Genomic DNA, 72,089 nt, shown 5'->3' with positions numbered 1-72,089 from the left:
TGCTCAACACTCACAGGAAAAAAAACTGTCACTCTAAATTCACTCCATTCATTAAAATCACATTTTAACCAACAGCAATCTGTTTTTGTCACTATCTGGACCTACCGTTTCAGCAGGGATATATACAAGATGCTACCCCCCACAGCATAACCTTCACTTAGCACTGAGGCGTGAAGTGAAAGGCGTCGAAGCCTTTGAGCCCAACACATGGCAGGAGGCACAAATCCAGAGGCCTTGAAGCACCCTCCTGCTGTTTAGGCCCATCCACTTGCATTTTCTACAAGAAATCTGCCTCCAGAAATAAAGCTTCTCCCAAGTGGGTGTGACACCCACTTCCGCAGCCTGCTGCACTGCTGCTTGGATTCCACCTGGCGATCTGTTCACCGTCTGCCCTGACTTGTCTCCCTCCCCCTGTCTGGTACAGGTACCCCCAACACCCCCCTTTCTTCCCGAGCTTTCGATCGCTTCCAGCACACAGGCACTGTTGGGGCGAGTGACTCTGAACAATGGCTAGCCCCAAGTCTTTAATCATTTTTTTTCTTGTGCATTTTGCTATTTGCCTCATGACTCCTGCATGCCTTGTTGGCTATGAACATTCTTGTTTACCCTACTGTTCCCATACTCGGGACTCTGACTCTCTATTGGTTACACAGACTTTTGGCCCACCATCCTATTCTAACCACCTCTCGCTGGCTTGGTATTCATGGTACCTGTTGAAATTGCCATATAATATGATCCTGTTGCCATCTAATGCACATTCAAATGTCATAAATCAACACTGCAGTGCTCTCCCTGTCCTCTGCCGTGCCTTGATTGTATTACTGTTGATATCTGGAAATGTGCATGTACACCCTGGCCCATCTACAGTTGCTAGCCCCAAATCGGACTTGTGCTCTGATATCTGTTTCACTGATTTCTGCTCTCGTAAAAGCCTGGGGTTTCTGCAAGTTCACACTAGAAGCTTATTACCTAAAATGGATCAATTAAAAGTGTGGGTTCACAGCTCCATTCCAGACGTGTTGGTCATTACTAAGACATGGTTAACTCATGAAAAGGTGTTTTGAATACTGATGTCAACCTTTCTGGCTACAACCTTTATCATGCCCTAAGCTCTCCACCAAGTCTGACCACAAGCAATTTGATTTGATGGTTTGAAGCATTAAACTTTCAAATAGCTTTTCGTTGACTGTTGAGGGGTGTTATCATCCTCCATCAGCACCGGCCTGTACCCTACATGCCCTAAGCTCTCTCCTGGCCCCTTACACTAAGTCTGAATTTGGTGATCTAAACTGCTTAAACCACCTGACCAAGTCCTAAAGCAATGGGACTCCCTAAATATTTCTCAGATTATTACCAATCCTACAAGGTATGACTCCAAACACCCAGAAAAGGCTACTCTCCTCGATGTTATCCTCACAAATAATCCTGATAGGTATCAGTCTGGTGTTTTCTGTAATGACCTTATAGTGATAACTGTTTTACAGCCTGTGTTCATAATGGCTGCTCAGTGAAACGTCCTGTCCTGATTTGTCATAGATGCTTGCTAAAAAACTTTAATGAGCAAGACTTCCGTCATGAAAAGGTGTTTTGAATACTGATGTCAACCTTTCTGGCTACAACCTTTATCAGCAAGACAGATATTCCAAAGGTGGGGGAGTGGCAAGGATCACCTTCAGTGCTCTGTTGTCTCCACCAAGTCTGTCCACAAGCAATTTGATTTGATGGTTTGAAGCATTAAACTTTCAAATAGCTTTTCGTTGACTGTTGAGGGGTGTTATCATCCTCCATCAGCACCGGCCTGTACCCTACATGCCCTAAGCTCTCTCCTGGCCCCTTACACTAAGTCTGAATTTGGTGATCTAAACTAGGACATGCTTAAACCACCTGACCAAGTCCTAAAGCAATGGGACTCCCTAAATATTTCTCAGATTATTACCAATCCTACAAGGTATGACTCCAAACACCCAGAAAAGGCTACTCTCCTCGATGTTATCCTCACAAATAATCCTGATAGGTATCAGTCTGGTGTTTTCTGTAATGACCTTATAGTGATAACTGTTTTACAGCCTGTGTTCATAATGGCTGCTCAGTGAAACGTCCTGTCCTGATTTGTCATAGATGCTTGCTAAAAAACTTTAATGAGCAAGACTTCCGTCATGAACTGGCCTCTGTAAATTGGTAAAGAATCAGCTTGAGGGACATGGGCAGTCCCTACACTCTGTCGAAGAAGCTTGAACCTTCTTTTTTGATATCTTCAGTGATATTGTTAACAAACACATTGGAGTGATCTGGCAGAGTTACTTCATCTCAAGATTTGCATTTGGCGAAAGGCTCAGCACACTCATACTCAGGCTGACTGGCTCTCATTCAGGCAAATTAGAAATAAGTGCACTCAGGCGATACGGAAAACCTAAGTTAATTACTTTAAGGGGCAGTCTCTCTCTGTGGGTCTAACCACAATAAGTTCTGGAAAACGGTTAAATGTCCCTTAAAGTTGATGATGTGGTTGTTCTTGACAAGACGCACATGGCTGAGCTCTTTAATCACCACTTCATTAAGTCAGGATTCCTATTTGACTCAGCCATGCCTCCTTGCCCGTCCAAAATTTCCTCATCTCCCACTCATTTTAATGTGACCATACCCGATGCTCCTCTCTCTTTTTCCCCTGTCCTGCTACAAAGTCTCTCCCTGCAAGCGGTCACTGAGTCTGAGGTGCTAAAGGAGCTCCTTAAACTTGACCCCAAAACTTGATAATCTGACCCAGATGGTTTAGACCCTTTCGTCTTTAAGGTTGCTGCCCCTATACAGTACCTTGCAAAAGTATTCATCCCCCTTGGCATTTTATCTATTTTGTTGCATTACAACCTGTAATTTAAAATTATTTTTATTTGGATTTCATGTAATGGACATACACAAAATAGTCCAAATTGGTGAAGTGAAATGAAGAAAATTACTTGTTTCAAAAATGAGATCTGGTACAACCAATTATCTTCAGAAGTGACATAATTAATTAAATAAATTCCACCTGTATGGAGATTTGAGACTCTGACGGAGGTTCACCTTCCAGCAGGACAATGACCCTAAGCATACTACTAAAGCAACACTTGTGTGGTTTAAGGGGAAATATTTAAATGTCTTGGAATGGCCTAGTCAAAGCCCAGACCTCAATCCAATTGAGAATCTGTGGTATGACTTAAAGATTGCTGTACACCAGTGGAACCCATCCAACTTGAAGGAGCTGGAGCAGTTTTGCCCAGAAGAATGGGCAAAAATCCCAGTGGCTAGATGTGCCAAACTTATAGAGACATACCCAAAGAGACTTGCAGCTGTAATTGCTGCAAAAGGTGGCTCTGTCACGATCGTCGTAATGAGCGGACCAAGGCGCAGCGTCATTGAAGTTCCACATCTTTATTACGGTGAAACTTTAAACAAAAACAATAAACCAATAACGAACCGTGAATGTAGTGATGCACAAACACAAAACCATATCCCACAAACACAGGTGGGAAAAATGGCTACCTAAATATGATCCCCAATTAGAGGCAACGATTACCAGCTGCCTCTAATTGGGAACCATACAAAACACCAACATATAAATATTGAGCTAGAACACCCCCTAGTCACGCCCTGACCTACTACACCATAGAGAACCAAGGGCTCTCTATGGTCAGGGCGTGACAGGCTCTACAAAGTATTGCCTTTGGGGGGGTGAAAAGTTATTCACGCTAAAGTTTTTTTGTCTTATTCTTGTTTGTTTCACAATAAGAAATATTTTGCATCTTCAAAGTGGTAGGCATGTTGTGTAAATCAAATTATTACAACCCCCAAGGTTGTAAGGCAACAAAAATACCACAGTGGGTGAATATTTTAGAAATCCACTTAATCGCCAAGCCCATCTCTGACCTTTTTAACCTCTCTCTCCTCTCTGGGGAGGTTCCCATTGCTTGAAAAGCAGCCATGGTTAGTCCTTAACTGTTATAGGCCTATTTCTATTTTGCCCTGTTTATCAAAAGTGTTGGAAAAACTTGTCAATAATCAACTGATTTCTTGATGTCTATAGGATTCCTTCTGGTATGCAATCTGGTTTCCGCTCAGGTTATGGATGTGTCACTGCAACCTTAAAGGTCCTCAATGATGTCACCATTGCCCTTGATTCTAAGCAATGTTGTGCTGCTATTTTATTGACTTTATTGAATTATTGACTTATTGACTTGTTTTATTGACAAGATATACACAAAGCAACGGTTTTACTTCATAACTATCAGCTAGCTATATTTAAATTGTAATAATGAAGCTAACCAGATAGTTGAACAGGCAAAAATTACATAAAATTAATATTATGCCCTATTATTAATTTTATGTAATTTTTGCCTGTTCAACTATCTGGTTAGCTTCATTATTACAATTTAAATATAGCTAGCTGATAGTTATGAAGTAAAACCGTTGCTTTGTGTATATCTTGTTTTGTCTGCCATTGTTGTCCTCTTGGCTGGAAGACGGTTTAGTGAATGGGTAAGTCCATAGTAAGTCAATAGGGCTAGCTGTCAATAGATGTCAATTATTCGTGGGTATCTGGCTAGCTAACAGTACTAGTAGCTAGCCAGTTAGTCCTATTGACTTACTATGGGCTTGTCATCTACGGTGTGTAGGCAAGTAAACATGCCCAAATGAACACAGCATGTATTTATTAACGTATCAAGACAAATTATTGTAGTCAGGCAACATATGAGATGTGAATAGGAAACGTGTATTTTCTCTTGCTTCAACACAAACAATTAATTTCAAGAAATCTGCATAGACTCTCTCTCTCTCTCTTTCACATTTTTTTTATCAAACCATACAAAAATGTCCATGAATTATATCCACATTATAAATTACATTTCCTGTTGCTGCAGGATTATTTTCCTGCTGTCGCAAACTGACTCTACTTCTACTCTGCTTTACATACGCACGCAGACAGACAGACAGACAGACAGACAGACAGACAGACAGACAGACAGACAGACAGACAGACAGACAGACAGACAGACAGAGACGCATGCACGCACACATGCCTGCCTCTGCTCCACACTAATTGACGTTGGGTTCGTGGGGATGGATCCGTGACAGAGAGACCAGATAACTGAGTGGCTGTGAAATGATACTTCTGTGTGTTTGTGTGTGACTACTGCCGTGAGGTGATGTCATGGCTGTAATAGCACACTGGCACGGAGTGGGTGTGTTTTCCTGCAGCTCTCCTATTAATTTCCTTTTATCAACATCATTAAGGCAAATTACAGTGCAGACCCACGACTGTGGTAGCGTACCAGCATTGCACGCCACATACATACAGTGCATTCGGAAAGTATTCAGACCCCTTGACTTTTCCACATTTTGTTATGTTACAGCCTTATTCTAAAATGGATTAAATCATTTCCCCCCCTCAATCTACACACAGTACCCCATAATGACAAAGCAAAAACAGGTTTTTGCACATTTTTGCCCCCCAAAAACGGAAATATCACATTTACATAAATATTCCGAACCTTTACTCAAGTCTTTGTTGCAGCACCAAGTCTTTGTTGCAGTCTTTGTTGCAGCGATTACAACCTCGAGTCTTCTTGGTTATGACACTACAAGCTTGGCACACCTGTATTTCAGAATTTCCCATTCTTCTCTACAGATCCTCTCAAGCTCTGTCAGGTTGGATGGGGAGCGTTGCTGCACAGCTATTTTCATGTCTCTCCAGAGATGTTCAATCGGGTTCAAGTACGGGATCTGGCTGGTCCACTCAAGGACATTCATGTGCCTTTTACTGAGGAGGAGCTTCCGTCTGGCCATTCTACAATAAAGGCCTGATTAGTGGAGTGCTGCAGAGATGGTTGTCCTTTTGTAAGGTTCTCCCATCTCCACAGAGGAACTCTGGAGCTCTGTCAGTGTGACCATCGGGTTCTTGGTCACCTCCCTGACAAAGACCCTTCTCCTCCAATTGCTCAGTTTGGCCAGGCGGCCAACTCTGGGAAGAGTCTTGGTGGTTCCAAACTTCTTCCATTTAAGAATGATGGAGGCTACTGTGCTCTTGGGGACCTTCAATGCTGCATACATTTTTTGGTACCCTTCCCCAGATCTGTGCCCCGACACAATCCTGTCTTGGAGTTCTACGGACAATTCCTTTGACCTCATGGCTTAGTTTTTGCTCTGACATTCACTGTCAACTGTGGAAACTTATATAGACAGCTGTGTACCTTTCCAAATCATGTCCAATCAATTGAATTTACCACAGGTAAATTGAGTTTTAAAAACATCTCAAGGATGATCAATGGAAACAGAATGCACCTGAGCTCAATTTCAAGTCTCATAGCAATGGGTCTGAATACTTATGTAAATAAAGTATTTCTGTTATTTATTTTAAATAAATTGGCAAGAAAAGAATAATTGTCCTTATGGGGTATTGTGTGTAGATTGATGATGAAAAACATGTATTTAATCCATTTTAGAACAAGGCTGTAACGTAACAAAATGTGGAAAAAGTGAAGGGGTTTCTGAATGCTTCTGAATGCTCTGTACATCCATATGTGATCTAATGTACAGTACCAGTCAAAAGTTTGGACACGCCTACTCATTCAATGGTTTTTCTTAATTTTTTAAAACAATTTTCTACATTGTAGAATACTAGTGAAGACATCAAAACTATGAAATAACTCACATGGAATCATGTAGTAAACAAAAAGGTGTTAAACAAATCCAAATATATTTTATATTCTTTAAAGTAGCCACCCTTAATCACAGCTTTGCACACTCTTGGCATTCTCTCTACCAGCTTCATTTTCCAACAGTCTTGAAGGAGTTCCCACATATGCTGAGCACTTGTTGGCTGCTTTTCCTTCACTCTGCGGTCCAACTCATCCCAAACCATCTCAATTGGGTTGAGGTCAGGTGATTGTGGAGGCCAGGTCATCTGATGCAGCACTCCATCACCCTCCTTCTTTGTCAAATAGCCCATACACAGCCTGGAAGTGTGTTTTGGGTCCTGTTGAAAAACAAATGATAGTCCCACTAAGCACAAACCAGATGGGATGGTTTATCGCTGCAGAATCCTGTAGTAGCCATGCTGGTTAAGTGTGCCTTGAATTCTAAATAAATCACTGACAGTGTCACCAGAAAAGCAACTCCACACCATCACACCCCCTCTTCCATGCTTCACGGTGGGAACCATACATGCGAAGATCATCCGTTCACCCACTCTGCGTCTCACAAAGACACGGTGGTTGGAACTAAAAATCTCAAATTTGGACTAATCAGATCAAAGAACAGATTTCCACCAGTCTAATGTTCATTGCTCGTGTTTCTTGGCCCAAACAAGTCTCTACTTCTTATTGGTGTCCTTTAGTAGTGGTTTCTTTGCAGCAATTTGACCACGAGGGCCTGTTTCACGCAGCCTCCTCTGAACAGTTGATGTTGAGATGTGTCTGTTACTTGAACTCCTTGAAGCATTTATTTGGACTGCAATCTGAGGTGCAGTTAACTCTAATGAACTCATTCTCTGAAGCGAAGGTAACTCTGGGTCTTCCTTTCCTGTGGCGGTCCTCATGAGAGCCAGTTTCATCATAGCGCTTGATGGTTTTTGCGACTGCACAAAGTTCTTGAAATTTTCTGGATTGACTGACCTTCATGTCTTAAAAACTTCTTAGGGCTGCAATCCCGTTAACGGGAACGATATGACAACAGCCAGTGAAAGTGCAGGGCGCCAAATTCAAAACAACAGACATCTCAAAATTTAAATTCCTCAAACATACATGTATCTTATACCGTTTTAAAGGTAATCTTGTTGTTAATCCCACCACAGTGTCCGATTTCAAATAGGCTTCACAGTGAAAGCACCACAAACTATCACCACCAACTCACAGAAAAATTCAGCCATTTTTCCAGCCAAAGAGAGGAGTCACAAAAAGCACAAATAGAGATAAAACTAATCACAAACCTTTGATGATCTTTATCAGATGACACTCATAGGACTTCATGTTATACAATACATGCATGTTTTGTTTGATAAAGTTCATAGTTATATAAAAAAATCTCAGTTATACTTGATGCGTTACGTTCACTAGTTCCAAAAACATCCGGTGATATTGCAGAGAGCCACACAATTTTACAGAAATACTCATTATAAATATCGATAAATACAATTGTTAGACATGGAAATATAGATATACCTCTCCTTAATGCAACCGCTGTGTCAGATTTCAAAAAAACTTTACGGAAAAAGCAAACCATGCAATAATCTGAGACGGCACTCAGAAAAAAAAATGTATCCGCCATGTTGGAGTCAACAGAAATCAGAAATCACATTATAAATATTCCCTTACCTTTGACCATCTTCATCAGAATGCACTCCCAGGAATCCTAGTTCCACAATAAATGCTTGATTTGTTCGATAAGTAGCTACTTTTGTTAGCGCGTTTAGTACACAAATCCAAACGCATGTGCAGGTCCAGCCGAACGTCGGACGAAAACTTCAAAAAGTTATATTACAGGTCCAAGAAACTTGTCAAACTAAGTACAGAATCAATCGTTAGGAATGTTTTTATCATAAATCTTCAATAACGTTCCACCCGGAGAATTCCTGTCTGTAGAGAAGCAATGGAACGCAGGTCGCTATATCATGTGAAATGCGTGTTACCAGGACCCGGCTCTCTGCCAGACCACTGACTCAAACAGCTCCCATCCGGCTCCAGAACACAGTAGAAGCCTCATTCAAGTTTCTAAAGACGGTTGACATCTAGTGGAAGCCCTAGGAAGTGCAACTTGATCCATATCCCACTGTGTATTCAGTAGGGGCTGGGTTGGAAATTGACCAACCTCAGATTTCCCACTTCCTGCTTGGATTTCTTCTCAGGTTTTTGCCTGCCATATGAGTTCTGTTATACTCATGGACATCATTCAAACAGTTTTAGAAACTTCAGAGTGTTTCCTATCCAATACTAATAATATGCATATATTAGCAACTGGGACTGAGGAGCAGGCCGTTTACTCTGGGCACCTTTCATCCAAGCTACTCAATACGGCCCCTGCAGCCACAAGAAGTTTTAAAGTAGTGATGGACTCTCGATTCTCTTTTCTTAGTTGAGCTGTTCTTGCCATAATATGGACTTGGTCTTTTACAAAATAGGGCTATCTACTTGTAAGTAAGCATTTCACGGTAAGGTCTACACTTGTTGATTTGGCGCATGTGACAAATAAAGTTTGATTTGTGTATACCACCCCTACCTTCTCACAACACAACTGATTGACTAAAATTCCACCAATTCAATTTGAATAAGGCACACCTGTTAATTGAAATGCATTCCAGACTACCTCATGAAGCTGGTTGAGAGAATGCCAAGAGTGTGCAAAGCTGTCATCAAGGCAAAGGGTGTCTACTTTGAAGAATCTCAAATATAAAATAGATTTTTAATTTTTTAACACTTTTTGATTACTACATGATTCCATATTTCATAGTTTTTGATGTCTTCACTATTATTCTACAATGTAGAAAATAATTAAAAAAATAAAGAAAAACCCTTGAAGGAGTAGGTGTGTCCAAACTGTTGACTGGCACTGTATTTGTGTGTGCAATTTCCTTCCCCCTACCTACGTCCATTCAACACACTATCACAGATTATCGTTGCGACTAAACACCTGACTCACAGGTGATGATAAGAGTGTGAAGAGGAGACAGAAATAGAGAGGGTTGGAGCGAGAAAGAGGGGTGGCGCATTACCCCAGGCAGAGATTGACCTGAACACAACTTCACACAATGGTTTATCACATCAAAACAACAACAACAACAGCCCCACAAACACACAGCCCAAATGCACCAGAGAGGGACCCCTGCTGCATTGGCAGGTTATGTGTCATCATGGCCCCTCTCCCCTATTTTGGCTTCTCTCTTTTTGATTCCTTTTTGATTTTGTTGTTGTTTTTGTTCACGATGGTGATGCTGTGCATTGCACCACTTTCTCTCTCTCTTCCTCCCGTCTCATAGTCTGTTAGATGAAAGACAATAGAGACTTAAGGAAAAAAAGTATCTTTCTTTCTCTTACTCAGTAGAGGGATCTTTAGGAAATAAACTAGGGAGGCAAAAAGGAAATATGTGAATGACAACACCAGAAGGGTCGTGTGGAGCTAGGGATGGTGGAGGAGGAGGAAAACAACAGAGGAGAAGCAGGAGGAGGGGCTGATGAATGTCCTCCTCCACTATGGTCAGTCTTTAGCGATGTATTAGAAATGATTTCATACAGTCAATGAAATTAATGATATTTGGACCATTGGAATGAATGAACCTGATAACAAGTGCTGCATAAAAAACAAGGTAGTCAAAAGATTATGAAGGACTTTTATCTCTGTCTCTATTTTCCTCTCTACCTCTCTTCTTGGTCATTCATTCAGCTCTCTATTATCCTCTCTCCCTCTGTCATTCTTATAACTCTTCAGCGTTTTCTCCCCTTTCCCTTTCCCTCTCCCCTCTTTCTGTCATTTTCATAACTCTTCTCCATCTCTTTCTCACATCTCTCTGTCATTCTCGCTCTTCTCCCTAACTAGCCTGGTCACATAGACAGAGAGACTGATACTGCTTGAGAGGGAGAGGAGGTGGAATAATCTGACTGGAAATGTAGGTGTCATCACATCTCCATCACTCCCTCTCCTCCTTTATCACACCAGCAGAGCTTTATAATGTCCGCACAGTAGGCTACACACACACACACACATTCCTCCTAAGCCCTTCCATCTCCCCATCCCCCGCTGCACTCTGCACAGCCTACATACATCTAACTCCCTGCAGCATGGATGTGTATATGTAGTACAGACACTTGAACTGTAGTTATGTGTATATGTGCGTGTGTGAGTCTGACCTGCGAGTTGCGTGTGTTTGTGTGTGTCAGATCTGTGGTGTGTGAGCATGCATGTGTGTGAGCATGCATGTGTGTGACCAGCACTCAGGTGTGTGTTATTACTCTAAAGCAGTAACTAACCCTGCTCTGACCCTGTGTCACACGCTTATGGAGGACAAGGGAGTAATTTAACACAGCTCCAACCCCCAATTTGTCAGCCTCCATCCACCAAGCAGAGATAGTGTAAATGTCTATCTGAGGTGAGTTACTGTGCCCCAGAGATAGGAGAGAGGGGGTCGAGAGGGGGGGAAGGAGGGAGGGAGAGCGAGCGAGGGGGGGATAAGGAAGGGAAAGGGAGATAGAGAGATACAAAGAGCATAGGTGAAACAGAAAGAGGAGAACCTGGGAAAGAAAGGGTGACGAAGAAAGGAAAGAGAGAGGGGGATGGTAAGAAGGTAAAATCATTAAGAGAGGTGATGATAATAATGATGCACTGCCCTGCTGCACGCAAGGGAATGTTATGGTCATACTGTAGCACTCTGCACGTCCATATATCTCTCCATCGCTGGCCCCAATGGAGGGTCAGGACAGGCATAAAGGCACTAAAACATTGCTCTGGGGCCAGTGTGTGTCCGCAAGTGAATTATGACCTGCATTCACCATTAAAGCCATCAGGAAAAGCACATGCATAGCTTTATTAGCCCCTTTCTTTCTCGCTTTCTCCTCTTTTCTCTCTCTTCTCTAAGTGAATGCTGTTGGCTGGCGTGGTGAGATCGAGTCAGGATAATCTTGTGTAAGAATCTCCCTGTAGAGGTTCAAGGCTGATGGCATCTGAGTTGTGAGATGCCTGCCTGCCTGCTTACTGTGTGTGTCCACGGCTCCTCCTGATACAATCTGCTTTGTTCCCCCGCTCTGGTCAGTAATGCACTAGATCCCTTGTCTATAACAGAATTATGGAAGCGCACACACATACATCAGTAGAAAAAATGCCTCCGGGCTTCAGGAGTCTTCGTGGTGTATGTGTGTGTTTGAGAGGATAGTGAAGCTTATCACCATTAATCACTGGGAGATCATGGTTGGATTAGAGAGAGAGAGAGAGAGGATCCATTGTTTAGGGGTAGTCAGCAGAGGGCAAGATTATGGCAGGCTGGTCACAGGAGAGTCCCTGTTCTCTCAGTGTCATTGTTCACATGTATGAGCGATGGATGGCGGGACTATGGATCAGTGCACACAGAGGAAAAGAAGGGGTAAGGGTGGCACGACACTGGAGGAGAGGACACTCCTACTATTACCACAAATAAATCCAAGGGTGAAATGCAGGGGCGCAACTTTGGTTTTAGAAGTGGGGGGGACATAACTTGGCGGGGGTCTGGGGGTCCTCCCATTTTTGGGGCATATAAAGCTCCTTTCCTGCATTTCTACACAATCTGATATGACCCATGGCCCTTCAAGCAGTCTCTTTTTTTAGAACAACAAAAAGTAAGCAAAATTGCCCAGTCATAAAGCAAGGTGAGGGATTATTAAATATGTCTAAGCGATTGATAAGACTGAACTAGATCAATGATAATTCAATAATCAATATTATGTTGCACCTTTAACAAATAGCCTAACAAATTAATAACTCTTACAAATAAAATATAAAGACTTAACTTTTGATTGGCTTTATTAAGACATTCTTTATATAAAATTTCAGCCAGACCGTCCAGACATTTATAACAAATATAAAACAGAAATACCTTATTTACATAAGTATTCAGGCCCTTTACTATGAGACTCAAAATTGAGCTCAGGTAAATCCTGTTTCATTGATCATCCTTAAGATGTTTCTACAACTTTACCTGTTGTACATTCAGTTGATTGGTCAGATGGAAAGACACACACCTGTCTATATAAGGTCCCACAGTTGACAGTGCATGTCAGAGCAAAAAACAAGCCATGAGGTTGAAGGAATTGTCCATAGAGCTCAGAGACAGGATTGTGTCGAGGCACAGATCTTGAAAAGGGTACCAAATAGTGTCTGCAGCATTGAAGGTCCACAAGAACACAGTGGACTCTATCATTCTTAAATGGAAGAAGTTTGAAACGACCAAGATTCTTCCTAGAGCTGGCCGCCCCCGGCCAAACTGAGCAATCGGGGGAGAAGGGCCTTGGTCAAGGAGGTGACCAAGAACCCAGTGATCACTCTGACAGAGCTCAAGAGTTCCTCTGTGGGGGCCTCCTGAGTGGTGCAGTGGTCTAAGGCACTGCATCGCACTGCTAGCTGTGCCACCAGAGATCCTGGTTTGAGTCCAGGCTCTGTCGCAGCCGGTCGCGACCAGCAGACCAATGGGGCGGCGCACAATTGGCCCAGCGTCATCCGGGTTAGGGGAGGGTTTGGCCGGCAGGGATGTTCTTGTACCTTCGCGCTCTGGCGACTCCTGTGGCGGGCTGGGCGCAATGCACGCTAACACGTTGCCAGGTGTACAGTGTTTCCTCCGACACATTGGTGCAGCTTCCGGGTTGGGCGGGCATTGTGTGAAGAAGCAGTGCGGCTCGGCTGGGTTGTGTTTCGGAGGATGCACAGTTCTCAACCTTTGCCTCTCCCGAGTCCGTACAGGAGTTGCTGTGATGAGATAAGACTAACTACCAATTGGATACCACGAAATTGGGGAGAAAAAGGGGTATAAATAAATAAAATGTCTCTTTTGAGATGGGAGAACCTTCCAGAGGAACAACAATCTCTACAGCACTCCACCAATCAGGCCTTTATGGTAAAGTGGCCAGATGGAAGCCACTCCTTGGTAAAAAAGCACATGACAGCCCGCTTGGAGTTTGCCAAAAGGCACCTAAAGGACTCTCGGACCATGAGAAACAATATTCTCTGGTCTGATGAAACCAAGATTGAACTATTTGGCCTGAATGCCAAGCGTCATGTCTGGGGGAAATCTGGCACCATCCCTACGGTGAAGCATGGTGGTAGCAACATCATGCTGTGGGGATGTTTTTCAGCGGCAGGGAGACTAGCAGGGGACTGGGAGACTAGTCGAGGGATGGATGACTGATTCTTTCCTGCATTTAATTATCAACAAGACTGTTTGTATGTACTTCTCTAAGAAATCCATTGATTCTTCCCAACAAGCTGTTCTTGTTAATGGGGAGAACCTAAAACTTTGTGTCTAATTTCATGCATCTCGGCATTTTGGACTCCAACTTGACATTTAAGAAACATGTGAAGAAGGTGGTTAACACGGTCAAGTTTGGATTATCCAACTTGAGGTTTATAAGACCTTACCTTCCTCTGGGGGCTGTCAAACTATATATGCATGCTATTATCTTCTCACATCTGAGATATTGTCTGACATGCTGGTCACAAGCGGGAGCTACTAGTCTGAAACCAATTGAATCACTCTACAAACAAACACTTAAGATTTTTGATAACAAACCAAACCGTTTACACCATTGTCACATCATTCACAAACATAATTTATTCAGTCTGGATAGCTTTAAGCAGTATGTAAATGAAAGCCTTGTCTTTAAGGTCCTGCATGGTCTTGCACCTCCACCCCTATGCCGGAATATCATGCTCAAGGAAAGCACCTCCAGGATAACAAGGGCAGTAACTAGAGGGGATTGCGTTGCCCCTTTTCGACACAGTAAATTCGGTCAATCGGCCTTCTCTGTTAGAGCTACAATATACTGGAATGCAATACCCATGGATGTGAGTGTAACGTCTGCTTCCAACTCACCCTCTCAAACACTTAGATCCCCTGAACGCAGCTCACTTTCAAACACATAGATACCCTGAACGCAGCCCAATTTCCAGATCCCAATCACCTGAATTCTGATCACCTGTTCACACACCTGTATGTCATTATCACATACTATTTAGTTCAGTTCTTTGCACCCCATCATTGTGAGGTATTGTTTGTTTTGTGACACACGGCTAGTCGGAGCGTTGGGGTTTCCCTGTAATTTACTCCTCCTGTGTATGATAGTTTTTGCCTTTTCCCTGCCTGTACTTTAGCCTGTCGGATTTCCTGTTATCAACGTATTTCCTGGTCTCCCGGACGACGTTACCAGACTTTTCCTTGCCTGTACAGTTGCCTTTTTGGACTCCTTGTGTATGACCTTCTGCCTGCCCCTGGATCCAGCTACCTGCCTCCTCATGTGGTCCTTTACAATAAACACCTGCTGCCCCCTGCGCTTGAAACCAGCTCCCTGTCTCCCATTGTGTTCATTACATTGAGAAGCTGCACTGATCATTGAAATTATAATTGAAAACATAGCTCAACTTTATCTGTGGTTCCTCATATGTAAGACAACAGTTGATAAGTGTTCTATTATGAATAAGTTAGAATTATATATTATTGGATGTAATGTATTTGTATTTTGTATTGTTTTAGTAAGTATTTGTCTTGTGGCTGTGTAATTGCCCTTACTTGCCCTGGGACTACGGGTGCAAATTAGCTTTTGGCTAACCCTGGCACATTTACTGTACATGGATGTGGCATTATTGTAATATTGATGTTGATTATGTGCATTGTCCCCTATAAATAAAACAATGGTCTGAGAGTCCTTTAGGTGCCGTTTGGCAAACTCCAAGTGGGCTATCATGTGCCTTTCACTGTGTGGCGGCTTCCGTCCCGTCACTCTACCATAAAGGCCTGATTGGTGGAGTGCTGCAGAGATGGTTGTAGATACTTCTCAAGGATGATCAATGGAAACAGCATGCACCTGAGCTCAATAAGTTATTTTTGTAAAAAAATGTATTCTAAAAACCTGTTTTTGCTTTGTCATTATGGGCTATTGTGTGTAGATTGATAAGGGATTTAAAAAAATTACATTTAATGCTACGAGTCATTCCCATACATACAACAGCTGTTAGATAATGGTACCTGACAGATAGCTAGAGGCTAGCTAGAGCTGAACTGGTGTGGTAGCTACTAGCTAACTAGCTGCTAGTAGTTCACGTAACATGTCAGTTAGTACTAGCTTAGCACTGGGAATACATACTTTTTTTTCAGTCAAACAGCAGTTACTTTGCCAGCTAGATCAGTCAACTAAAGAGTAGCCAGTTTCTGCTTAGCTTGGTTTTACAACTCTGAGAAAAAGCACAACACAGACAGCAACTGCTTCTGTTCATTTATCCTGTGCTTGTCCTATTTGCCAGCCTTTCAGAGGCTTTGCCTTCACATAGCCACCCTGTCAGCATGATCTGTGTGGTCCTAAATCCACTTGGCTGAAACCAGAAAACAGCCTACCCGACCACTCTGAGGCATCTGTATGGTCCTAAAGCACACTGCCGCAACATTTTGTATCACAGTGGAATGCTAAAACTGTGTGGGGGGGGACAAATATACAATTTCAGAAAGTGGGGGTCATGTCCTTCCCTAAAACAGGAAGCCTGGGGAAGTGCCATGGCAGAAATCAGCTAAAGAGGGATCGGAACACGATCGGAAACAATCAAATGCCTTGCTTGGGCAGAGCTCCAACTGTGTTCACCAGATTAGTGCGGTAGGAGCAACAGCGTGAGAAAGAAAAATGCAACCAGTGTTGCCAATTCTTTGTGACTTTGTTGCTATATTTAGTGAGTTCAGACCCCTCCATTGGTAAGAGATATTAGCAACAAATTGAGATACTTTTCAGGTTGCCTTTGGGGAGTTTTGACACTGAGGGTTTCTATGGTTTTGATAGCATTTAGCAACTTTTACTACTAAATTCTGCCGCAAATGAGTGGGAGAATCTGTATGTGCAACAGAAGTCACAGCAATGGTGCACACACAGGCAGAGAAGCACAATGGGAGAGGGTTTGCGGCGGGAGAGGGGGCGAAAGCACTATGTTAGGGACCACAGCTGTGCCGTTGCCGTAAAACGACAACTAGCAACAAATCAAGGAGCCAATAACAGATCTCACTGAAAAACAGTGGGGAGAGAAGTACACAATTGTCGATACTTGAGTAAAAGTAAACATACTTTAATAGAAAATGACTCAAGGAAAAGTGAAAGTCACGCAGTAAAATATACTTAATTATCAAAAGTAAATGTAATTGCTAAAAAATAAAAGTAAAAATATAAATCTTTTAAAATTCTTTATATAAATCAAACCAGGCAGCAACATTTTCTTGTTATTTAAATGTACAGATAGCCAGGGGCAACACTCAGACATCATTTACACAAAAAGTATGTGTTTCGTGAGTCCGCCAAGATCAGAGGCAGTAGGGATGACCAGGGATGTTCTCTTGAACATTTTTTAAAAACATTTTTTCTGTCCTGCTAATAATTGAAAATGTAACGAGTACTTTTGGGTGTCAGGGAAAATGTATATAGTAAAAAGTACATCATTTTCTTTAGGAATGTAGTGAAAAAAAAGTAAAAGTAGTCAAAAATATGAATAGTAAAGTAAAGTACACATAACCCCAAAAACTGCTTAAGTAGTACTTTCAAGTATTTTTACTTAAGTACTTTACACCACTGCTGAAAAATAGTTGGAAACACTGGCTAGCAACAAGGAGCTGGTGATAAAACATTTGAGAAAGTTTTCAGCATGCTGGTTTTCACAGCATTTCTGTTATTTCAAGGTGAGCTAAAGCTGCAGCAAGAGGGGAGAAATGGCCTATAATGCTGACCATATCAGTATCTTTTTATTTTAACGTTTCTGAAGTGATATTTGGCTGTAAAGGCTAGTAAAGGAGGGGCAAAAAGTAGCTAGCCTCAATGACATTTGATTTGAGAAAAGTCAGCTAACATTGTAAACTACCTAGGTATAACTCACTAGCTAGTTACTAGCTAGTAACATTTCTCTCACGATACAAAATGTTGATAAAAACATTATATTATTGACCTAAAGGGTTAGCTGTGTTAGCCCAGTCTTTAGCTTATCTAGGGTCAGGGATACATAGAGCAACCATGTACTGTCTATCTGTGGGACCAACTGCAATCATTGTGCAAGCAACATTGCTAAACTAAATTAACCTTATAAAATGTTATCTGTAATGCAGCACTTAAAATACATCTAGTATATGGTTTGAGAACCTATAGCTCAACATGTAAACAATGTGTGAGTTTAGCTATTCTCTGCTTCGGATGACAGATGCCCATAAGGCCAGTAATGCCATCACACTGTAGGCCTATGGCCTACACACCAGCCTTCGCTTTGGCTCCCCCTCCTGTCCAGCTCAGGCGTTCAGTGTCGCCAGCCTTCTAGCTGCTGCCGAATTTTCACTCGTCAACCCCGGACTTGTCTCGTCATCATTACACACACCTGGTTCCAATCCCCACTCTATGTATATATACTCCCTCTGGCATTTGTCTTTGTCGGTCATTGCAAATGTTACTTGTTTTCCTGAGAGGAATCTCTCCTACTATTTCCTGAGTACTTTATATTTTGCACTTTGGGTTCATCCTGTGCCTTTTTGTTCATGAAGATACATTTTGAGCAAAACAGCATGTGGGTTTTGTCCCGCTTTGATCTACGGTGCTTCAAAAAACTCAGTAGTTCTAAACCTGAGACTGCCTTCTGCCTACTCCTCTTTACACCAGTGACACATGCTATATGATATGCTGCAAAATGGATTCACATAGCGGATACTGAGAGAGTGACAAAATTAAACAGATTGGAGATTTTAAGATTAGACAAAAAGGACATGTTCATTTGGGAATACAACGCAGAGAACAAACCCCTTCCCCTCTTTATTGCAGGATTGTGATATGTGATTAATCAACATTCATACTAGTTCATTTTGAATAACAGTTTAAGAATTAAAACAAGTTTAAACACTTCACTTCAAATAATCAACACTTAATTACTTAAAAATGTACAAATAAGCTAACTCGTAAAGATTAAGCATCTTAGTCTAAACAACAATCGATTGAGTAGTAACAAGTAGACCATTATCACTAAAGCATCATTTCAGGTTAACAAAAAAAAAACTCCATACCAGCGGTGGCTGCAAGTCTGACTGGGCTGAAATAGAAGTATTGCTGTGCTGAAATAGAACCCTGCACACCCAGCAGACCTCCAGCAGGGTTGGCCTTCTCCAACTGTAATAGGTTTATACATCAGGATAAGCTAAGACCCAGATGCAGACCGTGTCGAAGTAACAATGTTTATTACAGCAACAGAGGCAAAGGTACAGGACAGCAGGCAAGCTCAGGGTCAGGCAGAGTGGATAGGCGGGCGAGGTCAGGACTGGCAGGGGTCGAAAACCAGGAGGGTGAGAAAAAGAGAGGCTAGGAAAAGACAGGAGCTGACAGGACAAACACTGGTAAGCTTGATAAACAAGACAAACAGAAAACACAGGTCTAAGTACACAGGGGATAATGGGGAAGATGGGCGACACCTGGAGGGGGGTGGAGACAAGCACAAAGACAGATGAAACAGATCAGGGCGTGACTTTATACATTGTGTGTGATGTTTAACTGTATTTTTGTATACAAAATTTGCTAACATAGCTAGGCCTACACATGCAGAATAACCCATGGCATATAGGAAATACCCCTAGTCTCTTGGGACAAATATTGGGACCTCTCTTTTCGTCTGCAAACAGGCTTTCACAGCTTTCCATATCTGAGAACAGAAAATATCACAAAGAAACAAGATTCATTATACTAAAATAAGACAGCACTGAATATTATGTTGCTATTATCTCTCTGTCCTTAGTTTTTCCCTCTGTGGGGACTGGAACTGGAGAATATTTTCATAATATCCTCCCACAAAATGACCTGCCCTACACGTAATAACCTGTACCTGCTGGTACACGTGAAAGCCCCTCCTCCAGCCTCCATAAGCGCCGCACCTCCCAGCTCCATAGGCACCGGTGCGGTGGTGCTGGGAGAGGGAATCGACAGAGCCCTCTCTGGACATCCACGGGTGACCAGCAGGTTATCATGTCCACCAACTGGTCGAAGGCAAGAATGGTATCGCTGCAGGCCAACTCCCGACGGGCATCCTCGCACCAGGCTGCAACGGTAGGGTCACCACCAAGTCACAGAAAAACACAGCCATTTTTCCAGCCAAAGAGAGGAGTCACAAAAAGCACAAATAGAGATAAAATGTATCACTAACCTTTGATGATCTTCATCAGATGAAACTCATAGGACTTCATGTTACACAATACATGTGTGTTTTGTTCGCTAAAGTCCATATTTATATTAAGAAAATCTCATTTCACATTGGCACATTACGTTCAGTAGTTCTAAAACATGCAGTGATTGTGCCATATCAATTTACAGAAATACTCATCATAAATGTTGATGAAAATACAAGTGTTATACATGGAATTAGATATATACTTCTCCTTAATGCAACCGCTGTGTCAGATTTTTTTTTTAACTTTGCGGAAAAAGCAATGCAATTGTCACGAGTTACTAAGGTGGGTGGAATCAGGCGCAGAGAGCAGGTTTCAATTATTAGACAGTTTATTCTCCGGCGCACAAAACAATGGTCAACCCAACACACAGGGTGAATAATTCAAAGCAGGACCAGAATAGTCCGGAGAATAAAACTCATGAACACCACCAAATAACAGGAATACAAAAACAAAGGAAATAAAGGTCAGAACGTGACAGCAATAATCTGAGTTCAGCGTTCAGACAACAAAGCAGCCAAAAAGATATCCGCCATATTGTGTAGTTAACATTAGTCAGAAATAGCATTATAAATATTCACTTACCTTTGATGATCTTCATCAGAATGTATTCCCAGGAATCCCAGTTCCACAATAAATGTTCGATTTGTTCGATAAAGTTAATCATTTATGTCCAAATAGCTTTTGTTAAACGTGCGTTCAGGTCCAGCCGAACGGTGGACGAAAAGTTAAAAAAGTTATATTACAGGTCGTAGAAACTTGTCAAACTAAGTATAGAATCAATCTTTAGGATGTTTTTATCATAAATCTTCAATAATATTTCAACCGGAGAATTCCATTGTCTGTAGAAAAGCAATGGAACGAGAGCTAACTCTCTCGTGACCGCGCGTCAATAGCCTGTGGCACTCTGCCAGACACCTGGCTCAATCCCCTCGCATTCTCTCCCCCTTCATAGTAGAAGCCTGAAACAAAGTTCTAAAGACTGTTGACATCTAGTGGAAGCCTTAGGAAGTACAATATGACCCCATGTACACTGTATATTGGAATGGTAAAGAGTTGAAAAACTCCCATTGAGTCGACTTGAAGTGTTTGTTTACAGATATGGGGGAGGTAGGGAGGGAGTATCTGAAACCACACAAAGGGTGTACAATTTCTTATTTATTTTCTTACAATAGAAAACTACAGAGAGGATGAGGGAGAGAACAGTAAACTGTGAATGTTCTTGTAGTCTCACCATTGGTTGCACAACAGTTAGTGATGTGCAAAAATGAGAAGGGTGGAGGGGTCAGTCACTCTCAAACATCTATACACGATAGTACACACTTGAACACAGTGACCTACTATAGACTTTGTGACACACACAAATTAAAAAAGGAAGAGATGAAGGGGATTTGTCCCCTAAATGTGAATCTTGTTGTGTTCCAAACACACTGCGTTCATATCACTCAACCACACCAAGGCATTGGTCCATGTGTGTACTTGACCGACAGAACCTATTGTGACGTCATCAAGCAGCGGTCAGGAGAGGGCAGTTCATTCAACAGTTTATAGCCCTGTCATTTCAAACCAGTCATTGTATACAGGTGCATTACAATTCCCTATAGAACAAGCATTTTCTATTGAAATAGCAGCATTATGAACAGACCTAGGATTTACTACCAGTTTTTTTATATTTATTTTTCAGTAGTCTCTAGGTCTAGGACATGTGCTCAAGCGTACAAAATGTGGAACCAAAATGACATTCCCACTAGTGTCTGTCTGTGTGTGTCAGAGAGTTTATGTACTGTATGAGTGTGTATCCGTGCATGCCTGTTTATTCAAGCCAGGGTAACAGGTTTGGAGTGCATTCAGGCTACATTGTGGAGGAGTGAGTCAGAGAGTGTCTGTCGTCATTGGCCCTTGACGTGAGAAGCCCATACAGACTGTCATAGAGCAGGAACACAGTGCACAGACAGACTGTTAGACAGACAGACAGACAGACAGACAGACAGACAGACAGACAGACAGACAGACAGACAGACAGACAGACAGGCAGGGACTGTGGAGACAAAGAAAGAGGCAGACAGACCACAGCATCACCAACACCCATGGAGCTATTTATGGAAACATTAATCAGTTCCATCAAGATTAGATAAAGGCTCTCTCCTTTTTGATTATAATTTTAAATATTAAACTCCCTTTGTTGGAGTCTGTGGATGATAGGGGTCAAAGGAATATAAAACAGAGGGATGCCTCTCCATAATGTGCATGTGCGTGTGTGTGTGCGCGACCAATGTTCATGTCTCCAAGTGTGTCACTCAAAAAATATCTGTGTGTAATATGAGTGTGTGCGAGTCAGGGTTATTTTCCGTGCAGACAGACAGAGATAAGAGGGTGACTGTCTGTCGAGTGTGTCTGCTCTATTTGAATGGCAGACCGTGTCAGTGGCTGCTATTCACCCCTACAGACGGTCTGCAGACAGTGTGTGTGCAAGTTTTATATCTGCTTGTGTGACTCACAACATATTGTTGGTGGTTAAAGGACTCAACAAGTCGCAGGTTGACATTTATTGTCTTGTCTTGGAGGCAGAACTGAGCGATTTCCCCTTAGATAGGCCAGCTGCAAAGTAAAACATTTTTCCTTTTTGATCTTCATTTAAGGTTAGGGTTAGGCATTAGAGTAAGCAGTGTGGTTAAGGTTAGGGTAAGGTTTAAAATGAGATTTTATGACTTTGTGGCTGTGCAAGATACATAATGAAAAACTCTAACCTGCCAACAAATCAAGCATTAGAGTTGGTTTATGAGTCCTATTGTTATTCTCTCTCTCTCTCTAAAAAGTTGAGAGAGCCAAGGTTGACAAAGTTTTTTTTTAAAGTGCTTCTGCTGTCAAACACAGTCTGGAGTAAGCAAAGTTGGCTTCTTTTTTATCATCAGAAATATGCAGCGTACACACTGTTGTGTTCGGTCGTACCTGTATGAGGAAATTCTCCTGAAGGCACATTTGAACTTGAAATCCCTGATAAAACTGCAAACTCAAGCAAGCCTGTGTCAGTGTGTTAGAGGGAGATCACACAGCTTGTGTTGAACAGGACTGGAGGCCTAGATACATCCTTCAATAGCCAGTTGTGGTTTTCTGCCATAACACAGAAACACCCTCAATGCAAATCTCTCTCGCGTCACAACATGGCCATGGCACGCTGACACACGACAACCTTCACCTTACTCAGAGCATTCTTATCGGTCTGATGGTGACAGCCCTCCTGAGGAAGTTGTATATAGAAAAAAGAAAGAGTAAGAGAGACAGAATAAAAGAAACAATAGTAAAGAGAAAGAAAAGGAATGTTAATACTTGGGAGTCTGGGTTGCACACGAATTGAAATATATCTATATAAGGCCAATTTTCCTCCATTCAAACTCCACCTGAAGCAGAATTTTGAATGCTGTAATTTGGGCAGAATAATTAACACAATTGTTTTTGTTGTTTTTATACTTAATCTCAATCTATTGCTATCTTTCTTACATTTTGTTTTATTTATTCCATATGTGAATTGATATCTGCTTTTATCTGGAACAAGAAAAACCATCGGATACGTAAAAGTGTTTTGCACGCCTGCAGGGTGGTCTAACACACTTAAAAACATTCAATATTATTATTGGGCAGCAATAATAAGAAGAATAATTATATATTGGATGACATAAAACACTGATGTTGCAGGCCTGAAATGGTTGACCCTAGAGACTTCATCCCGTGGGCCCACCTCCTTAGCTGCCTTAGCTCCTCACTGAATGACTTGTACATTGATAAATGATTTTGTATCTTTCGAACAGTTTGTACAAAAGTTAAATATTCATAGATCAACATTTCTTTAGGTATCTATAACTTTGTAGTTTTGTATCTTCAAACTCTAATCACTTCTCATCGCACCCACGTACCTACCCTCTAGGCTCTGTTTGTAAAGTTAATCCTTATGTCACAGGGGGCATAGGCTTGGTCTATACACTGAGTGCACAAAACATTAGGAACATCTTCCTAATGTTGAGTCGCACCTCCTTTTGCCCTCAGAACAGCCTCAAGCCTCGTCGGGACATGGACTCTACAAGGTGTCGAAAGCATTCCACAGGGATGCTGGCCCATGTTGACTCCAATGCTTCCCACAGTTGTGTTAATACCCTTTTGTGACTATTTTCATTTTTGGATAAAAAACGTTCCCGTTTTAAATGGGATATTTTGTCACGACAAGATGCTCGACTATGCATATAATTGACAGCTTTGGATAGAAAACACTCTGACGTTTCCAAAACTGCAAAGATATTGTCTGTGAGTGCAACAGAACTGATGTTACAGGCAGATAAAAAGATAAAGATAAAAATCAAATCAGGAAGTGCCCCATTTTTTGAAAGCGCTGCATGCCAATGACTCCTTATATGGCTGTGAATGGGCTACGAATGAGCTTACGCTTTCTACGTATTTCCCAAGGTGTCTACAGCATTGTGACGTCTTTTTACGCATTTATGTTGAAGAATAGCCGTAAGGGACCACATTGAGCAAATGGTCACATGATGGCTCCCGCAGAAAATCTTACGTAAAGTACAGAAGTAGCCATTTTTCCAATCGCTTCAAATGAGAAACCAAATCAAATCAAATTTTATTTGTCACATACACATGGTTAGCAGATGTTAATGTGAGTGTAGCGAAATGCTTGTGCTTCTAGTTCCGACAATGCAGTAATAACCAACAAGTAATCTAGCTAACAATTCCAAAACTACTACCTTATAGACACAAGTGTAAGGGGATAAAGAATATGTACATAAAGATATATGAATGAGTGATGGTACAGAGCGGCATAGGCAAGATACAGTAGATGGTATTGAGTGCAGTATATACATATGAGATGAGTATGTAAACAAAGTGCCATAGTTAAAGTGATACATGTATTACATAAAGATGCAGTAGATGATAGAGTACAGTATATACGTATACATATGAGATGGATAATGTAGGGTATGTAAACATTATATTAGGTAGCATTGTTTAAAGTGGCTAGTGATATATTTGACATCATTTCCCATCAATTCCCATTATTAAAGTGGCTGGAGTTGAGTCAGTGTGTTGGCAGCAGCCACTCAATGTTAGTGGTGGCTGTTTAACAGTCTGATGGCCTTGAGATAGCCTGTTTTTCAGTCTCTCGGTCCCAGCTTTGATGCACCTGTACTGACCTCGCCTTCTGGATGATACCGGGGTGAACAGGCAGTGGCTCGGGTGGTTGTTGTCCTTGATGATCTTTATGGCCTTCCTGTGACATCGGGTGGTGTAGGTGTCCTGGAGGGCAGGTAGTTTGCCCCCGGTGATGCGTTGTGCAGACCTCACTACCCTCTGGAGAGCCTTACGGTTGGGGGCGGAGCAGTTGCCGTACCAGGCGGTGATACAGCCCGACAGGATGCTCTCGATTGTGCATCTGTAGAAGTTTGTGAGTGCTTTTGGTGACAAGCCGAATTTCTTCAGCCTCCTGAGGTTGAAGAGGCGCTGCTGCACCTTCTTCACGATACTGTCTGTGTGGGTGGACCAATTCAGTTTGTCTGTGATGTGTACGCCGAGGAACTTAAAACTTACTACCCTCTCCACTACTGTTCCATCGATGTGGATAGGGGGGTGTTCCCTCTGCTGTTTCTTGAAGTCCACAATCATCTCCTTAGTTTTGTTGAGTGTGAGGTTATTTTCCTGACACCACCCTCCGAGGGCCCTCACCTCCTCCCTGTAGGCCGTCTCGTCATTGTTGGTAATCAAGCCTACCACTGTTGTGTCGTCCGCAAACTTGATGATTGAGTTGGAGGCGTGCGTGGCCACGCAGTCGTGGGTGAACAGGGAGTACAGGAGAAGGCTCAGAACGCACCCTTGTGGGGCCCCAGTGTTGAGGATCAGCAGGGTGGAGATGTTGATGCCTACCCTCACTACCTGGGGGAGGTCCGTCAGGAAGTCCAGTACCCAGTTGCACAGGGCGGGGTCGAGACCCAGGGTCTCGAGCTTGATGACGAGCTTGGAGGGCACTATGGTGTTAAATGCCGAGCTGTAGTCGATGAACAGCATTCTCACATAGGTATTCCTCTTGTCCACATGGGTTAGGGCAGTGTGCAGTGGGGTTGAGATTGCATCGTCTGTGGACCTATTTGGGCGGAAAGCAAATTGGAGTGGGTCTAGGGTGTCAGGTAGGGTGGAGGTGATATGGTCCTTGAGTAGTCTCTCAAAGCACTTCATGATGACAGAAGTCAGTTACCTTAGCTTTCTTGGGAACAGGAACAATGGTGGCCCTCTTGAAGCATGTGGGAACAACAGACTGGGATAGGGATTGATTGAATATGTCCGTAAACACACCAGCCAGCTGGTCTGCGCATGCTCTGAGGGCGCGGCTGGGGATGCCGTCTGGGCCTGCAGCCTTGCGAGGGTTGACGCGTTTAAATGTTTTCCTCACGTCGGCTGCAGTGAAGGAGAGTCCGCATGTTTTAGTTGCGGGCCGTGTCAGTGGCACTGTATTGTCCTCAAAGCGGGCAAAAAAGTTATTTAGTCTGCCTGGGAGCAAGACATCCTGGTCCGTGACGGGGCTGGTTTTCTTTTTGTAATCCGTGATTGACTGTAGACCCTGCCACATACCTCTTGTGTCTGAGCCGTTGAATTGAGATTCTACTTTGTCTCTATACTGACGCTTAGCTTGTTTGATTGCCTTGCGGAGGGAATAGTTACACTGTTTGTATTCGGTCATGTTTCCGGTCACCTTGCCCTGATTAAAAGCAGTGGTTCGCGCTTTCAGTTTCACGCGAATGCTGCAATCAATCCACGGTTTCTGGTTTGGGAATGTTTTAATCGTTGCTATGGGAACAACATCTTCAACGCACGTTCTAATGAACTCGCTCACCGAATCAGCGTATTCGTCAATGTTGTTGTCTGACGCAATACGAAACATATCCCAGTCCACGTGATGGAAGCAGTCTTGGAGTGTGGAATCAGATTGGTCGGACCAGCGTTGAACAGACCTCAGCGCGGGAGCTTCTTGTTTTAGTTTCTGTCTGTAGGCAGGGATCAAATGAAATGAAATTAATATGCTAGCTCTCAAGCTTAGCCTTTTGTTAACAACACTGTCATCTCAGATTTTCAAAATATGCTTCTCAACCATTGCAAAATAAGCATTTGTGTAACAGCTAGCGCGGCTAGCGTAGCATTTAGCGTTAGCATCAGCAGACAATATTTTTACAAAAACCAGAAAATCATTCAAATAAAATCATTACCTTTGAAGAACTTCAGATGTTTTCAATGAGGAGACTCAGTTAGATAGCAAATGCTCCGTTTTTCCTGAAAGATGATTTGTTTAGGAGAAATTGCTCCGTTTGGTGCGTCATGTTTGGCTACCAAAAAACTTTTTTCCAAATTAACTCCATAATATCGACAAACATGGCAAACGTTGTTTAGAACCAATCCTCAAGGTGTTTTTCACATATCTCTTCGATGATATATCGTTCGTGGAAGTGTGCTTTCCCATCTGAATCCCAGGAGAAAATGCCTGCGGCTGAAGATTTACGCACCAATTTACACAAAGGACACCGGGCGGACCCGTAGTAAATGTAGTCTCTTATGGCCAATCTTCCAATGATATGCCTACAAATACGTCACAATGCTGCAGACACCTTGGAGAAATGATAGGAAGGGCAGGCTCATTCCCGGCGCATTCACAGCCATATAAGGAGACAATAGAAAACAGAGCTTCGAAAATTCTGCCCATTTCCTGGTTAAAGTATCATCTTGGTTTCGCCTGTAGCATGAGTTCTGTGGCACTCATAGATAATATCTTTGCAGTTTTGGAAACCTTAGAGTGTTTTCTTTCCAAAGCTGCCAATTATATGCATAGTCGAGCATCTTTTCGTGACAAAATATTGCGCTTAAAACGGGCACGTTTTTTTATCCATAAATTAAAAGAGCGCCCCCTATATCCAAGAAGTTAAAATCCCCAGCTACAATGAATGCAGCCTCCGGATATATAGATTCCAGTTTGCAAAGAGTCAAATATAGTTCGTTCAGAGCCATCGATGTGTCTGCTTGGGGGGGAATATATACGGCTGTGATTATAATCGAAGAGAATTCCCTTGGTAGATAATGCGGTCGACATTTGATTGTGAGGAATTCTAAATCAGGTGAACAGAAGGACTTGAGTTCCTGTATGTTGTTATGATCACACCACGTCACGTTAACCATGAAGCATACGCCCCCGCCCCTCTTCTTACCAGAAAGATGTTTGTTTCTGTCGGCGCGATGCGTGGAGAAACCAACTGGCTGCACCGACTCCGATAGCGTCTCTCCAGTGAGCCATGTTTCCGTGAAGCAAAGAACGTTACAGTCTCTGATGTCCCTCTGGAATGCTACCCTTGCTCGGATTTCATCAACCTTGTTGTCAAGAGACTGGACATTGGCGAGAAGAATGCTAGGGAGTGGTGCACGATGTGCCCGTCTCCGGAGTCTGACCAGAAGACCGCTTCGTTTCCCCCTTTTATGAAGTCGTTTTTTGGGTCGCCGGCTGGGATCCATTCCGTTGTCCTGGGTGAAAGGCAGAACACAGGATCCGCTTCGCAAAAGTCATATTCTTGGTCGTACTGATGGTGAGTTGACGCTGCTCTTATGTTCAGTAGTTCTTCTCGACTGTAGTAATGAAACCTAAGATGACCTGGGTAAGTGTAAGAAATAACACGTAAAAAAACAAACTGCATAGTTTCCTAGGAACGCGAAGCGAGGCGGCCATCTCTGTCGGCGCCGGAAGTCGGAACCAATTGTCCCGACGGATATATTATCGAATAGATATGTGAAAAACACCTTGAGGATTGATTCTAAACAACATTTGCCAAGTTTCTGTCGATATTATGGAGCTAATTTGGAAAAAAGTTTGGCGTTGTAGTGACCGCATTTTCTCAGCCAAACGTGAAGAACAAATGGGAGCTATTTCGCCTACAAAAATAATATTTTTGGAAAAAAGGAACATTTGCTATCTAACTGGGAGTCTCCTGAGCGAAAACATCCGAAGTTCTTCAAAGGTACATTATTTAATTTTATTGCTTTTCTTATTTTCGTGAAAATCTTGCCTGCTGCTAGCAGGGCATAATGCCATGCTAGGCTATGATAAACTTACACAAATGCTTGTCTAGCGTTGGCTGTAAAGCATATTTTGAAAATCTGAGATGACAGTGTGATTAACAAAAGGCTAAGCTGTGTCTCAATATATTTCATTTGTGATTTTCATGAATAGGAAGATTTTCTAGGGATATTTATGTCCACTGCGTTATGCTAATTAGTTTGAGGCGATGATTACGCTCCCGGATCCGGGTTTGAGAGTCGCAAGAATTAAGTTGTCTGGATGTCCTTTGGGTGACCATTCTTAATACACACAGGAAACATTGACCGTGAAAACCTCAGCAGCGCTGCAGTTCTTGACACACTCAAACCGGTGCGCCTGGCACCTACTACCAAAACCCATTCAAAGGAACTTTTTTAATTATAATTTTTTTTTTTACCTTTATTTAACCAGGCAAGTCAGTTAAGAACACATTCTTATTTTCAATGACAGCCTGGGAACAGTGGGTTAACTGCCTGTTCAGGGGCAGAACGACAGATTTGTACCTTGTCAGCTCGGGGGTTTGAACTCGCAACCTTCCGGTTACTAGTACAACTCTCTAACCACTAGGGTACCCTGCCGCCCCGCACTTAAATATTTTGTCTTGCCAATTCACCCTCTGAATGGCACACATACACAATCCATGTCTCAATTCTCTCAAGGCTTAAAAATCCTTCTTTGACCTGTCTTCTCCCCTTCATCTACATTGATTGAAATGGATTTAACAATTGACATCCATAAGGGATCATAGCTTTCACCTGGATAGTCTATGTCATGGAAACAGCAGGTGTTCCTAATGTTTTGTACATTCATTGTATGTTATTAAAAACTCGCACAATCTGGAATCACTGGATTCTCTTAAGAACCAATTAAGAGGATTTAGGTGAAGAGTACGCTTCAGAGAATACATTCTAAAACATGCTGTAACACATTTTAAAATAGTCCATTGGCTACATTGATCAAATGCAAAATTAGACCAGAAATATATTCCACTTGTGACCGATGTACACAGGCTCCTGCTACTTTATTGCAGATGTTCTGGACATACCTGAAATTGATTGATTTCTGGAAGCCCATTTTTATTTTTTTAAACATTTTCCAAGGTACTGGAGAGGCCTATAGAACCTTATGCTTTTGTTGCATTATTCGGAGTGGGACCCTGGATACCATTCTGAACAGTTATATGGGCAATATGCTAGCATTTATTACTCTTATTGCTAGACGTGGAAAGATACATTTCCTCCTACTTTTAGCTATGGATAAAGGAAGTCTTCCAGCATCACAAACTAGAGAACATGGGCTAATTCAGTTAGAGGATCAGCAATAAATGGTATCATATCTGGCAACCTTTCTTATCTTTTGTAGCTAATTTCATAACTCCATAAAGTAACCCAAATATGAATGTGTATCACTATTTTTTAAATTCCTTTCCATTTTTGTTTGTTTACAGTGCATTAGGAAAGTATTCAAACCCCTTGACTTTTTCCACATTTTGTTACACTCATCCATATTCTAAAACTGATCAAATATATTTTTACCTCAATCTACACACAATATCCCATAATGACAAAGAAAAAACAGATTTTTACAAATTTTGGCAAATATAAAAAATATATAAAATTGGAAATATCACATTTACATAAGTATTCAGACCCTTTACTCAGTACTTTGTTGAAGCACCGTTGGCAGCGATTACAGCCTCGATACTTCTTGGGTATGACGCTACAAGCTTGGAACACCTATATTTGGGGAGTTTCTCCCATTCTTCTCTGCAGATTCTCTCAAGCTCTGTCAGGTTGGATAGGGAACGTCGCTGCACAGCATTTTCTGGTCTCTCCAGAGATGTTCGATCAAGTTCAAGTCCGGGCCCTGATGGGCCACTCTGCGTTGTCTTGGCTGTGTGCTTAAGGTCGTTGTCCTGTTGGAAGGTGAACCTTCGCCCCAGTCTGAAGTCCTGAAGAGCTTTTCAACAAGGATCTCTCTGTATTTTGCTCTGTTCATCTTTCCCTCGATCCTTACTTGTTTCCCAATCCTTGCTACTGAAAATCCCCACAGCATGATGCTGCCACTACCATGCTTCACTGTAGGGATGGTATTGATCAGGTGATGAGCGGTGCCTGGTTTCCTCCAGACGTGACGCTTGGCATTCAGGCCAAATAGTTCAAACTTGGTTTCATCAGACCAGAGAATCTTGTTTCTCATGGTCTGAGTGTCCATTTGGTGCTTTTTGGCAAGCGGGCTGTCAAGTGCCTTTTACTGAGGATTGGCTTCCGTCTGGCCACTCTACAATAAAGGCTTGATTCGTGGAGTGCTGCAGAGATTATTGTCCTTCTGAAAGGTTCTCCATTTATGAATGATGGAGGCCACTGTGTTCTTGGGGACCTTCAATGCTGCAGAAATTTGTTGGTACCCTTCTTCAGATCTGTGCCTCAACACAATGTCTCTGACCTCTATGGACAATTCATTTCGACCTCATGGCTTGTTTTTTTTGTACTGACATGCACTGTCAACTGTGGGATCTTATATAGACAGAGTGTGCCTTTCCAAATCATGTCCAATCAGTTGAATCTACCACAGGTGGACTCAAATCAAGTTGTAGAAACATCTCAAGGATGATCAATGGAAACAGGATGCAACTGAGCTCAATTTCGAATGTCATAGCAAAGGGTTTGAATACTTATGTAAATAAGTTATTTTTTTATAAGAATGCTTTGGTTTTCATTTTGTCATTATGGGGTATTGTGTGTAGATTGATAGGAAATGTGTTATTGAATCCATTTTAGAATAAGTCTAATGTGAATACTTTCGAATGCACTGTATATCTGTGTGTTTCAAAACTGTGTTTATATTACTGTAATTTTATGTCATGCCTGTTCATTTAAAGTCTGGTAATTGGGGAGGGGCTCCAATGGAGTATGGAAGGTTGGGGTGGGGTCTTTAAAATGCCAAATAAAAACCCCTTGATAAAAAAAGACTGCTGCAGCTGCACATCGGCGGGATGGGGAGGCCCCTATAGTTCAGACAGACAAGATATCAGCAGTTTTCTATTGTATTCATCACATGATGCCTGCAGGTTGCACTGTCAGTACCATTTTGGCAATTCTGTAAAACAGGTTTTGCTATGAGAGTACATTAGAGTGAGAGAGAGCGACACAATGAGAGAGTGAGAAATAAGAAGGCATGGGGATGGGGTAAGAAAAATTAGGGGAGAGACAAACATATCAGAACAGGGAAAGGAAGGAGAGTAATGAGAGAGCGCGAGAGAGCGAGAACTTACATTGGGGTCCTGGACTGAATAGTGATTGAGGAGAGAGAGAAGCTCCTCTCATCTAACCTCCATGTCAGCTGTGTGTTTCCTCTATTATACTGAGCTCCTGGCCCTGAGCTGGTTGCCAAGGAGATGCACCACCTTCAAGGAGGAAAAAAGGACTCGCAAATCAAGCCATTTCTTCCTCACTGTGACGTGGACAAGTTAAAACTGTGATATGTCTGTGGTGGGAGTGTGTGTTTACTGACTTTTCGAGCTGTTCTCTTCTTTCTCTTAATGATTACTGCTACTGCTCCCAGGCCATATCAGTGATATACACGTTGACTGTAATGGCCTCCTCCACTGCTCACCATGTTAGTGCCAACTTTCCTATTAGTATGTTTCCCCCTCCCTTAGTGACAATAAAATTACAGAGACCATCCTCCACCTCCCATTGGCTGGGAAGCGCCATGGTGATGCCCTCCGATTGGGCATACCCACCAATGCACTCTCATCCAATCAGGCTCACTGTATCCATGAGAATGAAGCATGTAGGGCTATTTAAATCCAACAAGAGAGACACAAAATTGCTCAGATGTACATTTCTACTTTGGGAAAAAGCAGGGGGGAAAGGTTTGCGAGTGGACGAACGTTGCAAATCCAGACAGACCTGATTGCTGCAAAGTGATCGAACCATCTTCGGGGTTAAACTGATCCAGGGTGAGTTGAATGAATGAAAGCAGCGTACCAATGCATATTTTACTCTTCTATCCCTCTACCCTAAGTTTGTTTATGAATATTGATAGAACTCTATCCCTCACTTGCACTCATGCCTGCTTTGCCCTAAATGAAGCTGTGGCAGTGAACAGAGACTGAACGGTGAAATTGGGTGGACAGAATGAACTAAAGCTGGAGGTCTCTTCTCCAGTGTCAGGGGAGCACTGGGTATTGGTTGTTCATGCCACAGGAATGTTGTACGAAAAATACTTTACATCTCGCAGAGGAGCAGCGTTCGAAAGCAAAGCACCGGATGAAAAAGTTGACGTAATCCATGGCCATTTTGTGTACGCTCTTTTTTTATTTTAACATCACATTTTCACGCACCACAAAATGCCGTCCAAATGTTCTCCTGCTAGGTCAGCCATTACGATCTTTCGAGATTTGTTTTCATTGAATTGAATCCACCAATATCACCTGCAACATATGCCGTAATGGTGACCAACATTTTTATATGGACCATGGAAACACCTTTAAATCAGATTTTATCCACATATTTTTAGCAATTTGAATGGATTTCTACAGCCTTATGTTAATTATAAAGTAGACTGCATAAATGTATGACCCATGTACATTAAAATCTCAGTCTCAACTCTTATCACAATTTCTGTAATACAAATAAATGATGTTTACTTATCTTTTCATATCTGTGTCTACATTGTTACCATTTTACAGCTTATATTTCAAAAGTTAAGGTTTTATGTTATTAAATAAAACATTAACTGCCTGGTATTTCATTAAAGTGAGTGGAAACTTAAGGGAGAGGTGAAAGTACTGTATAGCAACGGCCCATGCCGCCTTACCCTAACCATGACATCAAACAATGGAACAACAACAGATAGCCCACTACTATAGTCATGAGAAAGCAAGGTTCTTCCCTCCAGCAATTCTATAAACCTTGACTGGAAATAAAAGGTATAAATGTCAAAAAGAGTTAATACACGTTTACACAATGGCCAAACTTAAATGTCTGTGGCAGACTGAGACAGTCTAAGTCTTTAAATACTGTATCTGTACTCTAAATCAAGCTTTACCAGTTTTCTATACTTAATTATGCGCATAAGTGTCAGCAGCGGTTTAATGTGCCAGTGAGAAAGAGGAGATGGTTGATTCATAGCGGCCGACACATTAATACTGATTTTTTAATTTAGCCAGAGGGTGTATTTGTATAATTTATGGATCCCTGCCAAAGCAGCACCTACTCTTCCTGGGGTCCAGCAAAATTAAGGCAGTTTAATCAGGAATCAGGGCAGCCTGTTCAGTTGAAAGCCTGCTCATTCTCTTAACAACAACTCAATGGATGGTTATTGTTGTAAATCAATTCCTCATTCTGAATACTAACCAGAATGTAATGTCGGTGGGATGTGGAAAATGTAGTTGGCTATTGGTTTAAACAGTTTACGTCTGGGTTTAAAGCATTTAAAGCAATGGGAAGGACATATAAAAAAGATAACAATGTGACAAACAACACAATGTCCATTTTAAAGATCGCTTAAATACAGAGCACCGTTTCATTTAATGACAGATGAGGAAAACTGACATTTCGGGAAAAGTTCTCTAATCTAGAAACCAATTCAACACACAAAATTGGTTATCATCCCTGGTTACAGGTAAAAATGATTATTCAGTGATGTATGACATGATAGCCTATGTGATGGTGTGATGCAACTGACTTGTTAAAATGTCATGCTTTTTTGTCAGTTTACTGAAAAATGCAAATGTTGTACCGAAAAAACGGTGGAGATGTTGAGGGACTCACCTGGACTAATGCTGGACACAAACTGACGGTAAGGCTCGTGCCCGAGACTCGACGACGTCAGGCAGTCGTTTGCCTGCAACCTCTACAAACTCACTTGCATCAAACTTGAAAAACAATGCATTTCCCTGTTTGGCTGTAGCTAGAAGTGTCGTCTCAAAATCGGCCATTCATTTTAAAGGTGATCACCAGTAGACGGTAAGTTTATTTTAGTAATAAGAATTCAATTTATTTAAATTTCCAAAATCTGCCAGCTGATGCTAACGTTATCCAAAGCATTTGAACTGGCTAGCATGCTTTGTTTTTGACACCTCTCCCGAGGTATTTAGTTTATGATACCAATTCACGGTGAGTATTCCTGGTAGTGTTATCGGTTGAAAAATTCAGAGTGTATCATAGATTAACATTTCATTTGCTCGTTTCTGTACACAATTTCTGTTACTTTTTAGCCACTCCGGTTTGTTGTCACTAGTCAAACGCTTGCTACCTCCGCTGTTCTCGGTTACCATGGTTACATAGCGAGGACGCGCACACTTTCTCATTTACAACAAGCCTCTGTAACTCTTCATATCAGTCTACAGTTTTTTATGCCGTTTTGCTTGCTTTACTCAGATGCATTTTTGGTGCCTGTTTCTGCAATGGCTTGACATACTGTGTTTATTATTCACCCATATATATATATATATATATATATATATAGTAAATAGCTTTTGTGAATGATGAATAGGTTTCCTCATCATTTCACCGCCTCTTCCTCTTCAGTAATACACCCAGGCAAAACCCACTTCAGTGATGAAATCATTCTCAAAAAGTAATTCTCCTGACCTCATCCCTGGTCCTGCTGGCAACAACCATCACAAAATGTCTTCTTTGGAGAGGAAGCGTGAGAAACACAGCCCTTTCACCCTGAACCCTGACCCTCGGAGGAAGACCAGCGCAGAGATCGTCACCGAGGCTAGGCACTCTCTGAGGACCCTGCGCACCCAGCGACCTTTTACCCCTCGAGACAACCACAGACAGCTGTTTGGAGAGACCTCTCGAACCCAAGACAGTCGACCTCCCTCTACATTCAGGTTCTGGTTAAACACCCTATATTATAACCCCCCTAGCAGTAGTCTAGTGTCACATCCATACAGTGTACTGAATGAACATGGTCTTTTTTTCTTCTTTCAGCCTCTACGCTCGGAACTTTGAAGCGCCAGACTCCAGACCGGGTTCTGGAACTCGCCTGTCTCCTCTGGAACATGTGGGTTCTCCTCACTGTACATTTCATATCCTCACTCTTGTACAGTACATTAATCTGTGTGTATCCTTGTGAACTTGGGGGTCTTGGAAAGCCTTAGTGTATCGTTCTGATCAGCTGAAGACAACACACACTAAATCAGTGTTTGGTCCCTTTAATGATGAAGTAATGTTTATGGCCTACCAGAAGCCCAGGTTGCCAGTGGCCCAGGATGAGGACCCAGATCCCGTCAGCCCCATGGCACTCCCCAAACCCCCCTCTGACCCCCTGGAGCTGAAGAGGGGGGCGGTGGGGGCGAGGGCACGCCTTTTTAGAGCTGGCTCTCTGACAACACTCCCACCTGTGGCATGGCCAACAGAAGGTAAGGAGAGATTTAAAAAAAAAATTTTTTTTAACCTTTATTTAACCAGTCAAGTCAGTTAAGAACAAATTCTTATTTTCAATGACGGCCTGGGAACAGTGGGTTAACTGCCTGTTCAGGGGCAGAACGACAGATTTGTACCTTGTCAGCTCGGGGGTTTGATGGAGAGATGGAGAGAAAGGAAAGAGATGAAGAGCGAGGAAAAAGAGGGCTGAGATGTAGTTTTTTGTATTTTATTAGGAAGTCTAAGAAGGGAGAGACAAAATTGCAAAAGCGATGGAGAGATTGGAGGTGATATACACACACACACACACATATAGTTGAAGTCGGAAGTTTACCTACACCTTATCCAAATACGTTTAAACTCTGTTTTGTTTTTACCATTCCTGACATTTAATCAAAGTAGAAATTCCCTGTCTTAGGTCAGTTAGGTTCACTACTTTATTAAGAATGTGAAATGTCAGAATAATAGTGGAAATAATGATTTATTTCAGCTTTTATTTCTTTCATCATATTCCCAGCAGGTCAGAAGTTTACAAACACTCAATTAGTATTTGGTAGCATTGCCAAACGTTTCGGGAAGTCTTCCACAAGCTTCCCACAATAAATTGGGTAAATTTTGGCACATTCGCGTTTGTATACCTTCTTCCTTTCACATGCTTTTTCAGTTCTTCCCACAAATGTTCTGTAGGCTTGAGGTCAGAGCTTTGTCATGGCCACTCCAATACCTTGACTTTGCTGTATTTAAGCCATTTTGCCACAACTCATTGTCCATTTGGAAGACCCATTTTGCGACCAAGCTTTAACTTCCTGACTGATGTCTTGAGATGTTGCTTCAATATATCCACCAAATTCTCCTTCCTCGTGATGCCATCTATTTTGTGAAGTGCACCAGTCCCTCCTGTAGCAAAGCACCCCCACAACATGATGCTGCCACCCCCATGCTTCACGGTTGGGATGTTGTTGTTCGGCTTGCAAGCCTCCCCCTTTTTCCTCCAAACATACCGATGGTCTTTATGGCCAAAAAGTTCTATGTTTGTTTCATTATTTCTCCAAAAAGTATGATCTTTGTCCCCATGTGCAGTTGCAATCCGTAGTCTGGCTTTTTTATGGCGGATTTGGAGCAGTGGCTTCTTCCTTGCTGAGCTGCCTTTTCAGGTTATGTCGATATAGGACTCGTTTGACTGTGGATATAGATGCTTTTGTACCTGTTTCCTCCAGCATCTTCACAAGGTCCTTTGCTGTTGTTCTGGGATTGATTTGCACTTTTCGCACCAAAGTACGTTCATCTCTAGGAGACAGAATGCGTCCCCTTCCTGAGCGGCATGACGGCTGTGTGGTCCCATGGTGTTTATACCTGCGTACTATTGTTTGTACAGATGTGGTACCTTCAGGCGTTTGGAAAATGCTCCCAAGGATGACCCAGACTTGTGGAGGTCTACAATTTCTTGGCTGATTTCTTTAGATTTTCCCATGATGTCAAACAAAGAGGCACTGAGTTTGAAGGTAGGCCTTGAAATACATCCACAGGTACACCTCCAATTGACTCAAATTATGTCAATTAACATATCAGAAAGTTCTAAAGCCATGACATCATTTCCTGGAATTTTCCAAGCTGTTTAAAGGCCCAGTCAACTTAGTGTATGTAAACTTCTGACCCACCGGAATTGTGATACAGTGAATTATAAGTGAAATAATCTATCTGTAAACAATTGTTGGAAAAATGTCTTCTTTCATGCACAAAGTAGATGTCCTAACTGACTTGCCAAAACTATAGTTTGTTGACAAGAAATTTGTGGAATGGTTGAAAAAAGATTTTTTTAATGACTCCAACCTTAGCGTATGTAAACTTCCCACTTCAACTGTATATATATATATAGAGAGAGTTGCATGTTAGGGTTTTTTAAAGCGAGGGGGAGATAGAGGGATGGTTGCAATAAGCAAACCATTAACACTATTATTGTAAGTAAATATCTCAGCGCGTGGCCTGCTAGTCATTTTTTTATTAAACCATGTTTACAGGCAGAAGGCTGGAACAGCGCTTCTCCCAAAGGGAAATGAATGGAGCTATTCACAGGAGGACATTATACCTGCTTTACATTACCACTGGGGTGGTTGAGGTGGAAAGCATAATTCACTGTAGCTGGTTGCCTTGGGGTTTAGTCTTCTTTTTTTGCACATTTGCTTGCTGTCATTCTTTACTTACTGTATTATAACGCTTTTGGGAATTGCTAAAATGACTGTAAAATTGGGTTATTTGTACATTTTCTAAACATCAATTTTCTAATCTTTCACCAAATCAAAACACAATATCTGAAAAGATGGTGAAAACGTTAAGGGGTGTTCAGAATTAACACTAGTATCCAGTAACTATAATAGCTCTTAATTGTACTGTGTTTGTAGTAAGGGAGAGTGTAAATTCAGTCTCCAGCCCAGAGCAGAGAGCGCTGTCAGCTAAGGGAAGAGGCAGGAGAGCCCTTTATGTTGAGCCTACTGATCGAGAGAGGAGAGACAAGGATAGTGGAGGACCCTCGAAACCTGCCCCACCCAGGACCAACAGTGTAAGGTACTGTATGCCTGTACATTTCACTCCTTGTTCTCTCTTTCCTCCATATCCTCATTTCTTTCTATCCTCGTCTCTCTTTTTTCCATATTTTTTTTCTTGAATTTTTCTTACTGTTTTACTCCTCCTATTTCTCTCTCCTCCCTCTCTCTCTCTCCTCCTTTCTCTCTCCCCCTCCCTCCATTCCTAACTCTGCCTCTTTTTTGACCTAGGTGAAAGTAAGCGAATAAGTGTAGATTTATTGGCACACAATGGATTCCATGTCACCAGTACTGCATAGTGATGAATTATACCTCCTATTCTTACATTTCACATCCCCGGCCCTTTGCCTTCGCCACCCTCTTTGTCACACCTTCAGTGTGTCCAATTCAAAGGACTTTAACTACGCACCCCCACCTCCTCTGCTTTCTCACTCATTTTGGTTCTCAGAATGCCTTCATGTTTATTCAAGGTATTTCATGAATTTCTCCTAAGTGTTATAAAATATTATATAACCTTTTAGCTACCCCCATCTAGGCCTAATAAGTCAACCTCATTATTCAGGTCAGGTATCTGTCTTTAAGCAGGATTTCCCAAACTCTGACTTGGGGCCTCCCATGGGTGCACATTTTGGTTTTTGCCCAAGCACTAGACAGCTGATTCAAATAATCTTAGCTGGATGATGGGTTGATTTGAATCAGTTGTGAATCAGTTGTGTAGTACTAGGGCAAAAACCAAAACGCGCACCCATGGGAGGCCCCAGGACCGAGTTTGGGAATCCCTGGTTTAAAGGGATCCTAGTTTCCCCACCCAAACTACCTTCTCAGCCAAAGCCCTTCCTAATAAAATAGGTCTATCTATCTGTTATCACCATCACTGACTGGTCAGCCTTATACCTCCACAGTCAGTAGAGGCTAGAACACTGTTTCATTCTACTGACCTCATCAGGAGAATGTTAGTTACGTAGGCATAACTCCAGGCGTGAGGACGGGCCTGTCATTAAAATCCATCCTTTCCATTGATTAGGTATAGCTGCTGGCGAACAACCATTAAACACTTTTACTTAGAAACCAAGATCCCCACAGGTTTACTGAGAACCAAAAATCCAAGCCAGGAATCCTTTTCAGAACTTAGACCAACCCATCTTAGAGAGAGGGGGATAGAAAGTGACAGAAAAGGGAGAGTGAAGGTTTGAGCCAAGGGTGAGAGCAAAGGAGATTGATATAACAAATTGATCTACAGAGTGAAAGATTTAAAGTTGGAGTGTGTAGTGCATGCTGAAGAAATGGGAAAAAAAGTGAGTGAGAGATGAAGAGTGAGAGATTAGACATTGGCTGCTTCTTTTTCTCCAATAAGCATGGGCTTTATAGCTCCAAATGGATGTCTATTAGATTTGGGTGCCCATCTGGGCATGGCTGGCAGCAGCATAGCAGTGTCTCTGCTGGGACTGACTGACTGTCTGCTGTCCATTGGCTAGACCCTGCCCAGGCCCAAGACACAGATGAGATCATGTCTCTGAGAATGCACTATCACACACAGAGGCCCTATTATCAGGCCCTAATCCTATCACACAGACCCCATGACCCCTCTCTCCCACTCTCTCTCCCTCACTCTTTCTGTCTCTCTCTCTGTCTCTCTCTCCATGTATATTTGTGCATCTCCCTCTTTTTCTCTCTCTCTGAAATGTAGAATAACATTCACCTCTGCTCTCCGGGGCTTGTGTTTTCTGATCTAGTCTATGCCCTGTGAACAAGCCTCAGTACTGTCCGTAAGTCATCCAATAGATGCTTTAGCCCTTGAGGGAGTTTTAAGTTCCATGCAGAATTTTACTTATAGTAGGGACATTATAGCATTGTCAAGATCAATTTGAACATCAATGACAACAAACAGACAGTGAACGGGAACAGTGCAGATTAAAACAGCATGTTATGGTTGTTACTGTCTGTTCTCTAACTGAAACTGATTGGTGAGTAAAGTCACATGAATGGCTTTAACCACAAAGCTGTGGTCTGAGTTCTTGTTGCAATGGGGACACCAAGTGGTGGCTGAAGGAACTGGTCACATATTTTATTTTACCTTTATTTAACTAGGCAAGTCAGTTAAGAACAAATTCTTATTTTCAATGACGGCCTAGGAACAGTGGGTTAACTGCCTGTTCAGGGGCAGAATGACAGCTCGGGGATTTGAACTTGCAACCTTCCGGTTATTAGTCCAACGCTCTAACCACTAGGCTACCCTACCGCCCCATGTATCTAGCAATACAACCAGTCGTTTCCAAACTACAGTATTATGCACTGTGAGTGACCCATCTTTGAAAATGTCTTACATCTCAGTTAACAATAGTTAATCAGCCAAGACTTAATAGGTTCTGAGCCACCATTTTGGTAAAGACATCTTGTGTGTGTTTATGTCAAATTGCAGTGGACTCAGGTTCCATGGTGGTGTTGACTCATCTATTAGACCAGGCAAAGGAGCAGGAGCCGGGGCCAGAACAGGTTAGTCCTGATTCACTAAGTGAATACTAGCTTAGTTCAATAGTTTACTGAACCATACAGTTCTAACTGTACGTTAGGATCAACTAAAGGGCTTATATGTCCAGCAGCGAACCAACAGAGCCTGTGAAGGTAGCCTACACCAGGCCAATTGTTAAACCTATTGTTAAATCTACCATCCAGTTTGGTTGGCTGTAGATGTGTGTCACCCTGACTTTGAAGGATGTTTTATTTTATTTGAGCTTAAATCAAAGTCATAGTTGGTTTGATGTCTACATACTGGTTGAGGATATATTAAGCTGCTAAATGAAAAGAACCAAGAATGTAATGTTAATCTCATCTCCAGCATAACCACCTTTCTTTCCTCTCAACTGTGAGAGCTTAACAGTGTGTCACACTTTGATCATGCAGGGTGTTGTTGCTGAAAGGCCTCACTCACACACTTTCTGTAAGCAGCAACTAATGGCTGTTGGTCTGTAGTCACCACTTCCTGCACCACCACTGCACCAGGCAGCCAGGCATACAGATATGCAAATATTCACACGCACGAAAGTACACACACAAATCAGAGGAACTATAGATGCGAACGGTGACCTTTCATTACCGGCATTAAACTTCCTGGAGAGCGATTTATTTTAAGAAGCTGAACTTGTGAACTATACTCAGCCCTCTTGCACCAAGTTGAGCTTTGAGGCATTAATTGTCTGTTTTTCTTTCTTCCCTTTTCGTCTCCTTGTTTCTGTGTCAGAGTTAGGAACAGAGTTAGGCAACGGAGACAGACCAGCCAGCCAGGAGGCTGAGGACGAATCAGTGGTGTGGAATGTTAAGATTTTCCCTCTGTTGCAAGAGCTGGAGTCCATCGCTGCAGGTAGTGTTCTGTTTGCTATGAATGAACCCCAAACAAAAGTACAAACAGATGTTAGTCACATAACATTCTTCTCAATATAGGACAATGATGATTGGACAGTGTTGGATTGCAATTCTTTCCCTAATGCATCTATGTTGTCCTGTACAAAAAGCACCTCTTTCGTAAATGCACAAATAATTTAGACTTTGCGAACTGGGCAGATATTGTGAAAACAGGACTGAAATTAAGTTTATCCTGTGATTTGAATATAGTTTCTCATGTGCTATTCAGCTGATTTCCTTTTCATGCTAATATGTAAGTTAATAAAAATAGATCAGTGTTGGTAGAAAAACACACACATGAAAAAAGTTAACACGGAGCCATTTTAACGGTTGAAGAAAGCAAAACAAACTAGTGTTGTGTTTGGCATCCCTTCAGAATTCTCCTAGTTTGACTTTGCAGTCTGACTACCGCAAAATGAATTCTAGGTCTGTAAATATTTTAACACTTTTGAAATATTTATTGTACCAAGTACCTCCTGGCTCATGCATTTCAGATTGCCTGTGATATTGCAATATGTCGAGTGTGTGGCCAACCTTTCTGGAAAGAGGAAATTGGCCATATTTTTTAGACAGAAGGAAAACATATATATTATACCTGGAAAAGCACCCCACCCTCTCTTTTCCTCTCAGTAATGTACAGGATGTTAATCATGCATATTCACTTCATATGTGTGCATAACTCATAACTCTGTGTGCATGTGAATAAATAATGCATGCCAGTGGTATATTTGCACAAATACAGTGGGGCAAAATAGTATATAAGTCAGCCACCAATTGTGCATGTTCTCCCACTTAAAAAAGATGAGAGGCCTGTAATTTTCATCATAGGTACACTTCAACTATGACAGACAAAATGAGAAAAAAAATCCAGAAATCACATTGTAGGATTTTTAATGAATTTATTTGCAAATTATGGTGGAAAATAAGTATTTGGTCAATAACAAAAGTTTATCTCAATACTTTGTTATATACCTTTTGTTGGCAATGACAGAGGTTAATGTTTTCTGTAAGTCTTCACAAGGTTTTCACACACTGTTGCTGGTATTTTGGCCCATTCCTCCATGCAGATCTCCTCTAGAGCAGTGATGTTTTGGGGCTGTTGCTGGGCAACATGGACTTTCAACTCCCTCCAAAGATTTTCTATGGGGTTGAGATCTGGAGACTGGCTAGGCCACTCCGGGACCTTGAAATGCTTCTTACGAAGCCACTAATTCATTGCCTGGGCGGTGTGTTTGGGATCATTGTCATACTGAAAGACCCAGCCACGTTTCATCTTCAATGCCCTTACTGATGGAAGGAGGTTTTCACTAAAAATCTCACGATGCATGGCCCCATTCATTCTTTCCTTTACACGGATCAGTCGTCCTAGTCCCTTTGCAGAAAAACAGCCCCAAAGCATGATGTTTCCACCCCCATGCTTCACAGTAGGTATGGTGTTCTTTGGATGCAACTCAGCATTCTTTGTCCTCCAAACACAACGAGTTGAGTTTTTACCAAAAGGTTCTATTTTGGTTTCATCTGACCATATGACATTCTCCCAATCTTCTTCTGGATCATCCAAATGCTCTCTAGCAAACTTCAGATGGCCTGGACATGTACTGGCTTAAGCAGGGGGACACGTCTGGCACTGCAGGATTTGAGTCTCTGGCGGCGTAGTGTGTTACTGATGGTAGGCTTTGTTACTTTGGTCCCAGCTCTCTGCAGGTCATTCACTAGGTCTCCCCGTGTCGTTCTGGGATTTTTGGTCACCGTTCTTGTGATCATTTTGACCCCACGGGGTGAGATCTTGCGTGGAGCCCCAGATCAAGGGAGATTATCAGTGGTCTTGTATGTCTTCCATTTCCTAATAATTGCTCCCACAGTTGATTTCTTCAAACCAAGCTGCTTACCTATTGCAGATTCAGTCTTCCCAGCCTGGTGCAGGTCTAAAATTTTGTTTCTGGTGTCCTTTGACAGCTCTTTGGTCTTGGCCATAGTGGAGTTTGGAGTGTGACTGTTTGAGGTTGTGGTCTTTTATACTGATAACAAGTTCAAACAGGTGCCATTAATACAGGTAATGAGTGGAGGACAGAGGAGCCTCTTAAAGAAGAAGTTACAGGTCTGTGAGAGCCAGAAATCTTGCTTGTTTGTAGGTGACCAAATACTTATTTTCCACCATAATTTGCAAATAAATTCATTAAAAATCCTACAATGTGATTTTCTGGATTTTTTTTCTAATTTTGTCTGTCAGAGTTGAAGTGTACCTATGATGAAAATTACAGGCCTCTCTCATCTTTTTAAGTGGGAGAACTTGCACAATTGGTGGCTGACTTAAATACTTTTTTTGCCCCACTGTATATCTAAGTTTACATAGTTTTCTCAATCATGTGCCTCTCCTCAGGTGGATCCGAGGATGCCGTGGAGCGGCTGTGTGACGCGTGTGACTGTCTCCATGGCGCCCTGGCAGAGCAAGGCATGCTGGGCCGGCGTTGCAGGAAGAGAGCGGGGCTTCTCAGGGCGCTGTTCTGCCTCATCGACCTCAATTCCGCCCAACTCAACCTGCAGCTCGCCAAACTCACCCTTGAGGTGAGTACAATCAATGTCCTCATGATGATTCTATTTCTCCCATCTCTTCCTTCCCCTAATACACAACAGTAGTTTAAACAGACCTGCCCTTAGTTAGCTTTGTTGGGTGATATCCTTAGTACAAAGCAACAGCGTAAAGTTCCTGGCTGATGTGTTAGAATTATTTTTGTCTAATAACTTGTTGTTCAGCTGAACGTCAGTGGAAAAAACCTGCTGAACATCTGTAAACTCATCTTCAAGATCAGCCGCAGTGAGAGCAACGATATCCTCTTCCAGAACAACTCCATCATAGGTAACACATTGACACACTTAACAGTATGTGTGTATAATGTTAATTATATACAGATATACAGTGCCAGTCAAAAGGTTGGACACCTACTAATTTTATTATTTTCTACATTGTAGAATAGTAGTGAAGACATCAAAACTATGAAATATCATGTAGTAAACAAAAAAGTGTTAAACAACTCAAACTATATTTTATGAGATTCTTCAAAGTAGCCACCCTTTACCTTTGACAGCTTTGCACACTCTTGGCATTCTCTCAACCAGCTTCACCTGGAATGCTTCTCTAAGTCTTGAAGGAGTTCCCACATATGCTGAGCACTTGTTGGCTGCTTTTCCTTTACTCTGCGGTCCAACTCATCCCAAACCATCTCAAATGGGTTGAGGTCAGGTGATTTGTGGAGGCCAGGTCATCTGATGCAGCACTCCATCACTCTCCTTCTTGGTTAAATAGCCCTTACACAGCCTGGAGATGTGTTGGGTCATTGTCCTGTTGAAAAACAAATTATAGTTCCACTAAGCGCAAACCAGATGGTATGGCGTATTGCTGAAAAATGCTGTGGTAGCCATGCTGGTTAAGTGTGCCTTTTTAATTCTAAATAAATCACAGACAGTGTCACCAGCAAAGCACCATCATACCTCCTCCTCCATACTTCACTGTGGGAACCCCACATGCAGAGATAATCCGTTCACCTACTCAAGTCTTCCTTTCCTGTGGCAGTCCTCATGAGAGCCAGTTTCATCATAGTGCTTGATGGTTTTTGCGACTGCACGTTCAAAGTTCTCGAACCTTTCCAGATTGACTGAAGCTTATTTGAGCTGTTCTTGCCATAATATGGACTTAGCCCTGTTTGGTAAAAGACCATCTTCTGTATACCACCCCTACCTTGTCACAACACAACTGATTGGCTCAAACGGATTAAGAAGGAAAGAAATTCCACAAAGTAACTTTTAAAAAGGCACACTTGTTCATTTAAATGCATTCCAGGTGACTACCTCATGAAACTGATTGAGAGAATGCCAAGCTGTGATCAAGGTAAAGGGTTGCTACTTTGAAGAATCTCAAATATAAAATATATTTTGATTTGTTTAACAATTTTTTGGGTTACTGCCTGATTCAATGTGTTATTTCATAGTTTTGATGTCTTCACTATTATTCTACAATGTAGAAAATAGTAAAAATTAAGAAAAACCCTGGAATGAGTAGGTATGTCCAAACTTTTGGTTGGTACTGTATGTTTGAATGTTGTTTTTACCTGTGTAAGGTTGTATTAAAAGCAGCTCGTGTTGTGAGGTTGGAGTGATGTGTGTTAACAAGTGAGTGTGACTTTGTATTATGTCCAGATTCGCTGCTGTGTGTGCTGCGCTGTGAGGATGTGTGTGTGTCTGGGGAGGCTGTGTTGTACTGTGTGGGCACTCTGAAGTTCCTCTCAGGGAACTCTGCCCTCCTCAGGCTCCTATTGGCCAAGGACTGTGTGGGTGTGGCCACCTTGCTCATACAGAAGCTCCACCCACTGTCCCAACCTGACCACACTCAGTTCACCATCGGAGGACACATCCATGTACAGGTGAGATTGTAGAAGATACCCCGAACCAGTTACATAAACACTATGGTAAAGGCCCGGTAGAGCTGACTCCAAATCAGTCAAAGGCAGTTTTTTTAGCTAAGTTCCTCGACATTTGAAGAACAGCTGGACAGTTAACTTTTCAGTTGAAGTTTTAAAAAAATGTAACAAAGCAAAACATTAAAAGGAACAAAATGTGAAATATTCCGTTTTAAGGAACTTCTCATTTCTGGTGAGGGTAACTTTTTAATTGTCCTATTCCTGCTATTAGGAATTATGCTTTTGTTTCTGTCTGCTCCTCCATAATATTCTGATTTGTTCGCAGCTCTGCTCCACAGTACAGTATGTTTCATTCTATAGAAAATCACCACTTAACGTCTTCAATCTGATTAACTGATTTAGATAACATCCTGAGTTAGAGTTTAGCAGATGATTTGATATGAAATGATACGCGGCGGCCTGTCTGGCTGCTTGTTATGCTGTTGGTAGTCAGAGGGAACTGAGAGTGTTGTCATTTCAGCGCTACTGCTGGCAACGCTCTGTGTAGTGTTGGAAATCAGTTTCCTTCACGATAGAGTGATTTATAGGGTCTTTGAATAACTTCCGCTCCTTCTGTCAAAAAGGTTAAAGATTACTGGAGATATTGTTACATCAGGTGCAACTGGCAAAGACCATCTACAATAAATCATCAGTTCTCTTGGTTCCGCTCTCATCACATCGCCATTGCCTCACATGCTCTCTCGCTCTTTCTCTCTCCACTTCTGACCCTTGCAGTTGACAGCAACCCTGAGGAACCTGGCTGACCTCCCCGAGTCCCGCCCCCTTTTCGTCTCCCACGGCACCCTGGCAGAACTGTGCCTGGTGCTGCGCCATCACCACGGAGACCAGGACATCTGCACCAACATTGCCAGGGTGTTCAGGTAACACACACACACTGTACACCTAAAACCTCTCAAAACTTACATTCAACTGTTTCATTGTGGGTGGGACAGTACAGTCCTCATGCCATTGGACATGGTGCATGTTGTGCATTTCTTTTCAGTCTGTAAACATGAAGTGATGGTTAAATATGTCTCAAAGACTTTTCCCAACTTCATCAGCCACTCTGAACTGTTATTCCTCATTAAAAAAAAACACATTTACAGTTCATCCTATCTTATATGAATGAACAGTTCACTATCTCAGTGAATGATTATAAAACCATGTAGCACTCCCTATTTCCACATCTAATGCCAATAAAACCAATCCCTCTAGTAAAACAGTCCAGTGAGAGTCTATCTGGTCAGTGTTATTTATTGTCCCTCTGTCTGTCCTCCAGTAAACTGTCCTCCTACTCTGAGTGCTGCCTGGTTCTGGCCCAGACCCCGGGCTGCTACACACTATTTATAGAACTGTTGAGCAAACACCAGTGGAAACAGGTGAGCCCTGTGTGTGTACTGTGGTATAGGAAGCAGATTAGCCTATTCACTCCCAGTGTTTATACTGTTCATCGACTAAGCCTGTTTACCTTGAGCAAGTTGTTTATGTACTCCAAGTCCCAGTACATTTACAGCAGTGTGTGTGTGTGTGTGTGCGTGCTTTGACTTAATCAGCGTCCCAGGAGAAATTGAGGAAGTCATCCTGCCCTTCCTCAGGGAGACGGGGTGGGGAGGATCTAAATCACCCAGGGAATAAACAACACACAGCAGGGAAGCTAACACACACACACACACACACAGTGGGCACACACACACAGTGGGCACACACATGCTAGACACAGTAGATATCCCCCATTAATACACATAGACACACGGTTGATCACGTTGTGTCCTGAATAGCCCTTTGACAGGACAGCCTGTACAGTACAGTACAGCCCAGTCCATCCCAGCCACACTTGCCAGTCAGCCCAGCCAGGACTAGGGTAACTCTAGGGCAATGGGAAGGATGTTTGTGACACCCACTTTAGGGGAGGGGCGGTGTGCGATTGAGAAACAAACGTGGTGGTATACATTTTCTTCTGCTTTTGAGGTAATTTGTCGGTCCTTGTCACTGTGGTAGGGGAGAAATTGTAAATGAATGTAATGCCATATCTGATGGGAGAAATGACTGTGTTATTCTCTGTAACCAAGGTATGTGTTTATGTGGATAACACATGCGCACACACATGCGCACACACACACACACACACACACACACACACACACACACACACACTACACTGAAACACATTCAAGCCCCCTCCCTCTGTCTCCCCTCCACACAGGACCTGGTGGTGCGTCTGCTCTTCACTCTGGGTAACCTAACGTCTCGGAGCAGTGAGGCCAGAAAGCACCTCTTCACGGCTGAGGGATGTATGTCCGTGCTCCTAGGGCTCTACCACACCTACCACGGAAGGTGGGACCCACCGCCCGCACACACACCCCGCACACCTCCAGCCAGGGACACCTGTAACCCCTGCACCCCTTTCTTGGGATGGTGGGAGAGCAAGGACGTGCTGGTGAAGCTGGTCAGGGTACTGGCTAATATGTCCATCCACCCTGCAGTGGGACCGACCCTGGCAGCTAACACAGACCTAATACACTACCTGCTAAACACACTGGGTGAGTTTCAGCACTTTGAGGGTAATGTAAGGCTGAAATATGACCCCATAATCTTCTCATAACATCCCCATAATGTTCTCATAATGTCTCCATAACATTACCATAATGATCCCATAACATTCCCATAACATCCCCATCATGTTCCCATCTCCATATTGTCCCTGGTTGTACTGAATCTTTCTATTCACTAGGGTCAGTTAGTTAGCTAACTAGCTAGCTAGCGCTCAAGACAGTAGTACTTTATTTGTTTAGCCCTGAGGTGCTCCGTCACCAGATGAATAAAAATGTACAAACCCTTTATAATGTATAACTCTGTACAGTCAGTCCTTGTTTGGTACCACAGCTTCCTGTGTGCTGGGAACAAGTGACAAATATCTGACACCTATTTCATTTTTCCATTTCTCACCTTCTTTCTTTCGATTTTTTTTTGTGCACATCCTTTTTCAGTTTGGGTCCTTTTGCAGAAAAGAGCCAGAGAGAGCAGAATGTTCTGTTCTCTTGAGAGCCTGGGGTTGGTTCTTGTGAAACTCCTAGGTGGTTAGAATGGTTTCAGGACTGACTGACTGGTATAGGCCATGTTCAGGTGGGTGTGAAATTCTTAGTTTCTCAACTGTGAGCTCTTATCTTCCGCCTCCCTCCCACACACTGTACTGTACGTGACTGGGTATGGGGAGATGGAGAGAGAATGACAGAGAGAAATAGAGGGCCATATGCAGATGGTGGTAAAGACAAAGGTATGGACATTTGAAGAAAGAGAGGGTGAGTGTGAAAGAAAGTAAAGAAAGAATGGGAAAAATAGCAAAACAGAAAGTAGATTGTGAGAGCCAGACAGACCGAAGAGATGTAGTTTTTCCCTTTCTGATCCGCACTGGCTGTGGACATAAATCAGGCATTTCAATAATATCCTGTTTTGATCACAGTGTATGATGCATGCTGCTTTACATTTAGAGAGAGGAGGAGAAATTCTCCACCACACTAAAGGGCCTTTCCAGTCAGACCCAGAAACGAAACACACACTATGATGCAGGCACCGGTTGACACTCAGTACGACCGCAATATCTGTGATATACAGTATGACCGAATAAGCAACATCTGCTTCAAAATCCAGAGCACATTCTGTTTTTAACCGCTTGCATCTTTTTAAAAAGTTTGTTGGAAATGATACCCACATTTATTGGGTACATTTCCTGCAGATAACATGTAGCTAAGTGAATTTTTCATATTCCATAGTTACTATTTTCACACTTTTTACTATAACTGCCTTCATTTGACCTATATATTCTGTTCTTGCTGTGCTGCAGAGAGCCTCAAGAGATCTTTTTTCTACAGTAAATGCATCCAATGTTTTAATTCTCCCTGCTATAAAGTGTGTGTGTGTGTGTGTGTGTGTCAGAGCTCAGGTCCATGCAGGAAAGTGAGGAGCTTCTGGTGAACGTGGCTGCCACCATCAACAACCTGTCCTTTTACCAGGAAGACAGCTCAGTGGTCAGAGACAGAGGACTCACTGTCGCCAAGTGTAAGAGAGTGAGAGTGTGTTTGTGCGTGCTTGCGTGCGTGTACAGTTGAAGTTGGAAGTTTACATACACCTTAGGCAAATATATTTAAACTCAGTATTTCACAATTCCTGACATTTAATTCTAGTAAAAATTCCCTTTCTTAGGTCAGTTAGGATCACCACTTTGTTTTAGGACTGTGAAATGTCAGAATAGTAGTAGAGAGAATGATTTATTTCAGCTTTTATTTCTTTCATCACATTCCCAGTGGGTCAGAAGTTTATATACACTCATTTAGTTTTTGGTAGCATTGCCTTTAAAATGTTTAACTTGGGTCAAACGTTTCGGGCAGCCTTCCACATGCTTCCCACAATAAGTTGAATTTTGGCCCATTCCTCCTGACAGAGCTGGTGTAACTGAGTCAGGTTTGTAGGCCTCCTTGCTCACACACGCTTTTTCAGTTCTGCCCACAAATGTTCTATAGGATTGAGGTCAGGGCTTTGTGATGGCCACTCCAATACCTGAACTTTGTTGTCCTTAAGCCGTTTTGCCACAACTTTGGAAGTATGCTTGGGGTCGTTGTCCATTTGGAAGACCCATTAGCGACCAAGCTTTAACTGATGTCTTGAGATGTTGCTTCAATATATCCACATAATTTCCCTTCCTTCCTCGTGATGCCATCTATTTTGTGAAGTGCACCAGTCCTTTCTGCAGCAAAGCACCCCCACAATATGATGCTGCCCCCCGTGCTTCATGGTTGGGATGGTGTTCTTTGGCTTGCAAGCCTCCCCCTTTTTCCTCCAAACATAACGAAAGTCATTATGGCCTAACAGTTCTATTTTTGTTTCACCAGACCAGAGGACATTTCTCCAAAAAGTACGATCTTTGTCCCCATGTGCAGTTGCAAACCGTAGTCTGGCTTTTTTATGGCGGTTTTGGAGCAGTGGCTTCTTCCTTGTTGAGCGGCCTTTCAGGTTATGTCGATATAGGACTCTGTGGATATAGATGCTTTTGTACACGTTTCCTCCAGCATTTTCACAAGGTCCTTTGCTGTTGTTCTGGGATTGATTGCACTTTTCGCACCAAAGACAGTCTCCTTCCTGAGCGGTATGATGGCTGCGTGGTCCCTTGGTGTTCATACATGTGTACTATTGTTTGTACAGATGAACATGGTACCTTCAGGCGTTTGGAAATTGCTCCCAAGGAAGAACTAGACTTCTGGAGGTCTACATTTATTTTCTGAGAACTTAGCTTATTCCTTTTGATTTTCCCATGATGTCAAGCAAAGAGGCACTGAGTTTTGTAGAGGCACTGAGTTTTGTTTTCAAGGTAGACCTTGAAATACATCCACAGGTACATCTCCAATTGAATCAAATGATGTCAATTAGCCTAACAGAAGCTTCTAAAGCCATGGCATCTTTTCAGAAATTTTCCAAGCTGTTTAAAGGCACAGTCAACTTAGTGTATGTTCTTACCCACTGGAATTGTGATACAGTGAAATAATTTGTCCGTAAACAGTTGTTGGAAAAATTACTTGTGTCATGCACAAAGTAGATGTCCTAACCTACTTGCCAAAATTATAGTTTGTTGACAAGAAATTTGTTGAGTGGTTGAAAAAATGAGTTTTGATGACCTAAGTGAATGTAAACTTCTGACTTCAACTGTATATACAGTGGGGCAAAAAAAGTATTTAGTCAGCCACCAATTGTGCAAGTTCTCCAAATAAAAAGATGAGAGAGGCCTGTAATTTTCATCATAGGTACACTTCAACTATGACAGACAAAATGAGAAAAAAAATCCAGAAAATCACATTGAATCACGGGGAGACCTAGTGAATGACCTGCAGAGAGCTGGGACCAAAGTAACAAAGCCTACCATCAGTAACACACTACGCCGCCAGGGACTCAAATCCTGCAGTGCCAGACGTGTCCCCCTGCTTAAGCCAGTACATGTCCAGGCCCATCTGAAGTTTGCTAGAGAGCATTTGGATGATCCAGAAGAAGATTGGGAGAATGTCATATGGTCAGATGAAACCAAAATATAACTTTTTGGTAAAAACTGTGAAGCATGGGGGTGGAAACATCATGCTTTGGGGCTGTTTTTCTGCAAAGGGACCAGGACGACTGATCCGTGTAAAGGAAAGAATGAATGTGGCCATTTATCGTGAGATTTTGAGTGAAAACCTCCTTCCATCAGCAAGGGCATTGAAGATGAAACGTGGATGGGTCTTTCAGTATGACAATGATCCCAAACACACCGCCCAGGCAATGAATTAGTGGCTTCGTAAGAAGCATTTCAAGGTCCTGGAGTGGCCTAGCCAGTCTCCAGATCTCAACCCCATAGAAAATCTTTGGAGGGAGTTGAAAGTCCATGTTGCCCTGCAACAGCCCCAAAACATCACTGCTCTAGAGGAGATCTGCATGGAGGAATGGGCCAAAATACCAGCAACACTGTGTGAAAACCTTGTGAAGACTTACAGAAAACATTTGACCTCTGTTATATACCCTTTGTTGGCAATGACAAAGTATTGAGAAACTTTTGTTATTGACCAAATACTTATTTTCCACCATAATTTGCAAATAAATTCATAATAAATCCTACAATGTGATTTTCTGGATTTTTTTTTTCTCATTTTATCCGTCAAAGTTGAAGTGTACCTATGATGAAAATTACAGGCCTCTCTCATCTTTTTAAGTGGGAGAACTTGCACAATTGGTGGCTGACTAAATACTTTTTTGCCCCACTGTGTGTGTGTGTGTGTGTGTGTGTGTGTGTGTGTGTGTGTGTGTGTGTGTGTGTGTGTGTGTGTGTGTGTGTGTGTGTGTGTGTGTGTGTGTGTGTGTGTGTGTGTGTGTATGAGAGGCTGTTTTTGTGTATGCTAGGCCTAAGTGTTTGTGTGGCTGTGGTGTCTCTTTTATATTTGCTGTCTCCCTCCCTTGCTCTCCCCCCCCCCCGCTCTTTCTCCATTCCTCTCCCTCCCCCGCTCTTTCTCCATTCCTCACTCTCTCTGTAGTGTTGTTGAAGCTGCTCCTCAGCTCCAGTATTGATGGGATGCTGGAGGCCACGCGTGTGTTTGGCAACCTGACCCAGTCCAGGGAGGTTTGTGACTTCATCATACAAAACAACGGTGTGTATATGCGTACACACACACACACACAGTGGAGTGAAATGGGGATATGTGTCATGCTCTATTGACGCCTGTTAGACAAAATAAAGGTTGTGCTTTAGGTATTGTAGTCTGTGAATACACATGCAGAGCATGCACATGCATGAAATAGAAACCTTTTTTCCCAGATAAACACTGACTCAAAAGCCTCACCTGTGTTGTACCCCAACCCCTCTTAACCTCTTCTCTCCCTGTCTCCCCCAGTGCACCAGTTTATGGTGACTCTGTTGGACTCTAAGAGCCCAGAGGTGTGTTTCTCAGCCTGTGGGGTCCTCACTAACCTGGCCCTGAACCCCCCCTGCAGAACCACCCTCACACAGGAGGGAGCACACACCAAGTAAGGAGCACACACAGGAACTAGGAATGATATTAGAGTACTGTATGTGGTCATTTTACTAGGTCTTAACCACAGTACCACCTTTATGGTGCTAAAACATGTTAATTAAGACCTGGTGCTTTTAAGACTCACAGCGTAGGCTACTTTACTTGATCTACTAAACTCTTTTTTTTAAATTATGTTAATTGAGCTTATTGAGATTTTTATACATGCAAACATTTGATAGAATATCTGTTGTAGAGCCTCCCGAGTGGCGCAGGCATTGCATCGTGGTGTTTTGACTTCACTCCAGCCTGGGGTTCGATTCGGTCATTACCGGCCGTGATCGGGAGTCCCATAGGGCTGTGTACAATTGGCGCAGCATCGTCTGGGTTAGGGGAGTGTTTGGCCGGGGGGCTCATTGCGCTCTAGCGACTCCTTGCAGCGGGCTGGGCGCCTGCAGGCTGACTTTGGTCGTCAGTTGACCTTCGCCTCTCGCTCTCTCGCTAGAGAGAGAGAGAGACAGAAACACTGTTGGGGGGTTGCAGCGACGAGATAAGATCATAATCACAAAATTGGGGAGAAAAAATCAATAATATAGTACCAGTCAAAAGTGTGGACTAGGGTTGCAAGGGGCCAGAAACTTTCCAGTTAATTTTCCATGGGAAGTTAAGCCCTGGAATTTTGCTCAAATTCATCAAAAAAGTTAGCTTATGACAGTGAACCTTTTTTTGTGGGATACACGTAAGTCAATTCTAGGTCTTGTGGCATATTTTGGTTAAACTATACACAATTCAATGGAATTGCAACGACCCTCTGCATGCACAGTGCATTCTTCCATCACATGTTCAGTGCACCTTTCCATCACATGTACAGCTGATTCTCAAGATCTTGCACACTAATGAGATGCTATTGAGCCCACACTACTACACTGTCTGAGGACTAAATCCTTTCTGGTAAGTTTTGATTACAATACTGGGTGGGGTGAATATATTTTATATGACACGAGCCATCCCAAACAAGGTTGGAAAGTGACAATGAAGATTAGGCCTCAGTCTGTTCAAGAGGTGGACATTGAGGAGGTCCAGGGAGAAGACATGGAAGCCTGAGAGGAAGACAACCAAAGCTTTAGTTTCTAGACAATCATTTTACAGATGTATGTTGAAAATGTTTTTGGGAGATGTGATGGATCATTCAATATTCCCTTTCTTTTGTTGTTCAGTGAAATCATCCCATGTGATGAGTCAACTCACTTAATTAAAGTTCAATTTGTAACTAAATAGTTATTTCTATTGGAAAGATTTAATCATTTGCGATTATCTATACTTAATGATAAGGTAAACTGTTTATGTTTCTGTCTCCATATGATATGGTAAATATATCTAATGCAAAAAACATCCAAGGTGCCTTGCGAATGTACTCATCCCCTTGGTGTATTCCCTATTTTGCTGCATTACAACCTGTAATTTAAATAAATTTTGATTTAGATTTCATGTAATGGACATACACAAAATAGTCCATATTGGTGAAGTGAAACAAAAAAATAACTTGTTTAAAAAAAATCTAAAAATTTTTTTTAAGTGGTGCGTGCTTTTGCTATGAAGCTCCTAAATAAGATCTGGTGCAACCAATTACCTTCAGAAGTTAAATAAAGTCCCCCTGTGTGCAATCTAAGTGTCACATGATCTGTCGCATGTCCTGTTCTGAAAGGCCCCAGAGTCTGAAACACCGCTAAGCAAGGGGCACCAGCAAGCAAGTGGCACCATGAAGACCAAGGAGCTCTCCAAACAGGTCAGAGACAAAGTTGTGGAGAAATACAGATCAGGGTTGGGATATAAAAAAATATCAGAAACTTTGAACATCCCATGGAGCACCATTAAATCCATGATTAAAAAATGTAAATAATATGGCACCACAACAAACCTGCCATGAGAGGGCCACCCACCAAAACTCATGGACCAGGCAAGGGGGGGGGGGGATTAATCAGAGAGGCAACAAAGAGACCAAAGATAACCCTGAAGGAGCTGCAAATCTCCACAGCGGAGTTGGAGTATCTGTCCATAGGTCCACTTTAAGCCATACACTCTACAGAGCTGGGCTTTACATAAGAGTGGCCAGAAAAAAGCCATTGCTTAAAGAAAAAAAGAAGTGGTATGACTTAAAGATTGCTGTACACCAGTGGAACCCATCCAACTTGAAGGAGCTGGAGCAGTTTTGCCTTGAAGAATGGGCAAAACTCCCAGTGGCTAGATGTGCCAAGCTTATAGAGACACACCCCAAGAGACTTGCATCTGTAATTGCTGCAAAAGGTGGTTCTACACAGTATTGACTTTGGGGCGGGGGGTTATGAATAGTTATGCACTCTCAAGTTTTCAGGTTTTTTTGTGTTATTTCTTCTTTGTTTCACAATTAATAAATATTTTGCATCTTCAAAGTGGTAAATCAAATGTCAGGGCTTTGTGATGCCACAACTTTGGAAGTATGCTTGGGGTCATTGTCCATTTGGAAGACCCATTTGCGACCATGTTGTGTAAATCAAATGATACAAACGCCCCCAAAATCTATTTTAATTCGACGTTGTAAGGCAACAAAATAGGAAAAATGCCAAAGGGGTGAATACTTTTGCAAGCCACTGTACATTTAAATGGTATTAATATTAATTTGCATATACAGTTGAAGTCGGAAGTGTACATACACCTTAGCCAAATACATTTAAACTCAGTTTTTCACAATTCCGAACTTTTAATCCTTGTAAAACTTCCCTTTCTTAGGTCAGTTAAGATCACCACTTTATTTTAGGAATGTGAAATGTCAGAATAATAGTAGAGAGAATGATTGATTTATTTCAGCTTTTTTCTTTCATCACTTTCCCAGTGGGTACGAAGTTTACATACGCTCAATTAGTATTTGGTAGCATTGCCTTTAAATTGTTTAACTTGGGTCAAACGTTTTGGGTAGCCTTCCACAAGCTTTCCACAATAAGTTGGGTTAATTTTGGCCCATTCCTCCTGACAGAGCTGGTGTAATTGAGTCAGGTTTGTCGGCCTCCTTGCTCGCACACGTTTTATTCAGTTCTGCCCAGACATTTTCTATGGGATTGAGGTCAGGGCTTTGTGATAGCCACTCCAATACCTGACCTTTGTTGTCCTTAAGCCATTTTGCCACAACTTTGGAAGTATGCTTGGGGTCATTGTCCATTTGGAAGACCCATTTGTGACCAAGCTTTAACTTCACTAGGGTAGGGGGCAGCATTCGGAATTTTGGATGAAAAGCGTGCCCAAATTAAACTGCCTGCTACTCAGGCCCAGAAGATAGGATATGCATATAATTAGTCGATTTGGATAGAAAACACACTAAAGTTTCCAAAACTGTTAAAATAATGTCTGAGTATAACAGAACCGATATGGCAGACGAAAACCAGAGGAAAATCCAACCAGGAAGTACTATTATTTTGAAAGGCTGTTTTTCCATTGAAAGCCTATCCACCATACAAAGACTTAGGACCCAGTTCACGAGCTCTGTGGCTTCCTCTACATGTGGCCAGTCTTTAGGCATTGTTTCAGGCCTTTACTCTGAAAAATGAGGGAGATACAGCACTTTCAATCAGTGGCCAGTGGAAATTTCCATTCATCAGCCATATGCCTGATTGGGAACATGCCTTTCTTGTTTCTCCTTTCCTATTGACAAAGCTTTTGTCCGGTTAAAATATGATTGATTCTTTATGACAAAAACAACCGTAGGATTGATTTTAAACATTGTACTTTTTAAAAACTTTTTGTCTGGACTTAGTGCACGCGCCTTAAGCATTCGGATTACTGGACAAAATGCGCGACCAAAAAGGAGGTATTTGGTCATAAAGAGGGACATTATAGAACATAACAAACATTTATTGTCTAACATGGAGACCTGGGAGTGCCACCAGATGAAGATCATCAAAGGTAAGTGATTAATTGTAATGCTATTTATGACTTTTGTGCCACTCTTCTTGCCTGGAAAATCGCTGTGTGGGTTTCTGTGGCTAGGTGCAGACCTAACATAATCGCAAAGTGTGCTTTCTCCGTAAAGCCTTTTTGAAATCTGACACAGCGGTTGCATTAAGGAGAAGTTTATGTTCATTCATATGTTTAACACTTGTATCGTTTATCAATGTTTATGATGAGTATTTCTGTAATTTGATGTCGCTCTCTGCACTTTCACCGGATGTTTGTTTGAGCCAATGCATTTCTGGCCATAACTCCCCATTGTAAACAGATTTTTGGATATAAATATGAACTTTATCGAACAAAACATACATGTATTGTGTAACATGAAGTCCTATGAGTGCCATCTGATGAAAATCATCAAAGGTTAGTGATTCATTTTATCTCTTTCTGCTTTTTGTGAGGTGCTTTTTTTTAGGTGCTGACCTAACATAATCGCATGGTGTGCTTTCGCAGTAAAGCCTTTTGAAATCGGACACTGTGGTTGGATTAACAAGAAGTTTATCTTTAAAATGGTGGATAATACTTGTATGTTTGAGGAATTTTAATTATGGGATTTCTGTTTTGAATTTGGAGCTCTGCAATTTCACTGGCTGTTGTCGAGGTAGCGTCCCACTTGTACCAGACAGGTTAACTTCCTGACTGATGTCTTGAGTTGTTGCTTCAATATATCCATGTAATTTTACCTCTTCTTGATGCCATCTATTTTGTGAAGTGCACCAGTCCCTCCTGCAGCAAAGCACCCCCACAACATGATGCTGGCACCCCGTGCTTCACGGTAGGGATGGTGTTCTTTGGCTTGCAAGCCTCCCCCTTTTTCCTCCAAACATAACGAAAGTCATTATGGCCTAACAGTTCTATTTTTGTTTCACCAGACCAGAGGACATTTCTCCAAAAAGTACGATCTTTGTCCCCATGTGCAGTTGCAAACCGTAGTCTGGCTTTCTTATGGAGGTTTTGGAGCAGTGGCTTCTTCCTTGTTGAGCGGCCTTTCAGTTTATGTCGGTATAGGACTCGTTTTACTGTGGATACTGTAGAGATGCTTTTGTACCTGTTTGCTCCAGCATCTTCACAAGGTCCTTTGCTGTTGTTCTGGGATTGATTACACTTTTCGCACCAAAGAAGGTCTCCTTCCTGAGCGGTATGATGGCTGCGTGGTCCCTTGGTGTTTATACTTGTGTGCTATTGTTTGTACAGATGAACGTGGTACCTTCAGGTGTTTGGGAAATTGCTCCCAAGGATGAACCAGACTTGTGGAGGTCTAAAAAAAAATTCCTGAGGTCTTTGCTGATTTCTTTTGATTTTCCCATGATGTCAAGCAAAGAGGCACTGAGTTTGAAGGTAGGCCTTGCAATACATTCACAGGTACACCTCCAATTGCCTCAGTCTAATTGAAATGATCTATCAGAAGCTTCTAAATCCATGACATCATATTCTGGAATTTTCCAATCTCTTCAAAGGCGCTGTCAATTTAGTGTATCTAAACTTCTGACCCACTGGAATCTGTAAACAATTGTTGGGAAAATGACTTGTGGCATGCACAAAGTAGATGTCCTGACCAACTTGCCAAAACTATAGTTTGTTAACAAGACATTTGTTGAGTGGTTGAAACACTTAGTTTGGAGTCATTAAAACGAATTCATGTAAACTTCTGACTTCAACTGTATATCCGTAAATTACCATATATTCCCGTTAATTCCCACTGAAAGTTTCCACCTCTGAATATTCCCCAACATGTGCAACCCTAGTGTGGACACACCTATTCATTGAAGGGTTTTTATTTATTTTTGCTATTTTCTACATTGTATAATAATAGTGAAAGACAGCAAAACCATGAAATAATCATGTAGTAACCAAATAAGTGTTAAAACAAATCAAAATGTATTTTATACATGAGATTCTTCAAAGTAGCCAACCTTTGCCTTGATGACAGCTTTTCACATTCTTGGCATTCTCTCAACCAGCTTCATGAGGTAGTCACCTGGAATGTTTTTCCAACAGTCTTGAAGGAGTTCCCACATGCTGAGAACTCGTTGGCTGCTTTTCCTTCACTATGTGATCCAACTCATCTCAAATCATCTCAATTGGGTTGTGGTCAGGTGATTGTGGAGGCCCACTAAACGCAAACTAGATGGGATGGCGTATCGCTGCAGATTGCTGTGGTAGCCATGCTGGTTAAGTGTGCATTGAATTCTAAATAAATGACAAGACAGTGACACCAGCAAAGCATCCCCACACCATCACACCACCTGCTTCACGGTGGGAACCACACATGGGGAGATCATCCGTTCACCTACTCTGCATTTCACAAAGACTCGGTTGGAACCAAAAATCTTGAATTTGGACTCAGACCAAAGGACAGATTTCCACTGATCTAAAGTCCACTGCTTGTGTTTCTTGGCCCATGCAATATTCTCTATCTTATTGGTGTCCTTTAGTAGTGGTTTCTTTGCAGCAATTCGACCATGAAGGCCTGATTCACGCAGTCTCCTCTGAACAGTTGATGTTGAGATGTGTCTGTTACTTCAACTCTGTGAAGCATTTATTTGGACTGCAATCTGAGATGTAGTTAATTGACGATTTCTGAGGATGGTAACTCTAATGAACTTATCCTCTGCAGTAGAGGTAACTTTGGGTTTTCCTTTCCTGTGGCGGTCCTCATGAGAGTCAGTTTCATCATAGCGCTTGATGGTTTTTGTGACTGCGCTTGAGGAAACTTTAAACTTTAGTTCTTGAAATGTTCCTGATTTGACTGACCTTCATGTCTTAAAGTAATGGACTGTCATTTCTCTTTGCTTATTTGAGCTGTTCTTGCCATAATATGGACTTGGTCTTTTACCAAATATGGCTATCTTCTGTATACTACCTTGTCACAACACAACTAATTTGCTCAAAGGAAAGAAAAGAAGGAAAGAAATTCTACAAATTAACTTTTAAGACACACCTGTTAATTGAAATACATTCCAGGTGACTACCTCATGAAGCTGGTTGAGAATGCCAAGAGTGTGCAAAGCTGTCATCAAGGCAAAGGGTGTCTACTTTGAAGAATCTCAAATATAAAATATATTTTGATTTGTTTAACACTTTTTTTTTGGTCACTACATGATTTCATAGTTTTGATGCCTTCACTATTATTCTACAATGTAGAGAATAGTAAAAATAAAGAAAAACGAGTGGGTGTGTCCAAACTTTTGACTGGTACTGTATATCGGTTGTAGAGTGCTAAGCTCAAGCCTCAGTCATCTTTAGCCGAAGAGCCTTACTACAGTAGCAGGGGCCAACCTTTAGGACCAGCTGCACTTAAGGATCATGTGACTTAAGTCTCACCCAGTCACGTATATGTGCGTGTGTGCACGCCTGTGTGCAGGCTGGCAGACTGTCTGAGGGACTTTGGGCCAGTGGACTGGCAGCTGGCTGGCCTGGTGTGTCAGACTCTGTGGAACCTCACTGAGGAGGGGGGGACGGAGACAGGCGCCCCATCCACAATGAACAACCAGGAAAGAGAGGCACTGCTAGAGGTCCTAACACTATACCTAAGTAAGGATACCACACTACTACTGTAATGATTTACCGAAAGTGTCTTGAATAACCATCTTTAGTGTTTCTGTGCTTCTGTATACTACTGTAAACAGATACTTTGTTCAGTTTTTTTTTTTATGTTGAAGCATTTTGATTAAGCTCTTTCTATCTCTCAGACGAGGAGGACGCGCTGCAGTGGACCTCTGGTGACGACATGAGGGACTTCCACCGATTATGCTGGGAGTTAGAGTTCCTGCCTGTGGCTAAGAGGCTGAGGGACAGGATCCAGACTCAGACTGACTAACATGACTATCTTCTTACTCTGATTGTCATGAATGGCGCCCCGTTACCTATATAGTGCACTGATTTTGACCAGGGTCCATAGACTGTGGTCTAAAGTTGTGCACTATATAGCGAATAAGGTGCCATTTGAGATGCACCATGTCTCACTCCCTAGTGTGACCTCTTTGCAATGTCCTCTCCTTTCTCCTTGTTGTGCCTTGCTATACTGACACCTCTCTAAAGTCTCTATGCTACTACCCCTCTCACTAATTCTATGAATAAGTATTTAGTTATAGGCTATAGGTCTAGATTTTTTCCTGGTTAAGTCACAAAATCGTGAAAAACTCCAGGCCCATACCTATGACCTACTGAATGTCTACCTGACATGTATGACAAACTGTTTACACTTTAAATAACAGAAATGATCATTTTTAGGTTGTCTTATGTATACTGTAAATGGTTGTGATTTTGTCATAAGCTACTTTTGTTAACATACGAGTAGAATTGTCATTTGTCTCTGTGGTGATAAAGTAAATGTTTCTCCTTATGGCTGGTTAAGACATTGTTAGGCCTAGATTTAATCAGATCAAGCGTTAACCGGCGATATCCGACACCCACATAGCTGATGTTTTTGCGGTGTCGGAGGTGCAACTGCGTTGGAGTTGTCAAATCTGTGAGCAGCTACTCCTGATCAATGTTGCGAAGCCACACCCGTTAGAAGTTCAGAACAAGAAAGTATAGACTATAAAGAACTAATGACGCATAAATTGATTAAATTAAATGAGGATTTATATCCCACATTCCAGTTTTTGAACTTTATATTTACAAGGCTGCATGGGATTTCTCTTAAGTCGACTCCGTGTAGCTAATGGCAAAGTCCACTTCAGGTATAATTCCAGGAGACGCTTGTGGATTTGACAGCTCTAACGCAGTTTCACCTCCGACACTGCCAAAACAACCGCTATGCTCTCGTGTCTCCCATTTTTTAAAATGTTGCGTTACCGCACTTTGAAATGAACAGCTCTAAGTTGAATAAAATCATATGAGGATGTCAGCTAAAGTGGATCTGATCGAATAGAGCCCTAAATCTGTGAACCGCTGTACACAAACAAAACAGAAAAGTATTGTAAACATGCTCCTCAAAGCCTTTATTGTTACACAAATATGGACCAGGCAGTGCTGCTGCAAAGTGACAGCGTTTTCAAATCACATTAAGGAAAAAACAGAAAAAAAACAGCACTTCTGTAAAAACAAACCTCAGTTCCCCACTTCCTTGTCCTACTATACAAAATTAAAGCGTTCAGTGACATCACACAAGACAACCCAATAGCATTTCATCAGGCATATTCAATGACAAACATTGTTCTCCACATGATAGATGTTTGTCTGGGTTGATATGAAACAGCTAGCTAGCTGGCTGATCATGGTGTTAAGAGCATCATTTGTTTAGTCTCGTCCTTTTTCAGATTGTCATAGGGAAATGAGTCAGTCAAGTAGACATACTGCTGGTGATTGAATGGACCAAGTCACCCTCTGTCCTTAATGGAAAAAAATCCCAAAGATTTCAGTCTATAGCCAGTCATGCCAGGGAGTTTTTCCAGTGAGGACAGAAATGAGCAGAACAAAGCTCAAAAGATGATCCTAGAGGGAATGTCCCCTCATCTCATTGCACATTACAGACAAGTTAAAATGTTTTAGCACAGCAGTTGTGGGACTCTGACTCGAAACTGAAACACTGCTAGGATTTGGACTCATACACCTAAGTCTTACGCTGTTGTGCGAAACAGTTCATTTGTGTGGGAGCCACTATTGCATTAAAGTGTGCAAAATGTATCTAATAGCCAAATGTTTTCCTATATCATTGGAAACTAATTGATGGGAGAGCAGAGGCATTATTTGCAAGCTGAACAATGGACATGTGCTGTGACTACAATTTGGTGGGTTTGTTGCATGAATGAGTCCAAATGTACCTGTGTTACGTAATGAGTGAACATTTTGATGCAGCAAAAACAGTTTTAGGGAGAAAACTAGAAAATAAGTTTATATTTAATTTCTTTAATAAAAAGTGTCTGACAGTCAAGTATGAAACCTCGACTTCCTACCACAACCACCTCCAAATAATGTACCATTCCATAATCATCTTATCAAACGATCAACTGTCTCAACCCACCCTCAGAAGAATGCAAGTACTTTACTTGTTTTCAGTCAACATAAATAAAAACAGTGGATGAGTCTGCCATCGTCTTTAAAAAATAAAAAAAAGAGCTGCTTTTGCACTGGTTAGGCTTCCACAGAGGAAACAAGCTCAGCTATGACCGACTGCATCAACCACAGTCGGTCCAGTTAAGACCAACCGGGCTCCCTACGAATGGAAGCCAAGCGACCCAGAGAAATAAAGAGTCATTCTGCTTGCCAAAGAGCACTTCTTAATGTGATAGAGAAAACAGAAGAGGTATGTACTGGTAAAACTCACAATCCAAAGCTTTGAAGGTGTGGATGACCAGGCCAGGGTCAAAGGGTGAATGTGGAAGACAGACAGGTGACGTAATCTTTATGACAACTGGAAGTCAATCCCCTAGAAGACCTGGTTTTTAAAAAATATTATTTTTAGCTGGTCTTTTTTCCTTACAGGACAAAGCTTCTACCAGAAACAAAACAGATCGAGTTAAGTCACCACACAAAAAGAGTGCCTTGCCCTTTTTTTTTTAAACACTTGAAATCCCAACATTTTTTTTATAAAACACACACAATACTTGTCACAGAGAGCCTCTCATACTTGCAGTCAAACTGAATAGGTCTCTTTTTTTTTTTAGCTTTTCCAACACCTTTCTGTTCTCACACACACACACATTCCTTGGGTTAGCTTACACAAACAGTTTAGGATGGTTAGGGTGTGGGGGTCAATATGACCCCATGCTTACATGAGCAGCAGTATCAGGCAGCACCTCTGAACACTGATATTACAAATCAGGCACACTACCACCCAGCCCAAATTATGATTTCATAACCTCCAGTTACAGCAATAACATCAACCCCCATGATAACTTCTCTTAATTACAACCCCCCACAAAAAAGAACTATGATTACATTGAGTGTAGACTGGTGTACTGCTCTTCTTTCTGGATAATTGCTGTGGGTTTTTCACACTAAGGAGACTTCAGTGACATCATCCACTGATATGTATTGGAATACTGGAAGGTTGGCCACACACTCCTGCCAGAGGGAGTCTGCCCCTCATGGTGAGTTTTGGCAATGCAGGCAAAGAGGACCAACAAAGCTCATCTTTCCACAAATGGGTTCGGATTATTATTTTTTTGCAGTTATTTCTTTTGCTCTCCCCCACCATTCTCTTTTGTTCCATCCATCACAAGGATGAGCAGAGCTCCTTTCTGTCCCCCCCCCCCCATTGGTTTTTAAAATGTATTTTAAAAGGTGTCCAACGAGAGCAACAACGACAATAAAATACAACGATAAACGCCAAAAGCACTTCATGTCATGTAGCAGGTGATCGCTCTCAGAGCGTAGAGCAGTTCTGCCTGCATGCGCGCTTCCATGAGAAGCAGATTTACATGGACCTGGGAAAGGGAAAGGAAGCATTACAACACTGCTCCAGTCACTCAGATCAAGCACTATGAGAAACCTAGAAACTTTAAATGCTACCAATAGAAACAAACCCACGGACAAATACGTAAAATAATTTATTCCTTCACCTTCTCGGAGTGCTGGAACTGCCTCCAGAAGCTCTCATACATTCGTTTGGTGGTTTTCTCCGGGCTGCACACCATGGTCTTAATGTAGACCTTAAAGCTGCGGTCCAACAGCTGGTTAATCTCCCCGTAGTCATAGTCATCATACCTGAGACACACAGAGGGAGATCTGTTACAGCTACTGATGAATACAGTTATTTCTTTACTAAAGTATATTACTGTCCAAAATGAATGCACTTTGTAAATGTATTAAAACGTGCTAATATTAATGTTTTCATTGAATCTAGCATATGTCCTCTTGGAATAAATTAATTTGTATTTGTATTGTGCCAGTGAGTGGCGTACCTGATGCCGAACATGCAGTGGATGTAGTTCCAGATAGCCCTGCGCAACATGGTGGTGTCCACGTCTTTGTGCATGGCCATGGTGTTGTAGGTCAGGTTGTAGGCCATCTGGAACTTCTCATCCAGCAGCTGACCAACATCAGGGTACAGACGGTTCACCAGGGAGTAGCCGTGGTCCTCCCAACTGTAGTCCTGCAGAAGACAGAGGAGAGAAGAGGAAGGCAAGATGCTAATCACAATGTCTGGATATCAATTGGTCAATCAGATAGATTACATTTAGAAAATGTTGCACTTGAAGCTATTGAAAAAACACTTCACTTTCCATCCCTCCCTGTTTCTCCGTAAGTGAAGTTGTATGTGTGAGCATTATATACCTGCACTCTGAAGGTGGGTACATGTTCTCCTCTCCTGGAAAAGTCCTTGTAGCCGTAGCTGGGGTCTTCAAAGTGCCTGGACACGTCTCTTGACTGAACACACTCCTCGTCCTCTGCCGTGGCCACCAGCATGCTCTCAGTCTTCTCCCTCTCAAAGCGTGTGGCCATCTCCTCCTGACTGGCTTCCTCTTCATCACGACACTCCTGCAGCTGCTTCATTCTCTCCATCAGCACCTCCACCTCACCAGACACCTAGACAGGCACACAAACACATTTTGGTCAGGGCATGGGTCATACATAGGGTGACCACAACAGCCACTCAACTCACAACCACATCTTTTTCAAAGCCAGTAACTAACAAACCCTCAGCTTCACTTTCTCACACACAAATACACCATCCTCCTTCCTCGCACCTGATGGCTGCTTCTCCTTTCCTCCAGGTCGTTGCCGTTCCCATTGCCATTGGCAATGTCGCAGACACAGTACTGGCTGAGGGAGAGAGGTCTGAAGGTGTGCCCACCATCACTGTGGATCTCAGGGGTGATGCCACAGCCAAAGGTAAAGGATGCCAGGGAGTGGTAGTGTGTGAGGAGCACCACAGCATGGATCAGCTCAGCCAGGGACCAGCTGTGTTCTTCAGCCTTCAGCAGGTGCTGGGGAGAATAGAGAGTTGAAGTGTCAGTCAATAGTTTCCTTTGAATGGAATCTTATTTTCCTGTCTCTCAATTTTTACCCTTCCATTTGTTATCTTCCCATACCTTCCATTTCATTAAACTAACCCTGCCAAGTAACAGCCGCATAACTCTGGTGTGCCGCCACCCATGATCTGACTGTTACATAACCCTAACCTGTCCCTTTGTCCTGTCCTACGTGTGTGTGTGTTTGTCACAGGTCCAGCCCCAGCTGCCTACCTCAATGTGTGCCTTGGTAAGAAGCCAGGGCCGGTGGGCCAGGATCTTGTTGAGCTCCCCAAGAGCCTGCAGCTTCTGTGGGGCTCCGTCCAGGCCATTCAGCCACTTGGGGTCCCCTCCCACCTGGAGGAAGTCGTTGACGTGGAGGTTGACCAGGTAGGAGCACTGGTGTCTGGCCGCAGCCTGGGAGGGAAGTGGGGGAAGGAGAGAGTTACGAGACTGTCCAAGTGTCTCTACACTACCATGGTAAAGCCACTGCAGAGTTTAGAGTAGGGCTTAAGGGGCCTCACCATGATGCCTATGTAGTGGCGGTAGTGCAGGGATAAGGGCCCATCCATCTGCAGCAGGTAGTGCTGTGTTCTCAGGAAACTCTCCAGGTACTGTGGGTGGAAGCCCATCACCAAGGAGATGTTGTCAAGACGACCCAGTGCAGCAAATGCGTCCTCAAATATCGATTGCGCCCTCGGATCTACTTTACTGACTTGAAGTATCTGGTGCCAGAGCCAGTGAATACGTTTTTACTCTCAATCACATAGATATAATATGGCACTGCCATATTGTATTGGTAAGTTAAAAAGGTGTAATAATTTTCACAAGTATAGAAAATCCTGTGTTGTAAATGAAGTTGTTCTCCTTACCTCTTTTTCAGGGATAAATCTACTTGGTCCATTTCCCAGTGGTCTTGGGATCCGAACTCCTAAGTCCTGCAAGTTAAGAGTACAGAAACACATTGTTCTGCAAGAACCAAATGCAACATCATGCGAAAACCCTAAATGCTGTTTAGTACCATTTTGGCTGCGAGTCAGGTTGGAGAATTGCATGCACAGCCTGTGCAAAAGAGAAATCCAACTCATTTTGTTCACAATTTCGCTGTAGCAAGCTGCCATAACAGTAGTCTCTAGAAATGCGACAAGTGTCAAAACACACAAAATCAAACACTTGATAGATACAATGTATCATGCGTGCGGCTGCTATTTAACCACTTGAGGTTGAAACACATTTAATACCCTAATTGATACGTTATTTGACACAATTATTCGGAAAGGTTTGCATAGTCAAATGTTATTAAAAGGAACACATTCAAGACACGATTGACATCTCATTAAAACATTAAAAACAGCCAACTTAAGTCGCTGATCACATGTTCCCTGGGGGCTCCATAGATAGCTCCTGTCCCTCTGCGCAGAGTAATGAAGTGGTAGAATGAATGACCTAGTCTTAGAAGAACTCGGGGCCAAAGATTGCTCGATAGCGACAACACGGTCTTGCATTCAAAGACACCAAGCAAACATTTTTGCTAAGAGCATATACGAAATGACAATATGATGACAAAGCAAGAGAAGAAATGTAAAGCATTGACAAGCAACGCTAACTCTTCAAACGCGTAAACAAGGTAGGACACAAAAGAAAAGACTGCACTGCAGTTCCTTCGCTCGCAGCCACAAAACAGTGTCCAAAGGGACATGAACTTGTCACAAATGAACACTCTAAAATTCCACAACGACGGTGCACGGAGTTTTAAAAACATGCATTCACTGTCAAAAACATTTGACATTTATTTTCCTTTTCTCTTACCTTTTTGCTTAGCCGTTCACAATGAGCGCATATTTTATATAAGTCTGTTACTGTAAATGAATTATTTTCCATGGTTTCTGTTGCTGCAGTTGCGTGCCTCATAATGTGTCTTCCTGCGATCCTGTGTTTCAGGTATATTTAAATTGAGGTTTCCGTTCTCGCTTTGTATCATGAGGGTAAAGTGCTCAATTGTCAGTTGTTGCAGCCCTACAGCAGAATACCGTTCAACCTCAGCACACACTGTAAATAAACTGAGCCCTAGTTGAGTGAAGTGCGCCTCAGCCAATCGAAAGGCGAAAACAACCTCCATTCATCCAATGAGGTATAAGAGGACGAAGAAATAGGAGTGGACGGTGCGGAGAGAGGGTCTGAACGTGACCGCAGAGCGAGCCAGCCCCCAGGAAAACATAATCAATCAAGTATCTCATTTTGTTCATTGCTTCTGCCATTGATCATGGCAATGAATATTGAATGACACCATCACTCTGCAGCGCACAATGTGTGCTGCAGTAACATAATAAACAAATGAAAATCCGTAAATTTAAACTAGAGATTGCATGGTCTGCGTCTCAATCCACCACACTTGAAGGTAACCCATACAAACGAATGGAAGTATGGAGGTAGTTTTGTGCCAACAAATATAAGGGATTAAATACATGTCCAAAACAACCACAAATATTTCCTGAGCTTTCTTACATCTCCTAGAAATAGGGGCAAATTCTAAATTTGATTCTAAATCAAATAGCTAAATGATCACGTTTTTGCACGTTTTTATTTTTCACCCTTTCCCACCACAATGACCCACTACACTAATGTTTGCATGCACCAGCTATCTATGTCCTCATCTTAGTCATGTGCATTGAAAACAACTACCGATACAAGATTATTCAGCAAGCAGCAGAAAGTTCTTTTCTCTGTGAGTCCAATCTGGTCATGTCTCCTTGGCCAGCATCACCACTGTGAACAAGGTGGCCTACCGACGCTCTGCGGTGGCGTATATTATTATGGCACAGTAGGATATCTGGTCCTGCAAGACAGGACAGGACACAGCAGGTGCACAAACAACCTGAAATTAATCCCTGCTTATGGTGCATTTCAACTGAAGACTTAACCCAGTGTTTTACCCAAAAGGCTCAGACTTTTTTGTTTCCATCTATGCGGGCTGGTGCCTCTGTCTCACTGGGCCATGGCTCCAGCGGACCTGCTCTAATACCTAGTGTCCACCAGATGCATATGCGTTTGGTTTTGCTGGATGTCTAGCCCACATGTTCCGTACTTAACGCACATGTACTTTGCTGTTCAACTAGCTAAAAGCTAACTAGTTGGAGTCTGTGTGTGTGTAACTCCATTTGTACCGACACACGGTAAGCAATGCATACACAGAATGCACCGCAGCTTAGTGAGGCACCCCCAACGTAGCGTTGTGGACTGCTCCATTGGCAATGAATGACTTCAGCCGGAACACAAAGAGTTTTATGCATCAGGCTATTGTGAGGAAGTGTAATCTAAGATAACAAGATCTTAGTCGCGTAATTTTACATCTAACTAAGATGTTTGGTGGAGTATTTCTCAAGTGAAAAAATGTGCATGAAAACGAGTTCACTACTGTTGACCAATGACCGATGAAGGTGCATAGACTTCGGCTACCAAAATTGAGCTTGCAAAAAGAAAAACATTTGTGTGCATGAACAGTTGAAAAAACCCTTGCCGAAGCCCAAAACAAATAAAAACGTCAAAAAACGTAGTCATAATATATGCACAAACTTTTCTGAACTGTTTCGGGTGGGAAGCATGCGGAGGCCTTTAGACTATCAGAGCTCAGATGAAGCAGCCCAGGCCTAAACCAATCAGACTTGCGGTATAGCACCTCAAACAAACCTAACAGGAAGTCTAGATACGACAGGCATCTATCATAGAGCCTGTCAATATAGATACAACCTGGATGATGTCACCAGCCACCTGTGTTGCTGGAATAACCAAATAAAACCTGACAAACAAGTTTTATTAGGTAACAAGGAGGTGGTGGTGTAAGGGAGCCCAGATTGTTATCGGTTATCACTAGACCGAGCCGATCCAAGCTCCAATTCAATACTCTGTTTAAGGGCCTGGCTTCCTGGTTGATTTGGCATTGGCTGGCTGCAAGTCAGTCCCCTGGCTGATAGATAGCACACCATTCAGCAGGTTCATTGTGTGATAGTGCCCCCCTCCCTCTCTCCCCCTCCCTGTTATCCCCAAAGAGGGGTGGGAGTCATGGTGAACATGCCCTGGGTCTGGAGTCAGCACTCTGCCATTTCCCAGCTGCAATAGCCGGAGCAGCACAGTGAGCACTGTGTGTATGTGAGCCCCATAGCTCAGCAAAGTTGCAGAGCAGACTTTGGTCAGCGTTCGGTTTCCGACACCATCTTTTCACATAAAAGCGCTAGGCTAGGTCAGGGACCCGACTGGCCCTCAGCACCCCGGACAGAGGACAGGGCCAAACACTATTGTCACAGGCATACACATCACCACCACCCAGCAGACACTCTTGGGGCTTTGCTGTACACATGCTAGCCATGTCAGCCAAGCCCAGTGCGGGTGGGGCAGGGGTAAGAGTGGGTTATGATAACATCATGATGATTAATTACACTGCAGTGGGAGGCTAGTGGAGATCCTGCAGGGATCCTTCTCAAGACAGTTCCCACAGTGCAGATGGTGAGCATCAGAGGAAGGGATAGAGGGATTGGACAGTAGAGTTGGAGTTAACTCTTCTTTAATTTCGTCAGATCAGACTCAGTTTGGAACTGACCACGTTCATTTAGCCATTATTTTCGAAGGACTTTTGGACTTCTGAACTAACCGGATTGACATGGTATATGAGCCATGCCATTAGTCCTGCGGTATTAGAAATAGAGGCCTTGTTAAATTACTTGGGTCTCCAGAGAACCCTGGTTCTCAGTGGTCCTCTCTTTATTGAGTCTGAATGACCAGTCTAACTGATGATGCACAAACCACCCACACACAATGATATCCTATTGTTACAACTGACTGGGAATACATTCTACAGACAATACTGAAACAATGGT

General features: G+C 42.4%; 2 protein-coding genes and 1 long non-coding RNA gene across 5 annotated transcripts; 1 reads left to right on the top strand and 2 right to left on the bottom strand.

Moving 5' to 3' along the window:
* Positions 1-17,251: 17,251 nt before the first annotated feature.
* LOC112250330 lies at positions 17,252-34,910 on the bottom strand. 2 transcript variants are annotated; one of them, XR_006083424.1, is made up of 4 exons: positions 34,823-34,910; positions 19,576-19,788; positions 19,325-19,395; positions 17,252-19,168 (listed from the first exon to the last, which is right to left on the bottom strand). It is a non-coding gene; the product is annotated as an uncharacterized LOC112250330 (long non-coding RNA). The 2 variants fall into 2 exon arrangements; XR_002953515.2 differs by having other exon boundaries at positions 17,252-19,395.
* On the top strand, positions 34,883-63,371 carry armc2 (armadillo repeat containing 2). The gene is made up of 18 exons (XM_024420385.2): positions 34,883-35,017; positions 35,582-35,892; positions 35,993-36,065; positions 36,249-36,423; positions 38,827-38,989; positions 41,387-41,460; positions 42,206-42,325; positions 44,747-44,931; positions 45,121-45,223; positions 46,561-46,784; positions 47,556-47,701; positions 48,100-48,199; positions 49,024-49,360; positions 50,754-50,876; positions 53,867-53,980; positions 54,224-54,356; positions 61,683-61,852; positions 62,011-63,371. The coding sequence occupies exons 2-18, from the start codon at positions 35,612-35,614 to the stop codon at positions 62,136-62,138; spliced, it is 2,649 nt and encodes an 882-aa protein (XP_024276153.1). The 5' UTR covers positions 34,883-35,017; positions 35,582-35,611; the 3' UTR covers positions 62,139-63,371.
* LOC112250329 (sestrin-1-like) lies at positions 63,239-69,257 on the bottom strand. Of its 2 annotated transcripts, none has more exons than XM_024420386.1 (9): positions 69,028-69,257; positions 68,091-68,156; positions 67,743-67,943; positions 67,453-67,635; positions 66,955-67,194; positions 66,542-66,793; positions 66,169-66,359; positions 65,827-65,971; positions 63,239-65,691 (listed from the first exon to the last, which is right to left on the bottom strand). In XM_024420386.1, exons 1-9 carry the CDS (start codon positions 69,127-69,129, stop codon positions 65,605-65,607), a joined length of 1,467 nt encoding a protein of 488 aa, XP_024276154.1. In that variant the 5' UTR covers positions 69,130-69,257; the 3' UTR covers positions 63,239-65,604. The 2 variants fall into 2 exon arrangements, with proteins under 2 accessions (XP_024276154.1, XP_024276155.1); XM_024420387.1 differs by having other exon boundaries at positions 67,743-67,832.
* Positions 69,258-72,089: the final 2,832 nt, after the last annotated feature.

The sequence above is a fragment of the Oncorhynchus tshawytscha genome, linkage group LG05, assembly GCF_018296145.1.
Source record: "Oncorhynchus tshawytscha isolate Ot180627B linkage group LG05, Otsh_v2.0, whole genome shotgun sequence".
NCBI lineage: Eukaryota > Metazoa > Chordata > Actinopteri > Salmoniformes > Salmonidae > Oncorhynchus > Oncorhynchus tshawytscha.
Note: the sequence above shows the minus strand (reverse complement) of the source record. Positions and strands in the feature narration are given on the sequence as shown.

Bases quoted from the DNA above. Each gene is read 5' to 3' on its own strand.
- armc2 (XM_024420385.2), top strand. From the start codon at position 35,612: ATGAAATCATTCTCAAAAAGTAATTCTCCTGACCTCATCCCTGGTCCT. The intron at 47,702-48,099 runs GTAACACACACA...TCTGTCCTCCAG, and splicing joins AACATTGCCAGGGTGTTCAG to TAAACTGTCCTCCTACTCTG. The intron at 61,853-62,010 runs GTAAGGATACCA...TCTATCTCTCAG, and splicing joins GGTCCTAACACTATACCTAA to ACGAGGAGGACGCGCTGCAG.
- LOC112250329 (XM_024420386.1), bottom strand. From the start codon at position 69,129: ATGAGGCACGCAACTGCAGCAACAGAAACCATGGAAAATAATTCATTT. The intron at 67,195-67,452 runs GTAGGCAGCTGG...TATTCTCCCCAG, and splicing joins TTACCAAGGCACACATTGAG to CACCTGCTGAAGGCTGAAGA. The intron at 66,794-66,954 runs GTGCGAGGAAGG...GTGCCTGTCTAG, and splicing joins AAAGGAGAAGCAGCCATCAG to GTGTCTGGTGAGGTGGAGGT.